The following is a 69,979-nucleotide window of genomic DNA, read 5'->3' on the forward strand; positions in this document are numbered from 1 at the left end:
TGTTGGATGGTTTTTGCAAGAGTTAAAGTAACTGAATATGATCTGTCTGCTCTGGGAGGAGGTGAGGCAGGGTCAGTAGCAGCACTGGCCACCTGCAAGCTAACTGTGGAGAGGGGGCGCTGCTAGCCAGTGCTGGTCAGCATGCAGACCTGCACTCAGAGGTCTGGCTCAGCTTCTCTCTCAGGCTGGACTAGCCTCTGCTGTGGCCACCACCAGGGATGGGCCTTGAACTGGGATCCCCAACTGGAACGTTCTGAGCTGTGCGCCCCCGTAGGGAAAGCTGGGCTGAGCCGAGTGCCCATCTCTAGGGCAGCTTAGGGGTAGAGTGTGCCAGGGGGTGCCAGGCTGAACTCAAGGCTGTTTGGGAGGTGTCGGGCATGGTGATGGGAGCCATAAAGTCAGCCAGATAGATGCCTGGCCTGGGCCTTATAATTCTGGTTCTCTTGGAAAATCTTTCAAACTCCTGCGAATGGCAGGGTTCATAAGAACGGCCACACTGCGTCAGACGAAAGGTCCATCTAGCCCAGGATCATTTATTCTGACAGTGGCAGGTGCCAGATGTATCACAGGGACTGAACAGGACAGGGCAATTTATCGAGGGATCCATCCCATCATTCCAGCTTTTGCTCCCATGCTTGTGTTGTCAGCTGAGCTGCGAATTCCAGCAAAGAGCTGGCTGGGAACTTTTCTTCTTTTTTATTTAAAAAAAATTCTTAATTTTCACCAAAAAATGGCACTTTTCCCCCTGCATGTTTCTACCTGCTCTAAACAAAACAAAAAGAACCAGCCAAGCAATACGTCTGAGGTGAGTCTTCGATATTTGGGATAGGAGGGGAAAAAATCTTCGTGAGTGAAATGTGACCTTCTGACATACTGGTTTTTCCTTCTAGGGACTGTTGCTGACTTTATCTGGCCCCTGTACATGTAGACCTGCATCCCTCTCAGGCCCCACATCTTCTTTCTGCTCGGTGGCTGCATCGCAAAATGGTGAGTCCTTTCTGTGCAAATACTTTGAAAGGGAAAAAGACCCTTTTCTCTGTATGCAGGGGAGGGGGAGTGGAAAACGGACCGAAATATCCCTATTGTTTGAAAAGCCGCTCTCCTCCCCCCCCCCCCCCAGACCTTTTTGCTCAGAGATGTTCGACTGGAGAGGAGCGTGGCAGGGGGCTGGAATTGACCCACCTTGTGAGGAAAGCCGGCTCCAGGCCTGCTTCAGTTGCTTGTTGTGTAATTTTCAGCCAGGACTGATAGTTTATCGGTCTGTGTTAAAACACTTCATCCGAACCCTACCAGGCAGCTCTAGCGAATTGATTTTATTACTCACTTAAATGCTAGATATCTCTTATCTAGCATGACCGAAGAGGCTGTTTGTTTGTTTCTATGCAGTGTCCTTCAGGCATACAATCACTGCATGATTTAGAGGGGGAAGCGCATGCTAGCCAGGGGGAGGATGGGGGTGGTGGTAAACTAGCTTGTTATATATCCTGTTGGGAGGGGTGGCGGGTGAATTGGTGATAGGATAGCCCCATGGTTGTGTCAGAAATTCACCTGCCTGCTTGTCCATCTTCCCTGAGCCTCTTCCACAGCCCGAGCAGCATCCCCCAGCAGCTCCTTGGTTTTTAAATTGATCTGCCAGAGAGAAACGTTTCCCTCGTGTGGAACTGGCACTGAGTTTACCCTTGCCTGAGGCCTACGCTCATGCCTGGGCCAGCTGCAGGCTTCCAAGCTGTGATGCTGCCCTGGGTGGAACCTGTTATGGCCTGGCAGCTCGAGCTGTGCCGTGCTTTGGAACTGGAGGCTGCTGGCAGGGGAGGTGCATGTTCTTGCTCTCGGTAGCAGCAGTTGTTTGTATTATGGTAGCACGTAGAGGCTGGAACCCCATGCTGGGTGCTGCACAGGATCATAACTGGAGACAGTCCCTGCCTCAAAGAGCTCGCAAGACAAAGGGTCGGAGGGAAAATGGGGGAAGTCACTTGGCTGGGGTTGCCCAGTAGGTCTGGGGAACAAAGCCCAGCATTCCTGAGTCCCAGCCTGGTGCCCTGGCCATGGGCCCCCCCAGCCCCATATGCTGGCTTTGAGACCGGACTGTGGGGTTAATGGCGCAGAGGGGGCTGGCCTCATCCATTCTTGCAACATCAAGTGCGAAGGTCAGGCTCCCCGCACAAGGGTACGAACGCTGACGTCAAAGGAAGCAGCTGGTGATTCACTAGCTCTTCTGGTCCTTTGTCTCTCTGGCTGTAACTCATCTGGGAAATGTCATACCATCCTTGAGTGTTATCGTTCCACTGTCAGTTTGCCCACCCTGCTGGGAGATAATCCAGCCTCTGAAGGAGATATTGGCCCTGCCAATACAGGCTTTTTGAAAACCTCAGTGTAGGGGGACTTCCCCTTCCCTTGGATGACTGCATCTGTATGGCACTGCAGAGCAGTGCCTATGGGGAGACCTGGGCTTTGTCCCCTGCTATATTCAGAGATTCCCAGGCCAGAAGGGAATCTGGGGGGGAGGGATAGCTCAGTGGTTTGAGCATTGGCCTGCTAAACCCAGGGCTGAGAGTTCAATCCTTGAGGGGGGGGCCATTTAGGGATCTGGGGCAAAAACTGGGGATTGGCCCTGCTTTGAGCAGGGGGTTGGACTAGATGACCTCCTGAGGTCCCTTCCAACCCTGATATTCTAGGATTCTATGACTGCTGTGATCAGCTAGTCAGGCCTCCAGTGTAACAGAGGCTGGAGACCCTCCCGAAAATCATCCTTAGAGCAGATCTCTGTGGCCAGTGATGGAGAATCCACCACGCCCCTCGGCAAATTGTTCCCGTGGTTAATCACCCTCAGTGATTCATCTCCCAGCCATTGGATTGTTGAGCACGTCCCCCTGTATGCCTCAGTTTCCCCCACTGTAAAATGGGATGATGGTACTGACCTCTTCGAGCTCTATGGATGGAGGGGCATATAAAAGCCAAGTGCTACTGCTGTTCATTAAGGTTGCTTCGGTTAGTACATGCGGTCCTGCTTTGAGCAGGAGGTTGGATTAGATGACCTCCTGAGGTCCCTTCCACCCCTGATATTCTATGATTCGATGTCCTGCAGGGTTCGAATCCTGCACCATGCCCTAGGGAGAGGATGAGCCAGTCAGCCTTCTCCGTCTCGAGGGGCAGATGACCAAACGGGAGAACGCCCAAAGCCAATGGTTCTGTTCATTCCCAGGAGACTCTGGGGGCAGCTGAGTTCAGAAGCCCACTCAAGGCACTGGGGGGTGTGGGGCTTCTGAGGGTGCAGGTATATACATAATGGGTCGGCCCCGTGCTCAGAGATGCCAGTGTAGCACCACGCCATGATTCCAGCCTACTTTTCCCCATCCTCGCTCAAACAGGGTGGGACTGCTGCCACCCCCTCCCCCCGCAGCGGCGTCTTTCCTCAGCCAGGTCTGCTCCCGTCGCTGGGAGGCTCTGCTAACTCTCCAGGGGCTGGATCCTCTCACGCCCAGCGTCCAAACTGAATCCTCAGGGAGCTAAACTGACAGACCAGCCCTCATCATGGGATATGCCCCTTGTGCACACGGCTGGCTCGGGTACGAGCAGCACACAGGGTCTCTGTTTTGCTAATGCTCTGCCCAAGGCTAGTGACTCCACTGGCTTTCTGAGGCTGCTTCTCCCCCCCAGCACCTTCTTTAAAAATCATGTTTTCAAAGTTAAAGGACGCTTCCACCAGCCCTGCCTGTTACAACTAGATCTGTGTTTGCAAATCCATGCAACTCGTTCCTTAGGGCACCGGTGCTCCATTCAGTTACCCTGGCCTGGCACTCCCGGGCCCCTCTACAATAGCCAGACAGTGCCTGTGAGCTACTCGCCAAACGGTGAGCTACTCTTCACCTGTGCTAGGTGAAGGCAGGTTCCATTGCCAACCCCCGGAGCCATCCAGTGCCCTTCCCTGTGACCCCCCCACACCCACTGATCCAGGGCTACGGAGCAGCTCATGCCATGTATGACAGTCTCTGGGTCCTAGCTGGCCAATCATGGGGGAGAAAAACAACCCTGCTTGGGGCGAACTGCAGTGTCTAAGTCGTGGTGACCATGTCTAACTATCACTGCACTGTTTGGTCCCTCCCTGGGAGACGGCCGCTCTCACAGTGTGCTGGACACCTGCATTTGGGTGGCGCCAGGCTATCGGTACTCATAGTTCAGCAGGGTCTCCAAGCACTGGCCTGCTGGCGGCCTTTGCTTTGGGACTAGGTCCAGCTAACTATGCTCAGCCGTCGCTCTGGAGAGAGAACGTCTGGTTGGCTGCAGAGAGTTAACGTAGCCAAGGGAGGATATGTCTGTTCCCTTAATCAGCTTTGCCTCTTGTAACGCTGCCCACATGACAGATGCATGAGAAGGGTTTGGCCTTGGCCCCCCGCAGGCCTGGGTAAGTGATGTCTTTTCTTATCTCTCTGCTGACTAACCAGCATCCTTCAGCGGGAGTATTTAAGGCTGTGAGTGAGGAGAGCTGCAGCAGAGAAGCGCTAGTCCAGCAGAGGCAGCCCTGGAGACACTGACGCTGGAAGCCTGAGCTGCAACCAGAAAAGAAAAATGCTGCCAGCAACTTTCAAACTGTGTGCCGGGATCTCCTATAGGCATCTGCGCAACATGACCGGTGAGGGGGGTGTGCAGCTGTCACTGGGGCAGCAGCTGCCTTAGGAGCTGGGCTGGGGGCGGCTGGCTTGAAGGCCCCATTGCTGTGGATTCAAAGTGCCTCATTTCTTGCTCCTTAGTAGTGATGTTTATTTCTATTACGGTTACTCTGTCTGCGACACCTGATTGCCCCAAGCACTGGGCAGCAAGAGGCACCCCTGCTCTGTGCCCTGCTCACCACCCAGGAAGCCAGCAGGGATCACTGGGGGAATTCTCTGCTGTGTGTTACGCAGCTCAGACCCTCAGCTGGTGTAAATTGTCGTAGTTCCCTTGGAGTTAAAGGTCTGTCCCATGTCCCCAGTGGTTCCAGCTGGCCTTAAAATCTATTCACCTCTCCCATTTTTGCTGCCAGGAGACTCTTTCCAGCTCCACGGGGGAAGGGTATGCCTGTTTCTGAATGCAGAACAGTCCTCTGTTTCCATGGAGGCTGTTATTTATAGTGCCATAAATGTACCTATGTATAGATAAAACATTCTCCCTGCCTTGAAGAGCTCACATGGAAAGGACTTAAGATTATCCACTCCAATGCTAACCATTGGCTCTCTTTTCCAAACTGCTGGAGAGAGAGAGAAAAACTTCCAACAGACTCTTCTTGGCTTCTGGATGTCTCGGTTTCTGCTGGACCTAGGGATCAGTTTGAGGTCTAGATTACACATTTCTTTGGCAAAAGTCATTCTGCAGGCTTGGCAGAAGTCTGCCTCCCTTCTGCTTGGTGTGGTGGTGCACACACTGCTCTCCAATCCCAGCATGCTGTATAGGCAGAGTTTCTAAAACAGCTTCTAGTCTCAGTGTAAAGTGAATTTTCCGCTATGGTGAACTGCTGGATTCTAGAGCGCCCCCCCCCAAGGATGTGATTAGTCCCCCTTCCCCATGTTTTGCACGTCCTAGGCTCCACATATGGTCCCCAACTACAATTGTGACTCTGTTGGGAAAGGGCCTACATTGATTTTCTTTTAAAAGACCACCACGCTTGCAGAAATCCAAAGCAAACCAAATGTAGCTGCTGTATACACATGCTGCTGCTTCAACTGGGTGTGGATGATGATAAACCTTCTTTCTGTAGATGTACTGACCCAGCCGGTGATGATGGAAAGTAAATAAAACTAAAAGAAGGATCAGCATGGGCCTGATGGGAGGAAATTGGCCAGGAACAGCTTTATCTTCAGGCAGGGTCACAAACAGTGAAGCATGAAAAGTAAACTGTGAAGTTCGTAGCTCTTTTCACTTCTATCTTACCCTCTCATTTCAAGGCTTGAGGAGGCAGGCTGCTGTTGCCATCAGCCAGGAACTGAATAAACTCGCCTTTGCTGGCCCTGGTCCCAGTAAATGGATCAACCAAGTTCGCAGGAGGAGCTCCTTACTTAGTAAGTACCATAGTCTTACCATAGTCAAATGTACAGTGACAAGCAAAGGGGGTGATCCAAGCCTGATAGACTTGCACCTGGCTCCAGTGGGAGCAGGATTGAGGCCCAAGTCCTTTAAGAGGCTGCAGCTGTGGTATAGACTCAGACCTGCTGATGCATATAGAAATGCACAGCCTATGCTGCAAAATCTAAATACAGAAAGATAGCAGGAAACTAGCATCACTCCTAAGCCCCCCAGCACCGGTGCTGAACTGGAAAGGTTACTTAGTTCAGCTAAGTATTCGGTCCTGTGTACTGCAGTGGTGATTTGGTGAGAGGACAGAGCTGCAACCAGCACTGTATAAATGCCCAAGTAAAACCCTCTACTCCAACCCCTTTCAGGCTCCAGGTTGGAGGAGAAGCCGTTCAGTGAAGTGGAGATGTCCTACATTAAACAGGGAGAGGAAGCCCTTCAGAAATCGCTCAGCATCCTCGGGGAACAGGATGGCTGGAAAACTGAGACCATAGCGGTACAATTTCTGACTTGTGGTGATTTCTGACTTGTCCTTTTTCAACTGCACCTACTGGGAATACTAACTCTTTGGGGCTTTGACTTCCTGTAGGGGAATGGGGACAAAGTGCTGAGCAAGATGCTCCCAGACGTTGGGAAGGTATTTCGGCTAGAGGTGGTTGTGGACCAGCCCTTGAACTCTGTGTATGATGAGTTGGTGGAAAGAATGGAGCAGATGGGAGACTGGAATCCAAGCATCAAGGAAATCAAGGTGAGAGACTCAACTGCATGCGTTCTCCGAAGAGGGAGGAATGCTTGCTTTGGCCCCGATGCAGCCAAGGACTTAAGCACATGCTTTGCTGAAGAGGGGCCTTTATGATTAAGCAGTAAAATAAAGGGGTTTTCTACTATATATTTTAAAGAGAGAAACCTCTAATGTGCCCAAAGGGGTAAATACAGCTGGCCCGAAGGGTGTTCCAGCCTTTGAATGCCAGCTCCAAGCTTAAGCCGTTATCTTGGCTCCGCTGTGCAGCTGATAGGCAATAGCCACAAGGTGTCAGCAAAGGGGAGAAGTCCAGTTCTTTATCTCAGCAACATGTTTCCAGGTGGAGGTTATGGAATCTTATTGCAAGGGGGTGGGTGTCCTTTATCTACTGAAGTGGTAACAGTGGTGGCCTGCTGCCTGACTGACTGCCACATCTCACACAGCACAGCTTGCTCCTAGAGCGCTGAATACCGAAATCCATTTCCCCCCTCAGTGTTGCAGGACTGCAGAGCCAATGAGGTAGACCTAGCAGGCTGTGGTTGGGGGAGGGGGGAGGCACAGAACTTTATTAAATGCATTGCACGATTCCTAGTACAGGGAGCCCGAGAGAGAAGTGTGGCACAGACACACACCACGACCCACGGGCTATTGAATGTGTAAACAGCCCCGTTACGCTGGCTCTGCCTAACGTTGTGTAACTGTCACCCTCCAGATTCTCCAGAAGATTGGGAAAGATACCGTGATAACCCATGAGACTGCTGCGGCCACGCCTGGCAATGTGGTGGGACCACGGGACTTCGTCAGCGTGCGGTGTTCTAGAAGACGTGGCTCAACGTGTGTCCTGGCAGGGATGGCCACAAACTATGGAGCGATGCCAGAACAGAAGGGATTTATAAGGTAGGGAAGCCTCCAGCTGTTGTCTTGCTTTACAAACCTGGAGCCAAAGCTACAGTAGTTGGACAGCCAGGAAAGGGCACATCTGCACAGCGTGGGGGAGGCGCCATTCCCAGCTCGGGTGCACATAGCAGTGTGGCCGCAGCTGCCCGAGTACGGTGCCGGGGGGTGGCTAACCCAAGAGGCCATGGCCTGGTTGCTGTTTGGAAGTAACAGCTTGAGCAGAGCTAGCCCATGGACGTCTGCCAGTCTGGGAGCTGCTGATGTACCAAAGTACAGAGGCTCCTGCTACCAGCCTGGGGTGGGAGGAGGGCTGTAAAAGAGGCGAGTATGTTAGTTTGGAGTCCTGCCTATTTTATACATTTCAAGCTTGCTTGAGCTGTTATCTTGTCCCATTAGCAAGTCCCTGCTATCACTGGGGCCTCAGGCAGTGGTCAAACCTCATGTTCTCCCCAAGGACTGAAATCCTGTAGTCTGTAGCATGCCGTTTCCCCAGTCCTCCCTTAACTGGCTCTTGGCATTCACCAAACAACCAGGACTAAAGGGCTAGACTCTGGCAATCTCTCCTGTGGCTACTAGGCCACACTGCTTTTCCCATTCTCTGGTTTATCCCACTTAGGCCAGCTAACCCGGGTTCTACTGTACAGGTATCTAGGTGATGCTCTAGCCTGCCCTCCTATGTACCTCAACCCACCTCCTGGGGCCTCCTGGCCTTACGTGCCACGAAACAGGAGGCTCTTCACAGCCAGAAGAGACTATTAAATCATCTAGTCTGACCTCCTGCATAGTACACGCTATTAAATTTCACCTAATGTCCCTTTACTAAGCTCAAAGCCCCTACAGCATTTCACTCTTCAGTGGCAGAGAACTGATCTGATATCTCATCCCCATTACCAACAAAGATTCAAATGTGTAAAATAGGCAGGACTCTAAGGTCCCCCAGCCCCTGCCCCTTTTTGACTGGTACTGTCTCTCTCTCCTCTAGTAAATGCACCCTTCTTTCTCAACACTCATTCTAGGCTGTAGGCAACTTTTAAATTTAACTCCAGGAAGGAGCATGGGGGTAGCAGCCAGGCTTGGCACAAGTACTCATTACACACCTCCATTAAGCAGATATAGTCTTCAAAGTTCTTTATTTAACCTGAATTTTAAAAAAAATTGGCAGTCAAGGGCTAGAGAGACTTAAATCAGCAGAAAGACTCGTGGCCAAGTCCTGCTACCTGGCCTTGTGCCATGGGAAATTTCTGGCTGCTGGGAGCACGCTGAAGCATCTTCTAGGGCTCTGTAGCAAACTCCAGCCTGAGAGGTGAGGTATTGCCACCCTCCTGCCTTTAAAACTGACTCTCACACATTTGGATGGTAAATCATTTGTCCCTAGTTTCCTAATGCAATGTTTTCCTGCCCTTCTCCAGAGCTGAGAACGGTCCCACCTGTATGGTTCTCCATCCACTGCCTGAAAATCCTTCACAGACCAAGTTAACCTGGCTACTCAGCATTGACCTAAAGGTAAGTGCTCATACGGAACCTCATTCAAACAGTATAAATGAGTCCTCTCAAGGGGGTGGTTGTCTAAGGTCAGGAAATTAGGAGCAGCTGCTTAACTTCTTGAAATGAAATTCTCCTGATTGAAGTCATTCCCCGTGTGGGTCAGGTGAAAACTATTTCATAGTTCCAGCTCTTTCCAACCAGAAAAGTGGTTCATGTTTCATCCCAATCCACTTGTCAATCTCATTGCAACTTAAGATGCAAGGTTGGCTCCCTCCAACCCCCTACTCCTTAGGCTCAGTAAATACCTCTGCTTTAACACATGCCTGCTCTCTTCTTTTTCAGGGCTGGCTGCCTAAGACGATAATCAACCAAGTCCTTTCCCAGACCCAGGTGGACTTTGCCAACCACCTGCGCAAGCGCTTGGCTACTCCAACTGCTGTCAGCTGCTGAACCCTCAAGAACTATTAACCTTCAGCAACAGCCAGAAGCCTATCTGATGCTTAGATTTCGCCTCAGAGGTGATTATCCTGTGTAGTGTTACCTGAGACATGCTTTGGGGCTTTTCTGGGGTAAATGAATGGGTTAAGGTTTCTAATGCTGCATTGAGTTTGCTGGGCTCCCTTCTTAGCTGAACATATCAGACTTGGTGGTGTAGGCAGCCACTTCAAAATCCCCCAGAAGGTGTGTTTGACTGAAAAGGCTACTGCTCTGTGCTCTGCAACAGCTTGTGATAGTTTCACAGCGAAACTACTTCTGATCAAACAGGGGCTGGATGTCGAGAGCTCCAGGTTAACCCTTGCTGTACAGGAACACACTTTTTAGCTTTAAGATCAGAAGTGAGTTATAGGGTTAATACATAACTCAAGGCATCTTGCAATATCCAAAAAATCAATCCCTGTGCAGATCCTATTATTGAATTGTTAGTGCAAAGGGAGATTTGCCAATGTAAGTTACTTTGCTGCTCTTTTCTGTCAGCGAACTCTAAGCAGCCCTGGTCTGTTGGGTACAAATTTAGCATGTACTTACACAGCCCCCTCTGAAAGTGGGCAGGAATAACTTGTCTTAGTTTTGAATAGGCTGGATAGTGTCTGATTTGATTTCTCATAAGACATTTTATACAGTTAACATCGTAGGACAGTGCATCTTTGTAAGCTTACACTTTTACCTAAGAACCCAATACACCAGCATTCATTTTGCACTCAGTGGAATTCAGCTGTAGGAAGTTAATTTATAAAGCCAGTTTGCAGGTATTTATTTTTCATGCATAATGGACTATTTAATATTTATTCTCTGACCATGGAGCTCTAAGCAAGTTTATTTTAGGGGGTGGGGGTTCCTTATCCAGTAGGGAAATCTTAAGCAATGCTTGACTTCCCTAGAACCAACCAGTTCCTGTACCCTGCTGAGATAAGACTGTTGCTATGCAGAACTCTGCAAATATTTCAGTGTAATTCTGTAGTAGCCTAATGTACTGACTCAGTTTAAATAATCCACTTTGATGTAAGATGTATAGATACTTTTAAAATATATAGCTGAAAAAGATTAAAATTCTTGCCTGGCTCTCTTTATCCAGACCACAGAGTGCAAATGTAACAACTTCATACAAAGCCTTACTCTCCATTATTAGTAGTGTGAGTGGGAAAAAGAGACTTGTCTTATATGTGCTGCTAGGCACCAAGACAAACCACTGTGATTAGAGACACACTCCTCCAGGACAAGGTAGTGTTTTACAGGCACTGGATAACTAACTTATCTAAATATGCTTGAAAGCCTGGGCCCTGGAATTTCATCTTAACTTAGCTTGCTCTCTCTCTCTACCCACAACAAAATAAACCTTTAGATGGTTTGTTAGTGCCATAAGGCCTGAAAAGTAGCTTACAGCTGCTGTTGGTCTCTGCAAGTCAAACCTTAACTTACATCAGGTAAGCACAGTTCTAGTGAATAGCCCCTGCAGTATACATTTAAACTCAGCTGCCCAGTTCTTAGGACTAAGTGAAAGTGCACTCTGACTCACTCCTATACAGGATAAGGCTGGTGCACTGTTTCCTACAATGCCTGGAGAAAGGGGGGTCAAGCTAAGAGCACATCACATATGCTACTCTGGCTAAGGAGGTTTGTTAAGTCTTTAGCCATAAAACAGACAAAAGATGTAACAAGCTTGGGGAACGTTTATTTTAAACTGGTTGCCAGTTAATATAAAAATCACAATCTCTCCCCCATAACTTTAGTTTTGGTACAACAAGATCCCTTTGTATGGAAGCTGTTTACAGTTTTAAAAATCCTTAACACAGTTTAGTATAAGCATCTGTGTTGAAGGTATTTGGCTACAACTGCTCAATTGAAATGTATGATGAAGCAGGGCTGTATGGCTATTGCCCACTCCTGGTGCAGTGACTAATCTGGATATTAAATGCAGTTGTGATACAATCAAATACTCACTCCAGTAACTTGTTAAAAATACAGTTAGCTGAAAACTCCAGAAGACACCACTGAGTAGCACAATACAGGTTGGGTTTTCAAAATATAGCGTACACCTACCACTACCAATAACCCAAGCCCTCTATAAATACCTGCCAGTTAGGTAGCAGCTGAGCCTGGTTCATCCGTTACAAAGTAGTGATGTTCCAATTCTCTAGAAATAAACCATGTCTGTCCAGTGTTTAAGAAATCTGTATATACAGCATCTCCTCTAGGGCTCCCACGGTGGGCTTCGTCTTCCATCAACTTCGGTCTCCACATGATACAGGACATCTGCCAATGTGTGCTCTACAACAGCACCCCAGCCCATGTCACTTAGCTGTCGGGAAGGGGAAGAGACGAGATTACAGCAGCCCTGCTTTAATTACTTGGGGTGCAGGGCACAGCTTAGCACTGTGCTGTTTTCTATCACTTCTCTGATGGGAAATGGGTTAACTTCAGTATAAAGACTCCTAACTTCTGTCACACAACTCTTTGTGTATATAGCAATGGGCACAACTGCCTTCAAGGAACATTTTCTGCTAAATATACCCTATGGAAAAGGCAATAATCCTTAAACTACCAGTGTCTTACACTAAGCAATGAAATCCACATCCAGGGCTTTCACCCACTCTAATCTAGCTCATCCATCTGTTTTAATACCTGTTAAGAGTTCTTTAGACCAATTCCTTAAGATTTATTGGAAAAAGCACTTAAATCCCCCACCACACAATAAGGTTGGCAAGCGTACGCTCTTTTCAAAGTAGAGAGCTGGTGGACAAAGGAAAGTTCAAGGAATACCTGATGCAATACCTTCCATTTGTGACCGGGGTCATACTTTCACCGATGGAACACTGGAGTTGACATGCTCTCTGAAGCATCGCCTTAGAGGCAAAATGCCGCTTTCTACCTTCCCCAATATTTTTAGATGCAACCTTAACATTTGAAGACATTGGTCTGATCCAGTCTGGCAATTCCTAGGGCAGTTTAGTCTAGATGCTTCAATATAAGGGACTGGAGGCAGATGTGGGATAATGTGACCATGTTTTTTGAAAGATATACTCTAGTTCAAAAAAGAAGTAATTCATGTTAACCAAGTAAATGTCCAATCCCTCTTTGGATTTTTCTAACTTGCTCTCAATAGAGTCAGAAGTAGGAGTCTGCAATACAGGGTAATGGGAAAAATTTTAGATTTTTTCCCCCTAATTTTTACTTCCAGTAAATATTTGAGGTGAAGAGTGCCTTGTTTTAGGAACTGCACTTCGAGCACATAGTCTAAGGTTGCACATGTAAACTACAGGGAAATAATTAGCAGGATCCATCAAGTACCTCAAACTAACATGGTGCTTTTGGACTTTTAAAACCCAGTGTATATTTCCCCTCAACAAAATGTTGCTCAAATACACACCTTGGTAATGTAGCTGTCCTAATGAAGTTAGCAGAAAGTTACTATTAATGCCTCCTTGCCACCCTCCAAAAGAGAGCCAGGTGACAACTGAGTGGTCCACTCATAATCTTAAGCTCTCTTGCTGACAGAATGGAGGTACAAAAGTTGAATTTAAACCCTATACCATGTTAACAGCACAAGAAAAAGCAGATGTAGTTATGAATTAGTACTTACGGGACGGTAAGTGATATCTCTTGGAGGGTATTTGAAGTACGGTCCAAAGTTTACTGAAACCTGTGACAGGGAGATAGATCTATTTAGCATCAGATGGATGTGCACAACAGGAAGCAAAGTAATACTAAAAAACAGAAAGAAAAGGAGGACTTGTGGCACCTTAGAGACTAACCAATTTATTTGAGCATGAGCTTTCGTGAGCTACAGCTCACTTCATCGGATGCTCACGAAAGCTTATGCTCAAATAAATTGGTCTCTAAGGTGCCACAAGTCCTCCTTTTCTTTTTGCGAATACAGACTAACACAGCTGTTACTCTGAAACTAAAAAACAGATAGCAAGGGAAATTGCTCACTCAGCATTTAACAGGCTGGGTGGTTTTAGGTGACATGGAAAGCTAGGATCTCACTCACCACAGGTAAATGCTTTGCTTCAGCTTTATGGAGATTAGTGATGTAACAGAACTAAAGTTAAGAGCAGCTTCAAGTGGAGTCTCTTTATACATCTACTTGCAGCCCACAGTAGGCAGATGAGCTACTGCAAGAGTGCTCTGAAAACACTAGGCCCACATCACTGGAATAATCTTAGTTCTGTTTGACTCCTCCCCGAATGCACGTTCAGAATGTACACTGGTATAGGTGGGGACCCTTTTTGTTGTGTTTGCACATTGCCTAGTTCAATGCGGTTCTGCTCCATGACTGGACTTCCTACACACTACTGCAACACAAATAATTCACTTTCTGCCCCCCGAGCACCACAACCTGTACCTACCGTGCAGCCCTTATACAAAGAAATGGCCGGGAAATAAACACCTTCAAAAATCTCTTTAAAGGCAACTCCTTGGCTGACACCATTTTTATAGAAGATTATCTGCAAAACGGAAACAGTAACGGAATCAAGAGGTGTTCATGCTTTACTGACTAGCCCTACATTATTTGTAGCCGCCCTCCCCCAATTTGTTGTCTTATGCATTTAGGCTTTATGCTCTGTTAGCAACTCTCTCTTTGCTTCATTTTGCAAGATGCTTTGTCCATTTGTGACTGAAAAATAAGTTAGTCTAAAGTCTTGCATTCCACAAAACATAACTAGCTGCAGTGTTATTACAGGTCAAAGAAGGTGTAACCCAAGCTGCATTGCTTGCTTATTCAAGTCTATTGCTTGCTTATTCAAGTCTATGTAAGCCTAACAGAGACCATCCAACTTGACATCTTTGTAAAACTGTGTGATAAGATTCAAATAAATGAACACCAAGAATCTTAAGTGAAAATCTGCCAAGGACTGTACAGTGAACCTGTTCAAGAGATTGGTGGTGCTCTATGGATTTCTAAAGTGTCTGGGCTCAAGTTTCCACCCCACTCCAGACATCCAACTTACTTGGCTTCCAGGAGTTTGCTTTAGGCTTTTCTCTGCTTTATCCACAAAGTCCTTCTCTTCAAAATACAAGTAACTTTTGAACTTGATCAAAGCCTAAAAAAGGTAAGCAACAGATCCAGGTCTGCAAGACATTCACACCATTACTTTTAGTAATATTCTAATTAATGGTAGACAGATGCGATAGGACTGGTTAGTACACAAGCCCCTGGCAACTGGAGACCCAGATATAACAAACGTCAGATCACCAATGACAAATGAGGCTCCATTAAGTATGGAATAAGAATTCTGAACTAGTCCCCTTGGCAGCATTTCTGTAGATTGGCACATTCATGGAACCAAGACACTGATGTGCCTTACTGAATAACTGGGAGGTAGTCAAGCTCATCTGACCCTCGCTTGTAGCATCTGGAATTGAGGTAAGGACTGTTGTAAGGCATTTGGGGCTTTTAAAACTAGTCCTCCAGACCTTCACACCATGCTACTTCCTTAGTCAGTGGTAAGAGTTAACACATCATTATTTGCCTCCCATTCAGTTAGAGGGATGCTGGTTCATCATAGAGCCTGGGCAACTGCAAGACTGAGGTTTGGACAAGCCCATTTTCCACTGTGGGTTACTGCATATTCAAGTGTCGGGCCCCGTTTAGCATAGCCAAGGTCTGGTATAGTTAAACAAATTGAGACCAGCTAGGCACAGCCTAGAGGAATCCAGCTTACCTTATCTTTATAGGTATCAGGCAGTGACTTTGCAGTCTCTGTGTCTTCAGGAAGACTGATATAAAAACCCAGTACATCTCCTTGCCCATAGCCAGCTGAATAGTGTTTGCCTATGGACTGATGAAACTTTGTTCCCTTCTTGCTGCGCCAGGAGTAACTGAACTTGTCATAGCCTAGGGGAGCCTGAAGGTTCCCTGTAGAAAACCAGAGGTCAGCCCTGGAAGCACCAGACCCTTTTCTTCAGGACCTTGCATGAAAGTAACTGTTTCTACAAGCAGCTCGGGTTACCAGGCACTAACATCTAATCGTACGAGACATTTTTTCCATCCAGGCTACATATTTCTATGGGTTTCAGTGCAAAGTTTTCCACTTAATACTGAAAATATTTACTTCATAAATATTCACGACACACCTGCTGTTGGCTCTTAAAACTATGGCACGGACTGTTGAACTGGGCTAGGAGGAGTTAATAAACCCTAAATGATTAGCAAGGCCCAGCAAGCAACAGTGAAGCCAAGAATCTGCAGGACTAATCTGTACTCAAGCAGAAAACTAGGTGCTCGGGCACTATGACTCACTACACAATATTGCAAAGGGTTTGCACCAGTCCTGCTCCAATCACATTCTCAGAAAAATACACTTAAGGGTTCTAGCACTTCCGTAACCAATCAACATCGACTTCCCCTCTCGTTAGTACTTGGGCTTATTGTTCAGGGGTCTGAGCTACTCAAAATGCAGGAAATGAAAACAGAAGCAGGAAGCTTTGCTTTGTTAAGGGGTCTTCAGCAATTACTTTACCTAGCGGCTGCGACCAGCCAAGTCTGGCAGCTGTGTCTGGAGGCATCTCATCCACAGATATCTCAAAGTACCAGTCTCCCTTCCGCACCCCATGCGAGGCTCGTACCATAGAGTATCCTTTCTCTCCAATAACGGTCAGTCTGTCATCGGAGATCTTTAGCTGAGGTGCTACAGTAGTTAGAAAGACAGATGCGATTTGTGATTAACAAGCGGGTGAGCAAACCGATCAAAGATTGCGAAGCTCAGTTTAACATCCATGTCTGTTTCCCAGCACAATTATGTCTTGAAGCTTTAGTAACCAAGACAGTGAGGTTACAGAGAAGATCCCTCATGTGGGGAGCTGGCTATCCAGCTTACCTCGGTCATGCAATGCTAGGAGGACTCGTTCATATAGGCATGCTCTGTAGAGATCTCCAGGAATAGGTTTTCCTGCCCAGCAGTCTAGCTCCAGTTTCTCTGGATCAGGCGCATGGGGGTCAGGCTCAGCCAGAATGTAACGATATCCATCTTTATTAAAGGGGTGCTCCAGAGGGTAACCGTGAGGTGGCAGGCGCTGAGCAGAAAACAAGGGGTCACTGGAAGAAGCACAAGGAAAAATGTTAGCATTGACTTCAGCATAATTGGCAGGAACCACACACCCACACGAACAACATTCTAACTTAAGCAAAGCCACCCTTCAAATACTTTCCCCTTCACTGCCTTTTACAGACATGCAGATGACTACACCTTCCCACTGGTGATGATCTTAAGTGGTGCTCAAAGTGACAGTTTCTAAACCAGGTGGGCATATATTCACATACAGGAAGTTTATATTATATGATGGTCTATATCTTAGCGTGAGGACAGATTATATCAAAATGTTAGTTTGAATGGTGGGAGATTAAAGTTTATAACAAGGTTGCACCCTCTTAATTTCCAAATAGCACGTGCAGAACTGCGTCAAAGATGGGAGGCACTTATTCTGTCATTAAGACAGACCATCCTCACAACCCTGGCCGATACAAGAGTGTTCCCTATATTTTCCTGTACTTTGTCCGCCTGCCACTGTTAAGTTATTTCACTTAGCCTGTGTCTTTCTATTTACCTTCTGGTTTTCTTGGCTGTTCCTGTGGTCCCTCCATCTTGCTGTTTGCGTTTTGCTCCTCTTCCTTTCCCACTACCTCCTGCTGGAATGCCCCCTTTGGAGAGAAATTACCACAAATCCACATCAGCTAGTGCTTTATATGCAATGGTTGGTTATAGAAGGAATCTATGAGTGCAGAAACTCCATGTGTGTCACTATCAAATGGCTTCATTAAACAAAAAACATTCAACTTCTATATAGAAGTTTGACACTGACACCATTCAGAGAAAACTAATCTAGCAAAAGAAAATTTATCTTCAGTCTCTAATCAGTTTTAAGAGAAACGTGTGGATAATAAAGTCAGTTTATCAAAACGCATTTAACAAGAGGAAACTCAACAATTTTATTACGTGAATTACAAATCTTTACTTGCCCATAGTTTTCTTTTCAAATGGTATCATTTGTATATTTAGTTTGAGAACAAATGTTGACACACTTTCATGGAAGTTCCAAACACACAAGGACAACGGATTTAATTTGTTTTTGCAGAAGTAACCGCGCTCCCAAAGTTGACTTTTTTCCCATTTTAAGCAGACTGTCAGTTGTCTCAATGATTTACAATATGCCTGCAATACACTTTGACACACAATATCTGCTTCAGCAGTAAGCACTTAACGTTAAGTTCAATATAGAAAATGAAATACACCAAAATGGGGAAAAAAAAAAGCAATAAAAGGTGTTTCTCTGCAGTGTTTCCAAAATTGTTATTGTTTGCAATGTAAATATTAAGAGCAAGGCATTTCATGTTAATATTAATGTCTTCAACACTAGTTTCATCAAACTGCAGGGTAAGACAAAACATTGAACATCTAACACCAGAATTATGCCAAATAGTGTCTAACTCCTTTAATGTATTTGCTAAACCAAATTACTTTGAACCTGTATTGAATATATTTATTATTTAAGTGATAAAATAAATCACATCCTCGGAGGAAAAATATAGCTTACTTACATTACTGACCTAAAAATGAAAGAATACACAATTTTGCTCTACTGCAGTGAAACACGTTTAACAACTGCGTAGTGTACTGTAAGAAGTAGCAAGCTTTTAAATTATCAGCATACCTGTTGCAGTGTAAGGGATTGAGATCTTTGAGGGGATATCATATTCTGCACAAACATGAACTGATCTAAACTGCACTTGTCCGTAGCTATACTGCAGATTACTAACGCCTTCGTTTGTCATAGTAGGTTTATAAATCGCAAAACTAAAGCTACCCTAGCATGTCTGAATTTTACCTGACCAATAGCACAGTGTAAATTTTGTGCTTGTGTTTAATACACCAATTCTTCAGAAGCCAGTTCTTACATTCTGAACTTGAGTTTGGTATCAAATCAAAATTGAATCCTACACAAGAGAACAAATTAAAGTGAAAGACACTTTATATCAGTCATGTGAGGCAGAATATGACAATTTAAAAGCTTCTAACTGCTAAACATTAAAAACTGGAATTACAGTTTCATATTAAATATTACTGCAATCATTTTTAGGACACGCTTTAGATTTTTACTTCACTTTAGCTTCTAAGACAATTGAGCAAAAAGCTTTTCCAAACCACAACAATACTTAAGTTTTAGAAGCTGAAAGGTAAATATTCACCTCCCAAAGAGGCTCCACCTGTAGGGACAGAAGTGGCACCATGTATTTCTCAAATTTTAATAACTAAAGTAAAACATCACCAGTGCATGAAATGGAGACAATATACACTTTAGAGATCTGCAGTGATGGACAGGTGCACAATTTCTTTTTTTTTGGTTTAAAAAGAGAACCACCTCAGGCTGGGCACTAGATAACGCACGTAGGGTTACTGAGAAAGGGTTTAACACCGTGCACAACCAGCAGGTTTTTGGTGGCTAGTTTATATTAGGCAACAGTAAAAAGTCTGCCTCACACACAAACGCTATGTCTACACTTTGAGCTACGGGAGTGACTCCCAACTTGCACAGAAGTTCTCAGGCTAGCTGGAGGAGAGCTAGCGTGGGTATAAATAGTTGTGTAGCCGTGGCAACAAGGGATGCAGCAGTGGAAATACAGACCCACCTGAGCCATGCTGCCACAGCACGAGTACATGTTGGCAAGCAGGCGATCACTCCTCTAGCTCTTAGTATGGACAGAGCCGAAGAGATTACTCCATCGGCGTGGTCATTCCACTAAGAGAGAGAACACTAAGCTGCAAGTGATCGTTACTTGGAAATGTATAATGGAATAAAGCTTCCCAAGTGCTCCTGAAATCTCAGAATGAGGAAAATGGGAAGTTTGTGGGATAATGTTCTGCCACAATTAAACATCAACATTTTGGGGTTGGACAGGGAAAGAGGAAGGCACTTTGTTTTCAGTGATGATATCAGGTTTTAAAACAGCTATCTTACAAGCACGTGTACTACTATGGTATGACCAGCTGTCTAAAAGTGTGATCATCTTACGCATCTGTGATCGGGTAAAGACTAATTGATATCACGACAGAAAAACAAGACAGATTTAAGTTGGCTCAATAAATCCTGGAAATAGCAGTTACAAGACTATTTACATACAGGCCAGTCGGTGTTTAATATTTATTAAGCTGTAAACGTTAAAGTTAATATAATCAAGGGTGTGTTCAGCTGTAGGACTTTAAGAAATGTGAAATATTCCCAAATATTCAGCACATTTTCTTTTAGTAAAATTAAAGAACTTGCCATTTAAGCTTCCACTAGCAGATACAGCATTGCTCTGCTTCTGGTTATCGTACGCTGGACCAATATTAGCAAGGTCCTGAAAAAGAAAAACTCAGTTTAACAATATTACAGATTTATGGGCAGGTTGGTACTTACCACTCATTCTGAGAGCATGTGTCTGGTTCAAATTCTGAGCAAGAAGCTTTTGCTCTTCAGGATTTCCGAGAACTGAAGTGCTACTGAAACTTTAGCAGCATGGCATAAAACAAGTTCAGAGCAGAAGTCTTGCATCTTATACCTTGGGATGATTATGTTTTTTCTAATTTTATAAAAAGGACCCAAACTACACAGCCACAGCCCCCTGTGGGTCAAGCTCTTGCCATTTTTATTTGTGCTAAGAAACTGTCACATAGCATCAGGAAGTTACCAGTCTCTGGGATTGTGTACCATATATTTCATATAAACAGCTAGGCATAAGTTAGTAGAGATTTTAAGCCTTCCTATATTCTAGACACATGCTGGCTGAGGGACAAGCTTTTTAAAAACAGAGGCAAGATTCCTGCCTGCATTTTGAGTGAATCACAACAAAAAGAATGAGGAAAACAACAGGATAGTCTCCATTGCCAAAGGCAGGAGATTACATCATAACGTTACCAGAACAGCATGAAGAAAGGGTATTTTTGATGCCATCAGAGAGTTCAACAAGGGCCATAAAAACAGAGATACCTTTTAAAAGCCCTTGCACACACTAGAAAATAAAGCATTAGCACCCAACAATAGTAGACTATCACGCATCCCTTCCAGAATTATTGCCAAATCATGTAATTGAGGCTGGCCAGGCAGCTAGTGGGTGGAACTCCCAACATTCCCATATTCTTTCCACTTGAATGTTCCTCCAGCAGAGTTGGAACAGCAGCACAGCACAACTGCACAGAATGTGCTAAAGAGGACAAACAATTGGAATTTGTATCAGAAAAGTTAACTAGGTCCCTGGGATTAAATTCCTGGTGGGACTCCAGTTTCTTATTGTGAATACATTGTCAAACAGCAGGCAACATGTATACATTCCAAACGTGTGTACTTAAATGTGCCTTTTTACATTTATAAACACACCTTTATGTACCACAATCTTTGGCAATGCAATACAAAGTCCTAATGCTCAAATGCTCTTAATATTAGTTACACGAGAACCATGGTGCAGAAAGGAGAACTTTCTCCCTGCCTCAATCACGTACCTGATCTAGTAGCCCAAACTTTGGATAATCGTCCTCTGGATCTTTACTACCTGGGTCTGGATGCTCTTTCACCAAGAACACATCCCTTTCTTTACACTGAAATATGGGAGTTAAAAACACCTTCAGAAGACCAAGTCATGCCCAAGAATAACTGTGTAAAATTTACAGTAGATACACACCACAAAGTAAGAAGTCACAGGGACAGTATTAATGTCTGGACTATTTGTCTTGTTCAATTCTAATTATTATTAAATAATACTATCAGAAAGCAGCTCAATCATTAACAAAGATCCTCTGCAAATTTAAACTTTTAGTTACTTACCATTGTTTTTACAATGTTATTTGGCCAAGTCATTTTTCCAGGTCTCTGTCTCGTTGTCATACACTCCCAGTACTTGTCAATAAATGGTATAATATCCTATTTAAAAAAAAAAAAGGTAATAAAATGAGGCCCTAAAACAGTTATATGATAAGAATTAAAATTACTTTATTAAGCCAACCTATCTTTCAACGCCAGATCATACACATTATAACTGACCTATCAGAGCTGGTCAAACTGACAGCTCATACTGTCAATTTTTGTCTGAACTTGTGGATCTAGGCAATTCCCTTTTTATCAAGTCATAACTCACGTTCAGGTGTAACTGTCTAATTATATCTGTACCTTGTCTTTTGAGAACATAGTTTTTGGGTGCTCATCTTGTGTCCTTGACTGCCACGTCAAGTTGGCCAGAGCACTAAGGCACATTTCCTTCAGATCTTAAAAACAAAACAAAAATATACCAGAACCACAGTTACATTCTTGATGAAGGTCAAGTATATTTATATATAACCATAAGGTTGGTAAATACTAAGAACACAGCAGATCTAATCTTAGATGAACTTCCATTAGTTGGCCTCACATCTACAATATCCTGAGTTTTGGAAATGTGGGTGCTAGAGCGAGTTATGTGCTCATAAACAAAAGGAACCTGGGCTGAAGGCAAGAATTCTACCAGCCTAAGAAATTCATTTGCACAATGGCATCCTCCAGGTCTAGAGAAGTCAGCTCTCCAGCACATTGTATTGCAATCAGCACCGCAAATCCTCACCAGACCCACAGATAGACTTTAATCAGCTACAGGACAAAGGTCATGCAGGACCATTCCATCCCCAACAAAGATTCAAAGAGGGGAAGAAAATCAAGCTTTTACAGTAAGTGTTTGTTTTTACTTACTTGCTTGTTTTCTTAGAAAGTATGTGTTCCCACTGTGATGGCAGACATTGCAATGGAAACTGTAGTTGGTCATGAAAGGCAGACATGATCTGTGAAACAGCAAAATCATTTGACACTATCCACAGCTTTTCCATTACATCAGAAAAAGAAAATGATTACTCTCTTTCTGCATTAAAAAAGTCACCCACGCACATTCACAGATGTTTTCATCAGATTTGGTAACTCAGTGTCAGCAACAATGAAAACTATTAAATTCTGGAAAACGTGAATGTGGACTAAATGTCATTTTTCTGTTTTAAGAAGCAGTCCTGAAATTCGGCCACCAAGGTAAGCTGAAAGCAACTCAGGGGCCTTTAACAATGAACCATGGATTAGTCAAGGTACGTCTATAGCTATAGCAAACTTCCCCATAAAACACTAACCAAGCCCATTTTAAAACTAATTTTTATTTAACACACATTAAAGTTACCTTTAAAAAGAAGATTCCTTAGACACCTCAAATATCAAATTGAATTTACTTTCCATTTACAGTGTCTCTATCTTTTTGCTCTTCAGTCAGCAAATATAAACTAGCCGACTCTCTCCTCCCTCCCCTGACCCCTTTTTTAAGTCAGTTTCACATCTCTCATGCAGTAGCTCAAGGCTGCAAATACTTCAAGAGAATGTCTAAATGCAAACAAAGACTTTTCATAGAACTGTAAGAAAAAGATAAATAATCTGTGTTATGTAAAACTGTTGTTTATTATTGTTTACATAGCTCTCAGTGTGCTAGACTGTACACAAACAAAATAGGAAGACAAGGTCTTTTCCCCAGGGAATTTACATTCTAAATATTTCCATTTTTGTTTAAACAAAAACAAAACAAAACTTAGATTTAGCACTTCGTCTACCTGGCAGCATCTTTTCAAAATGTATTGATTTGACTGAGTTTAGGATCTGAATCTTTTAATAAAGAAAATTCTTCACTCCATCACCTTTGCGATGTAACAAAAATGTTCAGAATCTCATGTAATGCCGTACAGTAGAACCCCAGAATTATGAACACCTCGAGAACAGTGATTGTTCATAAATCTGAAATGTTCACAACTCTCAACAAAACATGAAGCTTGTTCTTTCAGAAGTTTACAATTGAACATTGACTTCATACAACTTTGAAACTTTCCTGCAAAAGAAAAATGCTGCTTTTAACCATCTTGAATTTAAAAGTACAGAAACAGTTTCCTTACCTTGTCAAGTCTTTTTTTTTTTTTTTTTTTTAAACTTTCCCTTTTTTAGTAGTTTATGTTTAACACAGTATTATACAGTATTTGCTTTTTTTCTTTCTGGTCTCTGTAGCCAGATTGTGTACGTCTGGTTCCAAATGAGGCGTGTGGTTGACTGGTCAGTGTGTAACTCTGATGTTCATAACTCTGAGGTTCTACTGTATATGTTATTTTCCTTAGCTCTGCTTCACTGAGCTTTTTAACTTTTTGGAGTCTGTGAGTGCATATGGTTGTTACGTTTGCCTTAACTGGGAATTTCCTTGATTTTTAGTGATTGCACTGATACAAAAATTAGTCCTGAACAACCCTAGCTCTAAGTTAACTGTGCTTTTTGGAGGCCTCCCTCAGCTGGAATCAGAAGCATTTCACAAGTAAGTATACCATTCCTGGGTTGGAGTTTGTTCTTAAAAAACAAACCGCTATTTTACAGAGAAGTTCAATAGAATTTAGAGTAAATTCTGGAAGATACAAAAATACCATGGTGCTGGGGGGGGGGGGGGGCGGGCAGGCGGGCAGAGAAGAACATCTTATAGGCAGAGTACTAAACAGAGTTATTACATACGTAGTATCAATGCCAAAGGTGTCCGCTGTGAACCACTTTGTACAAATCCCGCACTGCAGCTCTATCTCTCCAAGCTGTCGCCCATTCTCTTCATCCACTGAACCCGGCTGAGTGTCCAAGACTTCAGAACTGTCCCCAGCACCTTCCTGCAATCATAACAGCGTTAACAGGTCTGGACTTGATTAAACAGAGCGCCAAGAACAATCCCATGTCAATCAAGTCACGTTTCGTCCATTACAGTCCCCTGTAGAGATTGCTAAAGTTTAAAGGATCAAAAGATTCCTCCTTATTTCTTCAAAAGGCCAATAGTTGAAGTACAACTCTGCTGTGAATGGGTCTGAACTATTGAATGGCATCAGACAACAGAGACAACCACACAAGCTTCTCCATGGAAACAGGTGACAATTTTAGCTGCTGAATCAAGGATTGGCTTTTGCATAGGTGAGCAATATAGCATGGTAAGTTAAGGGAGGGGAGATTTAGAGGTGAATAAAAGCCAAAATGAGAAAATCTCTCTCACTGGACTCAAGGAGTACATGTTTAATTTTTCATATACAGCAATGGCTGCTAAAATGTAACTTTTTGAAATTTCAGTCTGAATTTCTTCACATTGTTCACAGTTCCAGCATTTTCATTCTATCACTAGTCTGAATGCAGCTGTCCCTGAGCCAATATGTAACTTTAGTCTTTCAAGACCTCTGACATTTCATACTTTGCCAGGCCACTGAGAGCTAACTAGTAACATTTTACTGGTGCCTCAGGGAAAATATTTTCTATTTTAAATTATATTTCCCCTTCTCTTGTGCTAATCATCAGCGAATAAAGGCCCATTATACTAGTAAAGACAAAAAAAGTTTTCTTCAAGCATCTTTATGACAGTTTCCTCCCAAAGCAATAGGTGAATCAGGCCAGGTGTACTAAGCTTTTTTTGTTGTTATTAAGTATCAAAAGAACATTTAAAAAAAACAAGTTTTAGGTTTGACCACCAGAGAAAATACATTGGGCAGGATTCTCTGCCACCAGACACTTTGTGTATCTATTTACATCTGGGCAGAGGCTGTAAGATGCTACCAAATAAGAATGCACCACACACACAGGAAATTTATGCCTGCAAACGATTGCAGGCATTTTTTATATTTTTTTGCACTGGCTCAGTCAACACTGGACTCTACAGATAGGGCCCTACCAAATTCACAGCCATGACAAACACATCACGGACTGTGAAATCTGATCTTTTGTGTGCTTTTACCCTATACTATACTATACAGATTTGCTGAGGAAGATCTGCGTTTCTCAAATTGGGGTCCTGACCCAAAAGGTAGTTGCAGGACGGTCGCAGGGTTATTTTTTTTGGGGGGTGGGGAAAAGAGTTGCAGTATTGCCACCCTTACTTCTGCGCTGCCTTCAGAGCAGGGTGTCCAGACAGCAGCGGCTGTTAGCCGGGCACCCAGCTCTGAAGGCAGCACCCTGCCAGCAGCAGCGCAGAAGGAAGGGTGGCAGTCCCGCAACCCGCTCGTACAATAACCTTGTGACACCTCCCTCCCTGAACTCCTTTTTGGATCAGGACCCCTACAATTACAACACCATGAAAATTTCAGATTTAAATAGCTGAAATAATGAAATGTATTATTCTTAAAATTCTATGACCGTGAAATTGACCATAATGAACTGTGAATTTGGTAGGGGCCCTATCTATAGGCAAGGCACAGGCACCTACTAAGTTCTCTATTCTTATTCTGAGCAACCACACAGAAAAATACATACAGATTTCCTTTGGTAGGCCAGGTCTTACACCAGTTGTATAACTTTACTCCCGCTTAGCATAGGTGTTAATGACTCCACAACCTGCCAGGCCTATGTCCAGCCCACGGAAATATTTTGTACTTTACATACAATTGATTCAGTTCATTTGTGGGGCAACCCCACTGCGGTTAATGAAAACACCTCAGGGATAAGTCTAATGTAGCGCATCGGCGTCAGCGCATAGGTGACCCATCTGCATGGTCTGACAGGTTACACACCCAGGCTTTCGGGCACAGAGGCAGGGCAGCTGGAAGGCAGTAGTGAGCCGGATCCAGACTGCAGGGCACACACACGAGCAATGTGCCACGGGCACCACACTGCTACACCTGCTTTGTAACGTGCCAGTGTCTAAAGGCTCCATCAGGGATCAGACTGTCCTCATGCCAGCTGTTGCACAAACAGAGGAAAGAATGGCCCCTGCCCCAAAGGGATTCCCCCAACCCGCTGGGGACCTGGTGCTGGCACCCCACGGCGCTGCCCTCCCAGGCCCCGCAGAGACCCAGGTCAGCAGCACTCACGTACTAGGGGATCCTTCCCATTAGAGGACTCGGTCTCCAGGCCGGCGGTGACATCGACCAGGGTGGTGTCCCCCCTGCACCGGCAGGAGAGAGAGGGTGAGAAGCCCCAGGGGTAACCGTGGAGTGGGGGCCCTCCCCCCTCCCGGGGGAACCGAGGGGCCCCCGCTCCGGGGGGGGCAGCGCCCCGCCCCCTCCCCCTCTCCCGGGGGAACCGAGGGGCCCCCGCTCCGGGGGGGGGCAGCGCCCCGCCCCCTCCCCCTCTCCCGGGGGAACCGAGGGGCCCCCGCTCCGGGGGGGGGCAGCGCCCCGCCCCCTCCCCCTCTCCCGGGGGAACCGAGGGGCCCCCGCTCCGGGGGGGGGCAGCGCCCCGCCCCCTCCCCCTCTCCCGGGGGAACCGAGGGGCCCCCGCTCCGGGGGGGGGCAGCGCCCCGCCCCCTCCCCCTCTCCCGGGGGAACCGAGGGGCCCCCGCTCCGGGGGGGGGCAGCGCCCCGCCCCCTCCCCCTCTCCCGGGGGAACCGAGGGGCCCCCGCTCCGGGGGGGGCAGCGCCCCGCCCCCTCCCCCTCCCCCGGGGGAACCGAGGGGCCCCCGCTCCGGGGGGGGGCAGCGCCCCGCCCCCTCCCCCTCCCCCGGGGGAACCGAGGGGCCCCCGCTCCGGGGGGGGGCAGCGCCCCGCCCCCTCCCCCTCCCCCGGGGGAACCGAGGGGCCCCCGCTCCGGGGGGGGGCAGCGCCCCGCCCCCTCCCCCTCCCCCGGGGGAACCGAGGGGCCCCCGCTCCGGGGGGGGGCAGCGCCCCGCCCCCTCCCCCTCCCCCGGGGGAACCGAGGGGCCCCCGCTCCGGCCTCACCCGGTCTCGGAGTCCCCGGCGCCCTGCTCGGGGGGTCCCGGTGGGTCCCCGGCCGGGGCCGCGGCCGCCTCCGCCGCCTCCCCCTCCTCCGGCGCCGCCGCGGTCGCTCCCGCCGCCGCCATCTTCCTCCCGCGCAGTCGCGCCAAACTCACACCTGGGCTCTCGCGAGATTTCCCTCCCCGTCCCGAAAGGGGCGATGGCAGCGCAGCGTCCCACCATGGAGGGGCAGTGACGTCAGCGGGCCTTACCGTGACCTCACCTTGCCACACCATGACATCACCCCACCGCGGCACAGTGACATCACCGTGATGTGCTGTGCCGTGACCTCACTCCACTGCGGTGCAGCGACATCACCTTGCCACACCATGACGTCACCCACTGCAGCACAGTGACATCACTGTGCTGTGCCGTGCTGCGTGCCCCCCCACCGCCGTGCAGTGACTCCCCCGCCTGCGTCGGAGTATCATGGCCCATGATGCTGAAGTCATACTGCTAGGCTGTGACTTCAGCAGGCTCCCAGGAATCTAGGAAAGGCAGGAATCTATCTACCGCTGAAGATAAGCCGTTCTGCCAAAAGGCCAGCTGCTGACCTGAGATTGCTGCAACTCATTGGTTTGTCTCCATTAAAATGCATCAGTATCACTATTACTTTGTCCTGCCTTAGTTTACTTCCCCTCCACCCGCCCCAGTTGCGCCTTTCCTCAAAATAAAGCTTTTAAACTCTGAAGAAGGGAGATGTCTGTCTATCCAGACCTACCACAATGGGGCTTTGATCCTCCATTGGAGGCCTATATCGGGGTTCTCTTTCCGAGCTCCCACAACATGCTATAAAACTCCATGGTCCAGCTGTGCCACAACTGGTTTTCTGCATATAAAAGCCAGGGCTGGTGTTAGGGGTTAGCAAATAGGGCAATTGCCCAGAGACCCACACCACAGGGGACCCTGCAAAACTAACTTGTTCAGGCTTCGGCTTCAGCCCCAGGGGATGGGGCTGAAGCTCGGGGCCGAAGCTCAGGGCCCTGAACCCCATGTGGTGGGGCTTCAGCTTTCTGCCCTGGACCTCAACAGGTCTAATGCTAGCCCTGGTTGGCAGCCCCCGTGAAACCTGCTTGTCGCCCTCCCAGGGGGCCCCCAGACTCCTGGTTGACAACCACTAGCTTATAGGAACTACTTCAATACAGGTAAGGTTTATCTCAGATCATAATCTAATAGAGGGAAGTGGTTCACTAGCCAGTCTCTTGCAGCATAATTACTACTTCTATTGTTTCAGAGTAACAGCCGTGTTAGTCTGTATTCGCAAAAAGAAAAGGAGTACTTGTGGCACCTTAGAGACTAACCAATTTATTTGAGCATGAGCTTTCGTGAGCTACAGCTCACTTCATCGGATGCATACCGTGGAAACTGCAGCAGACCTTATATATACACAGAGAATATGAAACAATACCTCCTCCCACCCCACTGTCCTGCTGGTAATAGCTTAGCATGATAGTCATGATGGGGGCCTTGGAGTGCTACAAATGTCCAATTTACTAAAGATGAATGCCCAATTTACCAAAGAAAACAAGGTCTCCTTGGTATTAGGACCCATCTGCTCCCCTCTATTATATAGCGGTTTGGGGCTCAGACAGACAAAAAGCAGGAAGAAATAGGCCTGTACAGAAGCAAATGCTGTCTTATCATCCCATATGCTTTTGTTATTTAGAGTCTCAGATCAGCTCTTCTATTACTTTGCTTGGTCTCTTTCTCAATTTTACAGTATCACTTATCACCTTGGTATCTGAACACTGATAGCGAAGATAAGATTGTCACATATAGTAACTGACAAATAGGAATGGCACAATCTGGATAAAGGTTGAGGCAAATATGCTCATTTATTAAAAGAGGAGGAAAGGATCATCTAGAGGGATCTTACCCAAATTTAGGGAAAGATTTTTAAAAATGCGTTACTCCAGTTAGACTCCTAAATCCAGACTTAGGTACCAAACTCAATTAGTGGGAGTTGACCTGTATAATCAGGTTATTTCTGTGGGTGCCTAGATATGGACTCAGGAGCTTTACTTTGAGCACCCGTTATTGCAAATCTTAGCCTCCTTCTCTAACTACTCTAAGGTGCCACAAGTACTCCTTTTCTTTTTGCAAATACAAACTAACACGGCTGCTACTCTGAAACCTATCATTGTCCAGTGACACCTACATATTTCAATGATGAGAGCTGTAAGAAGCCATAAAATGAGGGCAGAGTTGTGGAGAGCAGTCCCTGCTGGGATGCTGGTGTACCCTTCCCTCTGAAGGGTAGAGTGGATGTCTCTTTCAATGGAGTGCACTAGTTCCAGTACTAAATGCTGGGCTCAGTAGGAATCACTGGGTGAAATACTATGGCTGGGGTTATGTTGGTGGCCTAGATGATTGTGAATTTGGGAAGTCACTGCAGTCTACGTAAATAGTAACTAATGACAGAAGGCAAAGCAAAGGCCCACCTTGGCCAGGGAGGAAATAAAAGGGATTGTAACAATGCCCTGGAGCTGCCTTCTTGCCCTGGAGTTCTCATCCAGGGGAGCTGCTGTCCAGCCTGTTGGTGCTGAAAGTCTCTCCCTTAATTTACCACTAATGGCATCCTTCCATCTCTCTCGCCCCCAGACACTGACCAACCCCATCCTCCTCCTGCCCAGCTTCCTGATCTTCTCTCAGCCCCCTACCCCCTTCCCATCCATCTCCTGCATCACCACACTGCGTGCTCACTGCTAGTCCAGTCGTCTCCCTCGGTCGCTCAGGGCCTATCAACACTGCACCTGGGGAGACCTCCAGGCCTAGGTCAGTGGTAGCAGAGCTTGTGTAGATGTTATGGCTCGGGCTGGAGTGGTGACTCTCAAGCCTGGGGAGGGGACATCCCACATTGCCAAGCGCTGAGCCCGACAGCAGAGGTGTGGAACTCAGACAGGGAAATCCTTCTGCCTTACCTGCAGGGAATCAATTCTGGCCCATAAGAGGCTGGGAAGTTGAAGTTGTGGGTTTCAGATGTGGCAATCTTGTGGGCTTGAGTCTCTCCAAGTCCTTCTGGCTCGAGCACTGCAGGAGTATACACAATTCTTCTCACCCACACCTCTGCTCACACCAGAAACTCTCCATCTGGGTGGGTTATTCCATTATTGTCCAAAATGGGGTTTCTTGCACCTTCCTTTGAAGTACTTGGTACCGGTGGCTGTTGGAGACAAGATGTGAGACTGAAAGGACCATTCCTATGATCCCCTCTCCGACTGAGTTCTATGCATGCACTGGGAATCGAGGTACGTTGCCTGCATCAGAGTGTAGCATTTTGCCCCAGTTGAGTTTAATGAGTCTGTTTCCCTCAGAGCGAAAGCAGACTTTCAAGATCAGTCTGTTTGAAGTCAAAATTCTCTTGGCTTTAAATGCCTTTAAAAGCCATCAATATTTTGAACACTTCAGAAGGAAGAAACAACAATGTTTTTTTCATTTTCCTAAGTGGCTGTGGGACCATAACTGGACTCTTTGATCCTGAGCTAGAGACAGAGCAGATCCTTGACGTTCTGAGCATGTGCAGAGTTGAGTGGGGAGGGGGAGAATGTGTATTTGGTACTCTGCTATGCTTCCATCTCCATCCAGAGCCATTTCAATCTGTGCTGGATCAGATACCAATCAAAATCATGTGTCAAGAAATCCGTTGCATTTTCATCCTAAAATGGCAATATGGATCATCTGTTTGAAGTAACTGATTTCTAACAAACTCCTGCTAGCAAGACGAACAGGAGCGTTTAAAAGGTATCAGTCTCCCCCTTTACTGTATCTTACAGCTCCCTATGCTCTCCTGTTTGTTGCTTTTCCTGCTACAACCCTACCCTTTTGCCCCTTTGCTGGGTAAGTTACAACAGTTTACCCTCAAATTAAATTCATATTCACACCAACTTACTCATGTGCAACTTACAGTACATCTAAATGCAGTGCTATGAGCCATATACCATCATTAACATAGATCAAACTTCTTCTATTTTAATACTAACTTCTAGTTTAAACAACTACTATTTTAATAGGCAGCAGTTTTAAAACAAACAAAAGGAAGTATTTATTCACACAATGCAGTTAGTGGGACTCCTTGCCAGAGGAGGTTGTGAAGGCCAAGACTATAACAGGGTCCAAAAAAGAACTAGATAAGTTCATGGAGGACAGGTCCATCAATGGCTATTAGCCAGGGTGGGCAGGGATGGAGTCCCTAGCCTCTGTTTGCCAGAAGCTGGGAAGGAGCAACAGAGGATGGATCACTTGATGGTTACCTGATCTGTTCATTCCCTCTGGGGCACCTGGCATTGGCCACTGTCAGACGACAGGATACTGGGCTGGATGGACCTTTGGTCTGGCCCAGTGTGGCCATTCTTATGTTCTTCTGAGCTTTATACATAGATGAATATATTTTAAGCCTGCATCAGAAAAGGCCATCGAATTTCAGTGATTCCAGTATCAAGCCCATAACTTGTAGTTGAACTACAGCATATATTTGAAAGACATCCAGTCTTGACTTAGAGACTTTTATGTGATAAAGAATCCAACCATTCCAGTAACGGTCTCACCAATGCTGGATACAAAGCGAATACTCCTTCCCTACTCCTATCTGATATTCCCCAGCTTATGTTGCATTAGCACTGTTAGCAACAGCATGACGCTGGGAGATCACGTCCTGTGACCCCCCAAATCCTTTTCAAAGTCACTGCTTTCCAGGGTACTTCCCCACCCCATCCTTTAATTGAGACCTACATTCTTGGTTCCTCGATGTAGGGCTTTGCATTTGCCTGTATTAAAACACCTGCTGTTCACGTGAGCCCAGCGTACCAAGCAATCCAAGCCGGTCTGTATAGCTGACCTATCCTCATCATTAGTTGCCACTCTACCAATTCGTGTGTCATCTGAAAACTTTACCAGCAATGATTTTATATTTCCTTCCAGATCATAGATAAAGATATTGAATAGCATTGTGCCAAGAACAGATCCCTGTGGGGTTGTACTGCAAACCCCTCCTTTGGAGGAGGATTCCTCACTTACAATTGCCTTGTAAAAAATCGACCAGTTCACTGGATTTTAATCTACGTAATATGAGCTATACTGATTTTATATAGTGCTCTTACTGGGCAGGTCTAAATCAAATGCTTTATTCAAGTTTTTCCATGTCAACACAATGACCTTTATCAATTAAACTTGTAATCTCATAAAAATGATATTGAGTTTAGCTGACCAGACAGCTGTGCTGATTGGCATTAATTATGCTACCACCTTTTAATTCTTTACTGACTGAGTCCTGTATCAGCCTTTCCATGATTTTTCCCCAAGATCAATGTCAAGTTAACTAAGCTATAGTTACCTGGTTCCTCTCGGTAGGCCAGAATAACTGTGGTGAGAATATGGACAGTGTGTTTCACAAGATGGGGGAAATATAGCCCCACTTCATTCCAGATATTGCATGCTGGGGAAAAGTTAATAGCAGTGGAGAGCGCTGGAATCTTGTATGTTAACTGCGTGCTGGGGAGAAATGGAAAATAGACCAAAAAGACAGTAAGGAAAAAAGAAAAGGAGGACTTGTGGCACCTTAGAGACTAACCAATTTATTTGAGCATGAGCTTTCGTGAGCTACAGCTCACTTCATCGTTTGCATCCAACGAAGTGAGATGTAGCTCAGGAAAGCTTATGCTCAAGTAAATTGGTTAGTCTCTAAGGTGCCACAAGTCCTCCTTTTCTTTTAGCGAATACAGACTAACACAGGTGCTACTCTGAAACTAGTAAGGAAAAGAGAAGATTTACTTCTCTGGCCGCTGGGTGGCAGTAGGAACCCACGTCAGAGACCAGCTCATGGGGACTTGCCTGGAAAGAGAAAGATGAATGCTAGAAAGCAATGTAGTACAATACGTTCCCAGAGACAACATTCCTGTATTTGCATTAGGGAAAAATGAATCCATGAATAACAACTACTCTGCTTGAGTAAAGGGAAACATGCAAACAATACTGCCACAAAATGTCCAAGCTTAAAATGTCTGTAGCAGACAGACATCTTTTTATGGCTCCTTAGTGTCAGTGGACCCCAGAAATACTTTACTTTTGCAATTTTAGACCCAAAGTAACATTTTCAAAAGCATGTAAAGTGACTTAGGAGCCTAACCCCCATTGAATTTAAAGTAAGCTCCTAAGGCCCAGAGCCACAAGGGTATTTAGGCTCCTAACTCCTATTGATTTTCATTGGGGCGTAAGTGCCCATGTCACTTTTGAAAATAGGACTTAAGTGCTTTTGAAAATGTTCAGACCTGGCTGAATTTGAGGCTACTCCTTGAACAGCCTTGAAACCCGCAAAGTTGTACCTGCTTTCGTCAGAGCTAGATGTTTGGGTATATGCACGCAGGGATAAGCAAGAGGGATAGAACTTTTTTTTTTAAAAAGTTTGTTTCAATAGAGCTACTGATCTGTGTTAGACAAGTTCTACCATTTCTTTCAAACTTTATGCCTGGCTGATCTTACAGTTGGTTGGACAGCTGTGCGCTGCATAAAACAAACTAAAAGCAAAACATAAGTGACAGAACTTGCTTTCCAGGCACTCACTGATTTCCAGCACTTTCTCAGAGCCGAGGTTTTCCAGCCTATTCTGCATTATCTGATCATCAAGATAGCAGCTTCCCTTTTAATTATTACTAATTCTTCTCTACAACACCTAAGGCACATTAAAAAAAAATGGATTTACTTCTATTCCATTCGAGTCAGTTTAACTATCGCCATTCCTGCCTCAAACATACATTCTTTCCTGTATGCAGACACAGTGTCTGGCCCAAAGAGCGTACACATCCGATGAAGTGAGCTGTAGCTCACGAAAGCTTAACCAGTTTATTTGAGTATAGTCTCTAAGGTGCCAAAAGTCCTCCTTTTCTTTTTGCGGATACAGACTAACATGGCTGCTACTCTGAAAGTGATTCCAACATCTTCCTCTGTGAGAAACCCCAGAGGGCAGCCCAGGGAAATTGCGCTCTCATAAAGGGATAGGTTTCCTCTCCCCTTCTATTCAATGAGTGCAGTGTGTGAAGACACCGGAGAGATGGTGAAACAGCCTGGACTGCACGTATACACTAAAAAGGAGGTGTCATCATCAAAGCTGAAGGAGACTGTAGCATCCAAAATGTGTGGCTGACAGACCTGGGTGCCAGCAAGCCAGCTGCTGCAAAAGCAAAAGGAGGTTGCCATGGTAGTGGCAGCAAAAGGAAGTACTGGGAACGTTTGCCGGCCTTTCAGCAAGGTGGACTCCAGTTGGATCCGTCACAGCTCGTGGGCACAAGGACCTTTCCCCATCTGTGGCTGGCCAAGAGATGGTGGCCTCACAGTGGACATCCATGCCTTTGCCATGCAATGCAATGAAGCAATCTGCCTTCTGACCGAGCCATAAAGTTTGGTCCCTTTTGGCCTTACCGGACCATATCGTCTGGCCGCCTGTGTACCACAGGCCACTAAGCCCCACCCAGCCACAGCACACCAAGCACAACCACCTGAATTAGACCAAAATATTACAGCCCTCAGGAGACTAAACTGTTGTAAGCCACAGGCAGAGAGTAGGAGGGACTGGGGTGATGCCTACAATGGCAGGGAATTGGTTAAATTAGATATACCCAGATGATCTAAGCAGGCAGGTCACTATGGTCTTATTGCACCCGTGTTCAGGTCTTGGTACTGGCTTCCTGTTCATTTGTGGGTGCCATGAAGCTGTTGGTGACAATCTGCACTAAGCTGTCTGGGACCCAGTAACCCACAGATGCCTCTCACTTTATATCCCATTCCAACAGGTAAGGTCAGCTGGGAGGCTCTTGGTCCCAGTACCAGGGGCTGAACTCTCCAGGGCCACTGGCAGGGAGGTCTCATTAGGAGACCCTCTGCCTTTGTAACCCACTCTCCTTGGTGGTCCACTGAAGCTGCATTCAGAGCTTAGCATAATGGATGAAGTTGACCTCTGGTGTAACTCCATGGGAGTAAAGGGGATTGTGCCAGGGATGAATCTGGCCCGTTGTTTGGGTTAGCCTCCAATGAGCTTCTAGCCATCTTGCCTTACCTTGCAATCCAATGGGTGGGGCATCATTGCCTCTTGTAGCGGCAACTGCGACTCCTCCGCTGCCCGTGGAAGACACAAGGTCAGATGCAGGTTCCAGACACGTGGCGTCACATTGCCAAGGCCCGAGGAACTATGAAAGGAAACAAACCCGAGTAGATTGTGGATCAATGCTGGAACGTCCCTTCAAATCAAGAAGATGAAAGGATTTGCTTTGAAGTTGATTGGACCTTCAAGTGAAATCCGAAGCATCAGAACAAGGATGGATTCTTTCGTGTATTGGCAGGGCTGCTGGCTGGGAGAACAGAGAGTGCTCAGAGGTGTTCTCCACGGCACCAGAGAGGCTGGTGCCCTTCTTCCTAGAGTCCCAGCTTCCTCCCCTCTGTTGGGAGGGGTTAGAGTTTGGTGGCTGGTCTTGCTGCTGCAGATCTCATTATGGTAGCTGGCTGGAGAGACCTTGAGGGTTATTAAATGAGGAGAAGGAGGCCAGGACACTGGTCTGTTTCTTCGGGGAGAGGCGGGTTTCCAAGGGCATAGATTTGGTTAGAGCAGTGGCAGACGTTGGTTTCGGGGGCAAGCTTGGTGGTGACCCAGGACATACGCTTCTTCTCCTATTAAGGATGGGCGGTCTCCAGTTATGTATGTTGGGTGTGACCCGCCTCACCGAGTAGTGCATTTATCCTCACCACACCTCTGTCAGGAAGGAAGTGGTCTTGTCCCCATCGTATGGATAGAGCTGGGGCAAGACAGACTCAGTGACTTCCCAAGGTCACACAGGGAGTCTGTGGTGGAGCAGGAATCGAAACTTTCCCTCATGGCCTCTCCAGCTGGAGAGCTGCAAGGCAAAGAACATGCCTCACCTACAGCAGCGGCTTGTGTCAATGTACAACTGGATTAAGCAAACAAATGTTTTTATTCCATAGATTATTATCCAGTTTATTCCCATCACAGATGGGGGAAAAAATGACACAAGACCAGATCCTGCACTCAAATTTCCTACATAAGTTTCCACACAGGAAACCACTGGGTCCTTAAATGGGTACAGGATCGCTGGCTTATGGGCCCAAAATCCTTCAGGGAGTGGCAAATCCACAAGAGATCTCTGTACGCCAGAGCTTACCTTTGGAACTCCATGTTAGCTGAAAGGTCCATTGAATCACATGGAGCCAGACAGTTCCCTACAGACCTTACACATCTATTATTCCATCAAGGTTGGGGACTAAATTACACTCATTATTGTCCTCTAATATACCTGCTTCAGATGGCACGTATAATAAATAAAAATTGCGCAGTAGATAGACAGGATATAAAGATGTAGGAGCCTGATTTAGTTTTGGATATAAGGCAGTAAACTAGAACTTGGGAGATCGCTGTTCAATTCCTGACTTTTCCCACAAACACCTGGTATGTCCTGACTCTCCCCAAGCCAGGTTCTGATCCCCCTTCTCATGCAGAGTAGCATCTTACCCGAAAATAACCCTATTGTTAGGAGGAGAATATTCTATCTGACTGAAAATGCTGGGGGTGGAATTTAGGGAGCCAGAATATAATTATCCTAATTGGAATTTGGCCAGGACTCGATCAGCGCCCTTACTCTTTATGAAAGATGCCATAAAAATGAAAGGTTTCAGAGTAACAGCCGTGTTAGTCTGTATTCGCAAAAAGAAAAGGAGTACTTGTGGCACCTTAGAGACTAACCAATTTATTTGAGCATGAGCTTTCGTGAGCTACAGCTCACTTCATCGGATGCATGAGCTACAGCTCACTTCATCGGATGCAAGAGCGTTACCCAGGAGGACTCTGCTGATTTATAAAATGGTACGGCACAACGTAAACCAGACTGAACACACGACCAACCTTTGATCTCAGGGCATCTTACTGATGTGAGTTTCTCTGATCGGTTGAAGAAGAGATGAAATTCTGCTTTGAAATGGGATGTTTTCAAAAAAAGCATTTTGCTTCCTGTTATTGGTTAGTAAAATTCAGTTATTATCTAATTTCACTCCAGAATGGGCATACAGAGAGAATTTGATTTTCTAATGGGACTTGCAGTAAAAAGGAGCTGGTAGGTTCTTTACAAAACTAAAGAAACAAGCAAAAACAGGGAGTGAAATTCCATAGTCTTCTCTCTCCTCTTTGAAAAAAGAAAAGGAGTACTTGTGGCACCTTAGAGACTAACAAATTTATTTGAGCATTGAGACTAACATGGCTGCTACTCTGAAATCTCTCCTCTTTGTTCTTCTGGTACTGCAATCTCAGTGCTTTCCTGATCATACAAAGATTGAGCTTAATATTGTCTCTCATGACACTTCACTTCCAATTTGCTGCTGTTAAAATCAGTCAGCCTGTTTCCATGCTCCGAATAACTCGATTTTGCACTTATTGCACTGCAAAGTGTCCCAGATAAAACAATTCACCCTTCACCTCCACAGCCCCCTTTTCACAAGTGTCACAGGGCAATCACCCAGACTGAAATCATGAGTATCTAACAACCAGAGACATTGCCACCCAAATCCAGATTCCCCCACTCTGGGCAAAGTGTAAAAGCAGAAGCCACCAGCAAATACACCAGGATGAAGGGGAATTTCAGGATCTGACCATTCTCAGGCCCTTGGGAAATGATCACTCAGGCCACATTCCAGTTTGGGCCAATGCATAATGGAGAAGAGTTTTGAGAGGTAATTAATCACCTGCTCTGTGTGTCTTCCCATCACTTCCTCATTAGAGGGAGGGGTTGCATAAGAATAGGGACCATGTGGAGACTGTAGAAGGTTTGACAGCTCTGGACTCAGGATGGAGGGAGTGTTGACATCAAAGGATTGCAGGCTAGAGCCTGCTCAGGGAGCCTCAGGTATATAGTGTCAATAGGCAGCAGTGAAGAGGAAAGACTCAGAGAGCCAGACAGCTCCGGGTGTTGAAAGGAGCCAGAGGGAAGCGTAAGAAGCTTAGTTTGGAGAGAAGCAGCAGCAGCAGCTATGCCACCCAGGAACACGTGCGGCTTGGAGCTGGTGTGTTGGGCTCTCATCCTCATGCAGCTGGGCATGTCAGAGTCGACCGGTCTCTCACAGCAGAAGGATGAGCAGCAGTTACATACAGCAGGATCTAGCCCAGGGCTAAAGAGTTTGTCTACAGTCCGTGGCTTCCGGCACCCACACCCTGCTCTCCGGTACCCCTTGTACATGATGCAGCTGTATAGATCCCTCGTCATTGGGAATCACCTGGGACAGCCCACCATGGAGGCATCAGCACTGCAGGAATCTGACTCAGTCTTAAGCCTCGTAGCTAGAAGTAGGTGATGTTCATTTATTCTTTTTCTTTCTTTCTTCCTTCCTTCCTTCCTTCCCTGTATTTCTAGCTTGCCCTAGGACCTGGCTCAGCAGCAGCAATGCTGTGATGGGGGTTGAGCCCTCAGGTTTGTCAGGACCTCATTGACTGATTGCTGCTTATCAGACTCTCCCCTGTTGGGCCTTGGCTATTCCAGTGCTTCTCTTGCCATTGCTTTTGTGGATTGGGACCCCAGACGTCTGTGAAGAAGGGACCCCATGGGGACCCAATCCACATCTGTACTGTTTTGACATCTGGCAGGAACAAGCTTGGGCAATAGCCAGTTGCTGTTTTGTTAACGGGTGGCATGTGGGGAGAGAAATGTGGAGGGGGGAAGTGGGGGCGGGGATGTCTTGCTCTGAAGGGGTCAGCCTGAGCCTGGATCCTGAACTCTGCAGTGGGAGGACGCTTGCCCTAGCTTCCCCTGCCAGTGGTTGAAAAAAGCTAAGGTGTTACCCTTGGGATCCAAGCTTTGGCTGGCAGGTTATTTGGAAAGGCAAATCTTTGTACAGAGGAGTAGGTCCCTTCCTCAGCCTGCCACAGGCCAGCATGGGATCAGGGAGATTGGCTAGTGCCCTTAAACACGCCGGTGTCCTGTCTCAGGCTGTAGAATCTGGGTGCTATTGCAGTATTTAGGGGCACAGTGCAGCGATTTTAATGAACTGCTTGTTGAATGCAAAGGAGAACATGGATACAGCAAGGAGAACAGCCCCTTGGGATGGCGAAGGGAGCAGACTGTCTAATTCACCAGGCAGTTTTCAAAGCCTTAGGGCATTGCATTTCTAACTCCATTCATGGGAGCCCTCGGCCTGCCGACTGCAGCAGTGGCCTCCGATTCTGAAAAACGACTGTATAATGGCAAGCAAACATTAAAATAGCTGCAGAAGCAAGCACGGCCAGATACAGGAAAGTTTGAAATAACCAACCGCCTAGCAAAGTCCCTAGAAGGAAGGAAACAGACACCCTGGTAAATCTTATTCTAGTGCTTTGGAATAAGGGTGGGGCTTCTTCCCATCAGCATAATTCCTGTTTTCTCCACTCTAAGTCGCAGGACTTTATTTAATTAATGCTGTAAATAACTGACAACAGGGAGCATTTTCAAAAGCACCTACCCTAAGTCACTTGGGTAAAATTTGCCAATTTTACCCAACAGCATGAACAGCATTAATGAACAATTCTATCAGGAGGCAGTGTGGGTTAGGAGCTAGACCCCTGGGTAAGGACTCAGCTCTGCTACTGCTGCTGAGTGACCTTGGGCAAGTCACTTTACCACTCTGTGCCTCGGTTTCCCCATCCCCTTTGCAAAGGGCTTTGAGAACAACTGATGAAAAGCACTAGGTGAGAAGTAGGTATTTATGCAGGACTCTGATCCTATGGGAATGAATGGGATATCAAAGCCTAGTCTGGCTGACTGGTGGATGCCATGGTGCTTTACATGTTCAAACAACCCAACAAAAGGAAACTACTTCGGCTGGGATTTTCAAAGGCGTCTAAGTGAATTAGAAGCCACAATCCCATTGAATTTTAATGAGATTTTGATCACGCATTCCCTTAGAGGTTCCTTGAACCCCCCCCAGCCCTCATTAACGGCAGGACTGTGTTAATCAGTGCTTGGTAAGACTGGGGCATGGTCAGGGCAAGCTGGCTGCAGCTCAGTCCGGGTAAGGTGGAAGAGATACTGGGAGAAGCAGCTGGTGGATATGGGGAGGAGTCGCCGTTTGACCTGTAGAGCAGAGGGCATAGGATTAGATCTGCCCCTCTTGTTGGGGGTGTGACCACCATTTAGTACTAGACTGCAGTACTGGGGTGCATTAAAGACTCAGCTGCTCCGGCGGGGCTGGTGTTGGTGGGGGAAAGCAGGGTGAAGTTTGAGGTTCACTCCTGCCATACTTCCTGGCTCTGGGGAAGCTGCTGCATCACTACATAGCTCATTCGGCCCACGGAGGGATGGCTTTGTGCCTTTAGAGAACAGGACACCTAAATACATACTATAGAAAAGGCCTGGCCAGGGCCACCAAGGCCCAGTGAGGCCAGGACAGGGTGGTACTGCAGTGCCCCAGGGCCAGCACTGGGAGGCAGAATACTTGGGGGGAGGCAGATGTTCCAGGAGCCCCAGGGGGGTGCAGATGCTGTGGGTCTATTCCTACCTCCCCTGGTGAGGGGCAACATGCTCTCCTGCGTGAAGGCCGGGCAAGGCGGCTGATGCCCCGGGGCGAAGGATGGAGCTGGGGCCGGGTGTAGGGAGCAGTGCACAGAGCGGCAGTTCTCCCTGGCCCTTATGGGACCCATGTAAAGAAGGTAGAGAAGGCGCCTTGCCCCCTTGGCCCCTACCTGCGGTGCCACCCTAGGCAGAACCCAGCGAATTAAATCAATAAACAAGATACGACTCCCCATGTGGGGAGTAGGGGGGTAATCTGGGTCCAGGCCGGGGGAGATCCCTTGGAACGGGGCAGAGCATCCCACACCCAGGGGAAAGGGACCATTGTGAAAGCGAGAGGACTGCTCCCCCAGGCCTGGCCCATTGCCCTGCTCCACCATGCACCAACCAGCAGGCCTGGCCTTCATGGTCATGGGGGGGGGGTGAGGGTGTTAGCAGGCACACAGCAGCTGCACCCCCAGAAGCTCCAAGAGGCATTGTGCCACCCCCCCAGTGCTCTCCTGGGGGCATTGCAGCTCTGCCCACCCCTCACTGCGGTACCAGTGCCCCGTGGGCAACCCCTGGATTCTTTACAGTCCCCAGAAGGGGCTGTGGGGTGAATGCTTTGTGCTGGACAGGTCCCTCATCTCTGGCACTGTGTTGGTCTCTCGCAGGTTCTCTCCAGGCTGGGGATCACTGGACTCTCTCTTTCGACCTGACCTCCATCTCCAGCAGCCATGAGGTGAGGCTAGCTGAACTGCGGGTCCGCCTGCCGTCCTTCCCCCAGGCCCACAACGTGACGGTGGACATCTACCACAGCCACGAGCACAAGCGCCAGGGCAACCAGACCTGCGTGGACAGGCTCTTCCTGGGCACCTTCACCAGCAGTCCTGCGGTCAGCCACTCCTCCTGGAGAGTGTTCAACGTCACCAGCTTGCTCCAGGCCTGGCTCCACCAAGGGGTGGCCTCCAGCAACGGGAAGCATGCAGATGCTCAGGGCTCCCAGGGGCAGGAGCGGATTGGGTCAGACAGCAATGTCACTGACTTGACAGGTGTGCAGAATTCCAGTGGCTCCAGCCAGGCGGAGCCAGCCGTGTCCCATGGTGTGACGGACAAGGTCCTGCTGGTCGTCTTCTCCAAAGATAAACCTTCAGCAGAGCCCTCCTGGACATCCACCCTCATCAGAACTGCGGAGACCTCCAAGCATGTCATGATTGACAACGCCTCCAAAGAGCTGGGAAACCGCCGGCACCGCCGGAACAAGCAGGAGAAGCGAAGGATTAAAATGGCCGACCTCTCCACCCCGGGCCTGGGGGAGGAAGGCAGGTCTCTGTGCAAGAGGGTGGATATGATCGTGAACTTTGAGCAGACTGGCTGGGGAAGCTGGATTGTCTACCCCAAGAAGTACAATGCCTATCGGTGTGCGGGAGAGTGCCCAGCGCCCGTGGATGAGACCTTCAAACCAACTAACCATGCATATATCCAGGTAAGTGAGGCCTCTTCCTCTCTGCTAGAGCAGAGGTTCCCTAAACTGCCCCCCAGCACTATGGGATGAGTGGTCCCCTGGCTCTGTGCAGGGTGTGGTCTGCTGAGCATGGAGATTATAGTGAAACACAAAGAATAGTGGGCAGTTTCCCAAGTTTCATCTCATGTAAAATGCTAAGCCAACTACAGCATCCTAGAACCAGAGATATTCGAAACGGGAAGGACCCATTAAGTCTACAGTCCATGTCCCCTTTCCCATCCTAAAGCCATTGCAGGATTGGCCACTGTGCTTTTTAGTGTATAGTCTAGTCTAGTTTTAAAATGTCTCAGAGCACAGGGCTTCTGCCACCCAAACACACTGGGGTGAATTAAGACTGGGGTGGCGGGGAGGTTCTCAAGCAGCTGCTATCCGCTAGCTGAAACGTCACCCTGAAAGCAGCTCCTCCATGCCACAGGAATCTCAGTCAGGCCCTGCAGCCAGCTGGAGCCAGTGGGGTTCTGTGCAAGGGTTGGCTCCTTTACCTGCAGCAGGTCCTATCCTGGCAACATTATTACATCCAGGCTATATAAGGGGAACCTATACTGCTGTTGAGTGGGTACTGTGCTCTAGGAGCAACCTCATCGATTTCAGCAGGGCTACTCACAGAGCAAGGACTACTTGGGGGCAAGGGGCAGCTCTTGTTCTGTTTGTACAGTGCCTTGCACAATGGGGTCCTGGGTCATGGCTGGGGCTAGTGTGTGCTACCAGGATACAGATAACAACAGCACTTTTTGTGGGAGCAAGATCTGGCCCAAATCCTGGCTGGTGATTTTCCAAAGGGACTAGTGATTTTGGGTGCACAGCTGGAGCGGACTTGCCAGGGCCAGGTTCCCAGAGGGTGGGTGCTCAGCACTTTCTAAGAATCAGGCCTCTGTAAGGCGTCTCAAGTGGGGCACCCACAGTCACTAGACTTGTTGGCCAACCTTGCCCACAGGCTGCATTGGTACAAGCCAGATGACTAACGCCTTCCCCTTTCCCAACAGAGTTTGCTTAAGCTGTACCAGCCCAACCGGGTCCCCTGTCCAGCCTGTGCTCCGGTCAAGATGAGCCCCCTCTCCATGCTGTACTATGAGAAAGGGGAAGTCGTCCTCCGCCACCATGAAGACATGATCATTGAGGAATGTGGCTGCAACTAAAGCAAGCTGTTCTCCTCTGGGTGACAGAGATCCTGCGGCTCAGTGATGAGCACAGGCAGGCTACCAACATGAGACTCGAGGCTCGTCCTGCCCTGGGGGTGGCAGGGAATAAGCCCTGTGCAGCCAGGAACCAATCCACAAGGATCTGAAGTCTAAGTGCTTATAAAGACAAAGGCTCAGGTCATCACCCACCCACAGATTAATGCATGACAGGGATCAAGCTGCCCTGGTGGAGCTGTCCTCTTGGGATTCCGACCTGGCCTCTCCAGGCAGCCCTCACTAGAGAAGGCTGGGAAGAAGACTGAGGAGGATAAAGGCAGGGCTGTGGGAAATGCACAACACCCCCCTTGACATTAGACCCCACCCCCAATGGGAGAATCTGGGAAGGCAAGCTCTGCAAGGGGAATTTCATGGCTGTTGCCTTCCCCCAGCAACCCCTGCTGCAGCTTTGCCTGAACTGGGCCAATGCTGGCCAGCAAAAGGTACTCACTCAGGTGTAAATAGCTCTTCATAATGTTCTGTGAATGTTGTAAATAGATAGATCTATATTTCGTGCATATAGGCCAAGAGATTTTTATCGCTACCCCCCAAAAACAGTTTTCCAGCAAAATAAATAAATAAATAAATAAATAAAAAACGGAGCGTGCTAGTTACTTTCCTTTCTGTGGGCTTCCCCTTATCTACACGCGGTGTTATTTGTCTAAACCAAACCAATAGGCATTAACTGCTCTGCCGTTGTCCTCTGGGGCTGTGCCGGCACGGTTTCCTTTCGGAGTCTGTATTTCTAGACACTGCACTGGGAAAATGTTCTCGTCTGCAGGATATTTGATGTGAAGCATCTCTTGCAAAAAGGTTAGGAGCCAAATTCTGCTCCCAGCCGAGGCACCCAGGAGGCAGAGAGCAGCATTTGACCTTGGAATGGACAGAGCCATTGAGAATGCAACTAGCTTGGTCTCCTTTGTTATTGTTCACTATTGTTAAACATGGCAAATGCTATTTGTTTTTCTTCCACGTGTGATAAATGTTCTGGCCTGTTACAGTCTGGCTGAGAGGAGAGGCACAGGTGTTTGCTTTGAAAATCTCAACCATTAGTGTGATTAAATATTAAGACAGTCTCGGGAATTTAGATATTTTCTATTACAATGAACACATGGCATTCTTTTTAGGATTAGTATTACACTGGGTAACTGGGTACACAGATTGGAACCCCATCGTGCGAGGTGCTGTACATACACAGACAGTCCCTGCCCTGAAGAGTTTACAGTCTAAACAGACAAGAGTGGCAGAAAGGAACTATTGTTATCCTCATTGAACAGATGGGGAACTGAGGCACAGAGCAATTCACTGGCTTGTCCAAGGTCACATGGGGATTCTGTAACAGTCTCAGGATTTAAACCCAGGCCTCCTTAGCCCTAGCCAACAGCTTAAGCACAAGACTATCCTTCCTCTCAAACCCTGCAGGGCTCACTCGTAACCAGAAACAACAAGACGGTTGTTACTGGCAAGCAAACTTGTGAGTATCATGGAGGTGCAGAGGTCTGGACTGAAATGTACCGGACTCCTCTGGACTGAAAATCTCAGCTCAGCTCATGCTTCTAGCTTCTTCAGTACCCCTTTACCTCTAAAATCTAACTCACAGTGTTAAAGCCATGATAACTACACTATGATTAAATAACTAGATCCACAATACAAGGTCTTTTCTTGTATTATTGACCAATAAACAGACAGACATATTTAAATAAAATGGTGCCTGGCATATTCCAGAATCATGCTTTGTTTTCACCGTTGCAATTACTTCTTTGGCTTTAATCTCCATGGGACCCCCACCCCACCCCACATACTTCCTTTGTGCATTGAGGCCCCCTGGGGAGGGAGCTACTGTGGCAGAGGGAATCCCTTACAGCTCAGCAACACCGAGCACAGGGCCCCGATCCTGTCCCTTGTGGTGAGGGAGCAAACACTGGCTGCTGCAAAGACACTGAGCATTCCTTAGCAGCAGTGGGGGGCCCTCAGCACCATGCAGGATCAAACATGGCAGACATGCCAAACCCATGGAAAAAAACCAAACAGACAGAAATTGAGCTAATTTTTGGTTTAATTGGCTTGTGAGTTGCTTGTTGGCTAGTTTTTGGCTTGTAGCAAGCAGGGGCAAGCGGGGGGAGAGAGTCCGGGATGCACAGCAGGCCCACCATAGTCCCAGACTGCATGCCAGGGGGATCTAGTCACATAGAGTGCTGGGGTTTTTAGGGATTGGCTTGTTTTGAAATAGGATTAGCTTGTTTTTTGTCTTATTGTGAAAGTCGGGGTGCTTATTTACCCTGTGAAAGTTGGCAATTGTGCAAGCCACAAAGTGCCAGGGGCTGACTCCCCACAGCAGAATATGAGGAGATCTCATTTCCCCCAAGTGGGATCCTGGGGAGGGTGGATTGTCTCTTGTGTGGCAGGGCTGAGCGCTCACCACAGAGGCAGGTTGGCTCTGCAAGCCACTCATGCTCTCAAACATGCCCAAACTAATGAACTCCAAAGCTAAGCAGCGAGTGCAGCCAGGTATTGTCCACACAGAGACAGCTCCTCTGAAATCCTGCCTTGGGAACAGGCAAACCAGGGTTCCACCCACCCTGCTAGCTCCCCAGCTGCTGGCCGTCGGGCCACTGGCAGCCACTGGGAACTAGAACAGTCCCCAGACTGCTCTAACTTATGACAGGGAACCAGCTTAGCCCAGGGAAAGAAAAGGATCAAGGAAGGCAAGCCAGCTGAGGGTAGGGCCATTGTGTCCAGGCTGAGATCATTCGATCCATCAGCAGCCTGCAATACCATAGAGCTGGGCAAAATTTTTCCATCAACACACTTTTTTTTGGAACAGAAAACAGCTTTTGCAACAAAATGGAAATTTTTGTAGAAAAAATGATTTTGGTTGCCATGTCAGGGGGAAAAACCAAACCAAAACAACCCACAGGACCCAAAATTTCCGTTGTCAAATACTCCAGAAAAAGAGTTTCCATTTTTCAAAGACAATTTTTGACATAAGGAAAAATGTTTTGTTTTCATCATACAATTTCCATGGGAAAAATATCAACTTCCCAACAAGCTCCCAAAAGCCCTGCTGAGGGGTGCGATTGGTTTGCTTGAGACTCCAGAGGGAGTGAATGGTGGTGATGGTGGGGGGTTTTCACTGGCTTCCTTCCTACTTCTCAAGTCCCAGAAGATAGTGAGGTGGCATTTGGGCCCCTTTGATTAAACAAATAATGTGGGCATGTGTGTGCATTTGAGCAGGACACTGATACAGGAGGCATGATGTAGTTAAGTGGGTTTTGTGAAAGACAACCAAGCTGCCCAATGAATGGGAACATGCACACAGTGGTATGAGAATGAGTCCAGAGAACGTTCACTGGCCGATTCATAGATTGTCTTTCATTGGAGGACAAAGCTTGTGAAACACCTTCATCCTGGGAAGGGAAGGGAAGGGAAGGGAAGGGATGGAAAGAGCTAAATGGATTTTTTCTCTCTCTTTTCTCCCGCATCTTAAAAACAAGGAAGAGATTCCCCCCAGTTACACATTTTAGCCATGTCCTTTGCTCTCACATCTGGGACCTTTTGGTTTATGAGGAGGTGGATGTTTGTGAAACAAGAGAAAGCCCCAGCCCACCCCCCTCCCCAGGAGGGCTGGAGCTGCAGCCAGACTCTCAGCTATGGCACCACTACTTCACTACACAACCCGGACACATCCCTCCCTGAGCAGGTCCATCCTGTGCACCGACTGAGGCTGGGGACCAAGGGAAAGCATAGCATGCAATGATGTAATTAAAGACTGTATCATCATGCATAATACAAGGGGCTGAACTGCATGTTGCAGGTCCTCAGGCGAGTCACTGCCTTGCACCGAGCCTGCCTTTCTCTCGGGGTAAGGTATGGAGAATGATACCTTCTGTGAGTTGTTTGCTAGAGAAGGGCACAGCATTCTGATTGCAGAGAGTGGAAGGGAGAGGTTTCTGTCTCCCTGCACAGCCCGGTCCTGACCTGAGTCTGGAGGTGGGGGTGGGTCTTTACTTTCTTTGCCTAATGATTTTTCTTTCCTCAGACATCTGTTGGTGGCAGCCAGCTTTACAGCACAGCATTCCTCAAGCCCATCTATCCCTTGCCAATAAGTCTCCAGCAGCCCCCTGCCCCTGTGACATTGCTCCAGAGCCAGGGACTCCCCCCATTTTAAGGATCAGGGAAGTAAGAGATAACAGAAGCCACATCACGACCAGGAGACGGTCATGTTTCCAACAGGATCAGCCAGCGCACACTTGCGAAGCCTGACTGCATTTCCTAGCAGGACAGGTCCCCAGGGCAAGGCAAGGCAAGGCATTCCCCACTTGCTAGTGCCTTGTCCAGTCTAGCTGAAAGTATCCGGAGCAACGGGGCCTTCCCCACAGCCTAACCTGGCTCATCCCCAGCAATCCCTGCTGTCCAGCCCTGTTTCTCCTTGCTCAGGGTGTCCTGTCTGTTACTAAATGGCTGTCTGACTCTGGGGAAGTTTCCTACCCATGGGACTTGTGCATCCCTCACCATCTGTACAGGACCCACGGACCCCTCTACCACACCCCGAGAGACTGGCCTGGTCTGGCCTGGCCCAGCCCTGTCATGCATTCCCTCCGAGAGCTAGACACCTTCTCTGGGGGTGCAAATCATGCCACCCACATCGGAATGGTGATGAGCCCATACGGGTTCCTGTCCCCTTGCTGCTTGTCATGCTCAGAGCACCCCTGTCCCCCACACCGCAGAGCCAGTGCTCATGGTGCCCCCAAAGAGCAAGCCCAAAGGATTCTGGGATGACTCCCAGAAGAGGCTGAGCATGGCTCGTGTTGGGACAGAGGTCAAGAAGCCCTTCCCGAGTCCCCTCCCTGCTGCAGAGCCCCAACAGCAGGAGGATTCCACATCCCCCCAGCTGCCAGCATGGGCTTTGGCCTGATTAACTCCAATCCACATCCAAGCCCAGGGATAAACAAAGCGCGTCTGGTTCTCACAGCAGAGGCCCTCCTCCCGGCATTGATCACCAGCGCTGCTTACATATTCAGCTGGTATGTCCTGCTGAGACCCGCCAGTAATTAACAAGCCACTTGAGGGTCATTTGCAGGAGCCATTAAACTGCTCCGAAAAGGGGGAAAGCCTTGCACTGTGCTAATGCCAAGCATGAGTCAGACGCCCCCAAAATTATAAGGCTGGTTTAAAAAACAAACCAGGCGGCTCTTTTTGCCTTCTCGGTGTTGAGTCTTTATGGGTTGCATTTCCAAGGTTTTGAGTGGGTACTTCGAAAGCTAAGACTCTCCTACAACTCCGGGAGCCAGGGCTTTAAGAAGAACATCAAACACCAGGAGACTCAGGATAAAAATCTCATTGATCTTGCTATGCATGGTGCCTACTTAAGGGCATAGAGCTCTGGGGCTTGCACTATGAATGGGGACCTAATCTTTGTTAGCAAAAAGCTTTGCAGCCCCTGTGAGCATCAGCCCTTCTGACAGCCCAATATACATTTGCTGTGTTAAGGAGAAGGCTTTTGTTGGGAAGAACAGCAGTGCAGTGAGACCAGGCACGCTCTGGCCTCTAGACCCTAAGTGCTCAGGCAGTTTCCACGGGCAGTGCCAGTTACTGTGTTCCCTGCCTTTCATGCAGTAGCCACCTCTCTGTGTTCTGAGGTCAGTGCCACTTGTGAAGGGAAAGTCCTGCCTCTGGGTGCCTGCCCAGGGCTCTCGCTGAAGTCAATGCAAAGCGCAGGCCCATCACCCATAAGAGGCAGGGCAGGCAAGTGGGTAGGGCCCTGGGCTAGAAGCCAGGAGGCTTGTGTTCTGTTCCTTGTTCTGCCAGGGACCTGCTGTGTAACCTTGGGCAAGTCACTTCCCTGCTCTGTGCCTCAGGTTCCCCTCCTTCCTGTCTTCTCTATTTATTAGGCTCAAATAAATTGGTTAGTCTCTAAGGTGCCACAAGTCCTCCTGTTCTTTTTGCTGATACAGACCAACACGGCTGTCACTCTGAAATCTGTTTAGACAGTAAGTTCATCAGAGCAGGGATTGTTTCTCATGCTGTGTACGTACTGCACCTGGCACCATGGCACCTCGGCACCTCATGGTGCTACTGTAAGTATCTGAAGGTAGAACTGGGGCCTGAAACGAATAAATCAATCAACCAAAATGTGCTGAACTTGGGGGGAGGGGGAACGACTCCTTTAGGGTCTCTTCACCAGCCCAGTGAAATCTGCCTTGAGCGCCCATCCAGGGATCCGCAGAATGGCCAGTGGGTCTTCAACTGAAAGAGGAACAAACCTGTGCTGGAAACCACTTGGCTGCTTTTGACTGGGGTTAGAACAGGGGGATGGTGCATAGCACAGCTTCCACGGTGTTGGATTCCTGAGGAGGAGAGCGCCCCTGCTTGGCTCTATCCCCCACTGGCTGTGGGTGCAGCTCCGAGTCAGGCTGAAGTTGAAGTTTGAGCCAAGCTGCAGTATTCTCAGCCTCAGCTCCTAGCCTGCAGTTCTCCATCCTGACCATAACGCAAGCTCTGCAGAGGCTCAGGCTGCTGACCTGGGGCGTGCACCGTTTGTCCTCATGAAAGATTCTGCTCTAAGTCACACAGTCCGAGGGACACACAGCTTTGCACCTAAGCCAGGTCTGGCGTACAGTTCTAATTTCCCTCCGGGACATGGCATGTGTGTCTGTGTAGACTCCTCATCAACGTGCTGGGTGAAATCCTGGCCCTACTGAAGTCAGTGGGGGGTTTGCCATTGACTGAGCATGCAGACACTGCAGCATAGCGTCTAACTCACTGACAAGGTGATTGGGGTGAAGGCCTTTTAGGAGTGGGGTGAGCATCCTGCCATTTGGAGCAGTTTGGTCCCTTCTGCAGGCAGGGAATTTGCCCTTCAGAAACATCTTTACAAGTTGGCCTGGGCAGGGATGAATTATTGGTCTCCAGGGAGAAAGGAATCATCCCAACCTTCCCCCAGCTGGGTGGCAGGTTAGAACAGGAGACTCCAGCACCAAAGCAAGGGGACTTGGAAGAGCAAATCCCACATAATCAACAGAGATGCAGTTCTTGCATCATAGAATCATAGAATATCAGGGTTGGAAGGGACCTTAGGAGGTCATCTAGTCTAACCCCCTGCTCAAAAGCAGGACCAATCCCCAATTAAAACATCCCAGCCAGGGCTTTGTCAAGCCCGACCTTAAAAACTTCTAAGGAAGGAGATTCCAACCTCCAACCTGGCTGGAATCAGGAAGCAAATCTCATGGGAAAACATATCCTCACTGTATTTGCAAAGTAGAGACGTAGCCAGTGCTTTGGTTGCTAGTCAAGTTGATAAATTGGAGACAGTTCAGAGAAGAGCCATGAAGATGTTTAAAGGACAAAAACACCTGCCTTATAGTGATAGACTCAAGGAGCTCAATCGATTTAGCTTACCAAAGAGAAGGTTCGGGGTGACTTGATCACAGCCTGAGAGTAGCTACCTGGGGAGCAAACATTCGATAATGGACTGACTCTTCTATGTGGCAGACAAAGATAGAACAATGGCTGGAAGTTGAAGCTAGACAAATTCAGGCTGGACACAAGGTGCCCATTTTTAACAGGGAGTGTAATTAAGCAGCGGAACAATTTACCAAGGGAGGTGGTGGATTCTCCATCACTGGCAATTGTTAAATCAAGACTGGATTCTTTTAAGCTATGCGCTACTGGACCAGGAATTATTACAGGGGAGCCCTAGGGCCGGTGTCATGCAGGAGGTCAGACTAGATCATCACAGTGGTCCCTGCCATCCTGGGAATCTATAAACACCGAACCTTAGAATCGTTTTAGCTTCCTCTCTCAGTGCATGAGGCCAGATTCCTGAGAGACTGTCTGAGTCATTGCTCCAGTCTGCTGTACTTGACCTGACAGCAGTGTAAATTTGCAGACAGCATTAGCCTGATTATTCTGCAGTTCAGGGCCTGCAAGGGTCTCTGTCAGCAATGGAAACCTGTGGGACTTCCCACCTGCCTGTTTGCTTAACAATATCCACCCTCAGGAAGGCCAAGCCCAAGTTCTAGGAGGGGAAGATAAGGGGAGTTTGCTCTGGATCCATATGAAAAGGAGCGAGTGGGAGTAAACAGTCTGAAGGGCTGTTTATGGGGAAATTGCTTATCAGAGGCACAGGAGTAATGCTAAAGCAAACTGTTGATTACGGCCCTGCCTGGGCAGCACCTGGGCCAGAGGGGAGCACTGGTTCCACCTCCCCTCCCTGATCCTTTCACTCACTGGCTCAGCTGGAGACGGCCCCTTTGAACAGTGTGGATAAGGCACTGGCTCAGAGGAAGGATGGCCCAATGGCCAGGGCACTGACTAGCTGGGACTCAGGTCAGTTCCCTGCTCTACCACAGACTGCAGAGGGGACCGGAGGAAGTCACTTGGGCTTTACAAAGTGTTACCCCTAGTGAGTAGGGAGCCTAGGTCCCATTTAGACTCTAGACACGAATGGAAATTAGGCGCCTAAATACCTGTTCAGGGTCTGCACCCAAGTCACTAAATGGGCCATCTTGATTATCACTAGAAAAGCTTTTTTTCTCCTGCTGATAATAGCTCATCTTAATTAATTAGCCTCTTACTCCACCTTTTCATATTCTCTGTATGTATATTTATATCTTCTTACTATATGTTCCATTCGATGCAGCCGATGAAGTGGGCTGTAGCCCACGAAAGCTTATGCTCAAATAAACGTGTTAGTCTCTAAGGTGCCACAAGTCCTCCTGTTCTTTGTATGAGCCGCAGTCTCAGTGGAAGTCCTTGGAACGTAGGCGACTCTGTGCCTAAGTTAGCTTTAGAAATGGGACTTGGTCTCCTTACTCATCTAGTAGCTTCTGACATTTTTATCCTCCATTCCCCATCTGTGAAATGGGGCTAGCAGCCCTGCCCTCCCCCACAGGGGTTGTGAGGAGAGAGACATTAAGGGACAGCATCTGAGCATCTCACAAATACCTAAGATAGTGAGATAAAGTAAAATCCTCCCTGAACCTTCATGCCAAATGCAGGCTATGTCTACACTTACATCGCTCCCAGGGCACAGCTGCACTTCTGTAGCACTTCAGCACAGACCCTCACCACAGCGAGAGGAGGGGTTGTCCTGTCATAACAGGGAATCCGCCTCCCCAAGAAGTGGTCGCTAGGTTGACGCAGGAATTCTTCCATCGACCTAGCGCTGCCTGCACTGGGGGTCAGGTCAGCTGACGATGTCTCACAGGGGTGTGGATTTTTCACACCCAGGAGGGAGACAGCTATGCCAGTGTAAGTTTCCAGTGTAGACCAGCCCTCAGGCTGACCCTGAAGTTAAGTGGAGATTTTCATACTCCAGGAAAGGTTAACTCATCCACCCAGCACTGTCACTCAGTGGTTTGAAGAAATCCATACCCCTGAGCAGCATAGTTAGACCGACCTACCCCCCAGTGTAGACAGCGCTAGGTTGAGGGACGAATTCTTCCATTGACCTAGCTACTGCAGCTCTGGGAGGTGGACAAATACAGCAGCAGGAGAACCCTCCCAGCGGTGTCCTGGGCGTCTACACTGAAGTGCTACCACGGCACAACTGCAGCCATGCTGCTGGAGCAGTTTACGTGTAGACGGTGACAAAGCCTTCGTAGCCTGCGTCTCTCACCCCTTTACTGCTCAGTTTTATCCCCCGATGGAAAATCCCCATAGAACTGAACGGCAACAGTGTTAGAGGTTTGAGCAACTACCCTGAAGAATTGAACAGAGGATTCAGCCGCAATGGATTGGATGCAAAACCGAACAGAAGGAACTGAAGAGAGAGGGAAATCCGGTCAGTCTTGAAAGAGTCCCCTCCCTGTTCAGTTCCACAGGGTTTTGCCATAAGGTCCTGCAGTCTCTGCACTTCCCAGCACTGAAAGCACTAGTGCCAGAAATAAAATACAATGCATAAAAATTATTAACTGGGCTCGATCCTTTAAATGGATCAGGGTGGAGGGATGTATGCGGGGGGTACGGGACCCGCTAGAACCTGTGCAGAAAGACCACTACTGATTGAAGGAGACTTGGCCGAGGTGTAAGTGTCTCCCTACGGAAGTTGGGTTGCAGGCTCGGGGGGATAGTATACGAGACGGCACATTCTGCTCTGTTTCACAGGGGGCGGGAGAAAGAACAGTTAGTTCAGTGGAGTCTCATACTGGTGTAACGGAGAGCAAGTCTGGCCTTGTGCCATGGGCCTCCTGCCTCCTCAGTTCCTGGGGCGCTCCGCTCCACGGACAGCCTTCCCCTATTATGGTTATTATTTGTATTGCAGCAGCCCCTAGGGACACCAGTGAGGGAGCAGGGCCACACTGTGCTAGGTTCTGTACAAACACAAGCAGATGAGACCATCGCACCCTGAAGGGGTAGATGAGGGCAGGGTGTGGGGGGTTGTTTCTGATGGGGTTCCACTGATCCCTGACTTCCTAAGGGCCCCAAGTCCCCTGTGCTGAAGGATTCTTCTAGCTCAGACAGTTCCTGTGTTGCATATAATGAGAACAAAACCTGAATCCTTGAGGGGCCAGGCAGCTCGGAGATGGCCATGGAGAGTGATCCTTAGTGCTGATTGTGGTGATGCAGATGCCTGTGTGGTAGGAAATAGACCCAGGCCCTTAGAAAGCCCACAAGCGGTAATGACAGGCAGTCACTGGTTTGCAACCCAGCCAGCAACCAGAGAATAAAGGCTCTCACTCACGATCACACACCTGCATGTAACACCAACCTCTCTTTCTTGTCTGGTTTCAGAGTAACAGCCGTGTTAGTCTGTATTCGCAAAAAGAAAAGGAGTACTTGTGGCACCTTAGAGACTAACCAATTTATTTGAGCATGAGCTTGTCTGGTTTTCAAGGCACTGGGTTAACTAAAGGCACAATTTTAAACCCATTTAGTTAAACCACAGCTGCAAACCCGTGTGGAGAGTCTGATTTTGGTTTAAATCAGGCTTATTTCAGGTTAGCGTCAGTCAGTCAGGTTGAAGCTGAACCAGATTAAGCCACGATTACCTAGAAATAAAAGTGCCCACACAGGGGTCTGCGGCGGGTTGGTGGGCATGCAAAACCCAAGAGGCAGGCTCTGCTAGCCATGTTTATCACCGCCTTGTGCTGAGCAATGGGAAGTGAATTGGGAGGAGGTTTGCCCTGTGCTTGACATGTCACCCCAGCACAAATGCAGCAGCTAGACTTCCAAAGCTGCAGAGTGCATTTAGCAGCTAGTGACAGATTTGCACCGATCATTTTCAGACAGCTTTGCATTCCAATGCCTGCAGGATGGTTACTCTCACTGGGATTAAAGGTGTGCTAAGGAGAAGGCTACTAACCACGTGAGGAAGAAGCAATCAGCTGCTGTCACATGCATTCCTACCTGTTAACCCCCCAGGAGAAGAGCTAATGTCTGGAAAGTTTGGAGACACACAGGTGCCTTTTCTGCAGTGTACTTCCCCCACAATCCACAGCTTAGCAGCACCGTTTCTGGTCCCCAGGAGCTGGTACACACAGCCCTCTTTGTCCCACTGGGGAATGCACCTCTTGGGGAGGGACCCCTCTCAGTGAGTCTGAGCCTATCCAGAGGAAAGCAGTTAGATTTGCTGTGTAAACTCTAGGTTTGCTTGCTTTGGGACAGAGCTGAGCTGGGTCTCCCTTGAACACAGGAGAGTTAGTTTTATCTGTACCAGTTAGGAAACCTATATGCATTGTCAAGCCATCGTGTATTTCCACCCGACTAAATCAGGACAATAGGAAAACACATTGTGTCATGCTGTTGTTTAAAGGAGTCTCCATTTCCTCCTTAGCGAGGTTTCAGTCATTTACTGTTTGGCCCTGCATTAGCAGTCTGAGCAAAGAGATCAAGGGTTATCTTCCCAGCCCCAGAAATGGCCCCTGCAGGCTCTCGGCTGTTAGGAAGTTTGTTCCACTGTGGCCTGTGCTTTATCAAGCAATAGGTTTCAATTTTTTCACCAAACAAAAAATAAAAACTGCAGCACCCACCCAGCACTCCTGAGCCATGCTACAAAACAAACTAGCCAATGAAACACCTTTCAATAATAAAGCAACATACGCAGCCCAGCACTCACATGCCATCCTGTAACAACAAACCAGCAGGCAAAGCCCAGCACTGAGGAGCAAATCAGTGTATGCAGCCCAGTTCAAAAGAGTGACCCTACAACAACAAACCAACACACACAGCCCAGCGTTTATGAGGGGTTCCGTAACAAGAAGTCAGTGGGTGCTCACATTATAAAACTGTTTGTCCAAGGAATCAATGCACACATGCAACAAACACAATCTGGGTAAGGAAAGGGGTTTGATTTCCAAGCTTAGAAAGGAGTGAGCCGGAAGACAGTCAGCAAGGAATAATAGGGATTTTTAAACCATGCCAAATACCTGGGGACTGGGCTTCCACATAAAGATGCAGCAAAGTGACAAGAGACAGGAAATCTAATGCAAATACTGACACCTAGACCATTATGTTAAAAAATCCCAGCTGTGCCATTTCAACCCAATCAACAATTCCATTAATCACCTGCCATTAAACATGTGGCAGGTCTGTGGGTACTAATGATAGGGGCAACACTTGCATTAGGCTGGCAGCTAAGCCTGTATTTTAGCACATGGTTTACAGACAAGTATTGAACCCCAGAAAACACAGAGATCTGTATTGGAAGGACTTAGCTGCTCTTTGCACATCTTATGCAAAAAGAGGGGAAAATTAAGGTTCCTCAGGGCTCGGGGATGCAGTGTTACCTAGTAGTTAGAACAAAGGAGTGGGAGGCAAACTCCCACTCTTATACCTTGCCCTGGGAAGAAGGGCTACAGAGTGGTCAGAGCAGAGGGCTGTAAGGCAGCACCACTCTCCAGAGCTCTTCCAGACTTTTAGAATCTCCCTGTGTAATCTTTGGGGGGCAAGATCTGGGCCAATATTGCTCCATCTGTAAATTTCAGAGTAGCAGCCGTGTTAGTCTGTATCCGCAAAAAGAACAGGAGGACTTGTGGCACCTTAGAGACTAACCAATTTATTTGAGCATAAGCTTTCGTGAGCGACAACTCACTTCATTGGAGGCAACTGAGACTCCTACTGCTTACAAACTCAGAGGACTGGTGTAAGGATTAATGAATGCAAAGGAGAATCGTTGTCAGGGGACCAGCCAGGTGAATACACAACAAATCAACATGCATTTTTAAAATAGCATGTAGTTCCAATAAACTATTCATGAATATACAGTAGGACTCCTATTTTATGAACTAATTGGGGGGGTTAATAAAACTGAACATCGCAAAACTCCATCATTCAGTGATAGGGTACATAATAATGGCGACAGATGTCTACAGTACAGTGTGCCGGATTTTTCTTGATTTGAGAGAAGCTGCGTCTCTTCTTTGGTTCAGCTTTATAACTGGATGGGAGATAATAATAAACATCAAATAGCTTATTTAAAAGATATCGTGGAATCTACCAAAAAATTATTCAGTGATTTATTTGATCAATTGTAATTTTCTGTACATGCTTTGGATATGACCAAGCTCTTTACAGCTTGCAAAACACAATTTCTAAGCAATTTAGGATAAGGAAAATATATAGGTAATCAAATCTCAGGCCTCAGGGCTGATCGCTCCAGGAGTCAGGAAGGAATTCTGCCTTCCACTAGAGCATTTCATACTTGACTAGGTGCTTCACGGTGATACTTTGCCTTTCTTTGAACCATCAAGTATGAATCACCTGTGGAGGCTACACTGGCTTTGATGAGGCAAGGGCCAAGGCCCAGATCCACAAAGGTATTTAGGCTCCTAACTTTCATTTGTTTATTTCAGTGGAAGTTAGGAGCCTAAATACCTTTGTGGCTCTGGGGCCAACTGTCTGATTCATAGATTATAAATCCTGGAAGGACCACTGTGATCATCTACTATGATCTCCTGTATAACAGGCCATAATACTTCCTTCGTTTGATATGTGAGCTCTTATGACCAAGATTTTTAAAAGTGAACAGTGATTTTGGGTGCCCAACATGAGAACCTTAAAAAGTTTGGATCGCAGGGGAGCTCAGCACTTTCTAAAATGTAGGGCCTGTTAAGATGTCTCAAATTAGACACCCAAAGTCACTGGGCACTTTTGAAAATCTTTGACCTATACTCATAAATGACATATCTGCCTATGCGTAATTGCAGAAAGGATTAACGATATTTGGAAGTATTTGCTTTATGTTCAATGTGGCTATTGTAGATGATGTGGGAAACAGAATCAGTGAAAGTTAGTTTACCGTGATTACTTCTAGCAAGAGGCAGTGCTCATCTGAAAAGTCCAACTGGGAGCACATAAAGATTTTAATGGGAATAAATGTCCAGCCACTTTTGCACCAAAACAAACACCTACAGTATCAAACATCCCTTCCTAGCTGAGCTTTGTTAAAGAATCCCATGGGCTGAGAAACTCTCACAAAAAATGAGACCATCTTTCCAGAGACAAATCAGCTGGACATGCCTTTTTATTTTTGAGGCAGCTTATTGCAGGCTGTCCTATAAACTGTGCAACATTTCCTGTAGCAGATCTATTGTCACCCCTTGGAAAGGGGAAGGAACATCACGTATGACTCCTGTAACCAGTATTCCTACAACAGAGCTGCTTTTGATAGTTCAGGTTAGATACACTTAGGTTGCATTAAATCCTTAATAACTGTGCTCCTTATTGTAACCTGATGCTGGATAAACATCACAGCATGCTCTCTAATAGAGAAAAATCTGCTTAGAATGGGCTTATCCTGCAGTCTATGCAAAACCCTGAAGTGTCAAACATGTAACAGTTGTTTTGTAAATGGCTCACCTTGTCATTTGTCTGCCAGTGTCCCTCAGCTGGTTTGAAAAAACCCTGTTTTTAAAATGCGACCTGAGCATCCTGGTGTATGGAAACTCATGTTATCCAGTTCTCCGCAGAGCCAAACTTGACTGGCCGCTCAAGATAATGAGTGCACAGCCTGGGCTTGTCTACACACAGAAGTTATATTGCTTTAACTATACCAGTATAGGTAAAACAGTACAGCATCCCCTTGTATAGACGCAGTTTTAGACCAGTATAGTTTTGGGAAAGTGAAAATGCTGTAATGCTCTAAGACACCTTTGTACTGAGAGAACTGTCCCCCTCCGGGTTGTACCAGTGTAACTATTTCAATTTAAAAACAAATAAACCAACCCCCCCCCCACCCCCTCACAAAATAGTTACATTGGTTGAGAAATTGCACGGAGCAGGCCTGAAAGACACTGTTTATGGGTGTTTATTTAGAGCAAATAGTCAATGTCATGTGCTAATCCCTCTAGTTTCTCTCTACAACATCCGTAATTTGGATAGGATAGTTGAAATGTTAAGTTCTGCTCTGGTGGTTCTGATATTTGTGCTGGTATCTTTAACGCCCAGTCTGGATACTGCTCCAGAAAAGCCATCTCAGCACAGACACAAAGCACCTAAGCTGTTACTCCCAGTTCTCTGCTGGTTAGATCAGTGACCGGAAGATTGGATTCCTTTTGGAAAACATGAATACGATCAACTCTTGTGCATAGCTACCAGCCCTTTAATGAAAGAAAGAAAACTCAGCCAAGTGAGGTGCATATGGATTTACCAATTAACTAAGAGAGGCAGTAAGTTCCAGTAGTAACTTGCTCTATTGTACACATTCTGCTAATGGTAGGAAAAGTTCCCTGGATACAGATCACATTAAAACCCTACACAAGTGCTCAGCACTAGTGTCAAGATAGGGATGGAATGACAACTGAATACGAAAGCTCATGCTCAAATAAATTGGTTAGTCTCTAAGGTGCCACAAGTACTCCTTTTCTTTTTGCGAATACAGACTAACATGGCTGTTACTCTGAAAACTGAATACCTGTTCCTGTCAGATTGCAAGTGTTTCATTTCAAACTTTATCTTCAATGCAGTTTGATCGGTGTCATTTCTTTTGTCTTTGTTTCCTTTGTAATTCTCAGAGTAATAGAGTAATTTAATGACAGGTTTCAGAGTAGTTTAATGTGATGTGTCCTTTGTAATTCATTAGCAGACTTTTCAACAGTAAAAAGCAGATGAAGACACATGATCTGCCTTCTCCCCCAGATAGTCTTGTGGAAAGCCCAACTTCCAATCCACATCCCAATGCTTTACACTGTGTTCACTCCCGCCCTCGAGCACCCAGTCAGACAAAACCAGCAGCCCATTGTGCCTTCAACAGCATTGAAAACTAAACATTAGGTCAAAGCTGGTATTTATTGTCAAGCTATAAATAATCCCTGCCCAATAAAAGCAGAGAATTATAAAGGAAACTCAGAATTTAAAGACAGTATCTAGCTAGCAAGACACTAGAGTGCTGTCTGCAACCTGCTACCATGCATTGCTCTGATCCAGTTGTCCTGACTCCAGCAAAATTATTGATTTCAATTAGCTTTGTCAGTACAGAAATGCTGGATTGGGCCTGGTGCCCTGTACCAAAGTGATCTGGTGAAAGACAAGCTCTAAGCAAGAATTTTAATATGTCAGAAAGAAGAGACACTCGAGAGAGAACTAGGATAAGCAGTCATCATTTATATGATGAAAGGGTTTAGTGATTTGGTTGAAGAGGGATTGCAGGGAGTCCCTAATCAATACACTTGAACTGGAGGCTCAGACTTACCTACCTCGAAGATGATGCTAGGTAGAATGGGGGACAGGCGTTGGGGTCCTTTCTACTGCGGGTAGGAGACTTGCTGCAGACTCCACTCTAGGAGCAGAGGAGCTGCTGAATTGCTCCTCTTAAGCAGACATAGCTGCAGGTGTCTCCTTTTAAGACTAGATGGGCTAGAGAGAGCTTCCACCTGTGGGCTTGCTGAGGCTCACCCTGCTACAGAAGGAAGCTATTAAATCCTCTTTTGAGAAAGGAGGGGAGGTGATTGTATGCAAGAGGGGTGTTTTGGGGTGCTTGTGAAAGGATGAACCACCAGAGAAGATGGCTACAGAGCCTCTAATGACACAGGGCTTGAGAACTCATTCTGGAAGCATGCTGGGAAGACGTTTCAATCTCTTGCAAGTGACCAGACATTGGGGTGTTGTGGATTTCTAGTAGTCCTTGGAAGCATTAAAGGTGACCTCAGTCTTAAAAGGCTATCCGGCCTTTGGGGCATTCTAGATGTTTTGTAATGGGGATTATTAGTGTGTGCTATTTGCAAGACTAGGCCTGGCAGGTCTAGGTCCTTCCCCAAAACCTAAATGCCTGCTCCTCCCCCGCCCTGCCAATTAACAGGGAGGAACCATTAAGCCCGGGGCACAATGGCATCCATGGGACAAGGAAGGAGAAAACAGGAATAGGAGTGAGGTCACAGGTTAAAAATGAGGGCTCTAGAGGAGGACACTGTGCAGAGAACCCTCAGGAAGGCCTACCGCACCTCAGAGGTGTCTAAGAAGTCAATGGACACTGGCCGGAGACATGACTGGACAAGGGACTGGAAATAATCCCCAAGTTGCAGAGCCCCCACCCCTCCTGGAGTGATTGATAGCAGTCCTGGCCTGTGCCAGGAGGAGGCTGACAAGGTTGTCCTGTAAGTGTGGGGTCCTGGATAGGGTGTCCATAAATCAGCAGGTGTGGGGAAAAGTGCAGCCAGAACCTCAGGAAGAGGTTTGGGAGGAGCTGGCAGAGGGGCTGCAACCTGATGTGCTACATGAATGTATGCCAGGGTCTCCCTCTCACTGCAGAAGGGACAAGTGTCAGGGAATTTGTGAACCATGCCACATACACACCTGTGCTCATGGTTCCACGGAGGAGCCACCAAGATCCGTGGTGGGCCCAGAGTATACTCTGGCCCACTGGAGTTCCTCACCCTCCCCATGCACCAACAGGTCCTGCCACCCTGTGTGGGGCATAAGGGCAAGGAAAGGGATGCTGGATGTCTTTCAGTTGGCTGAGGTGGCGTGGGGGTAGAGGCCCAATGACACATTGTGGAAGGGGAGGGGTGGGAGCACCCACCCACAGGACTAGCTCAAGGAAAGTAAGAGAAGCAGGAGACCAGGCTGCCCTCACCTCCCGAAGCACACGACAAGGGACACACAGGGTAGGCAGCCCCATTCACTGGTCAAGTGCTGCAGGATCCCCTCTGGGGCCACCAGAATCAGAGACCACCTGGACTACAATCAGCCAGATCCATCCTCTGGCACACCAAGGGGGAACTCCATCACCTACACTCTAAGGTACATCAGTGGGTGCTGCCCAGTGTCTCTTTTTGGAGCACTTAGGCCCCGGCCCTTGTATGAAAGACTTTGGCCTCAATCCAGTTTGTGGGATTGCCCTAGTATATCTTTCCAGCTCAGTAATAGGCAGCAGTTTGCTTGCTATACTCAGCAAAGACCAAATACCCACAGTACGGCATTAACAGCCAAACCTGGAGACCCCAAATGATTTTATTTCTCCCCTGATATTACATTTCGGTCACCTTTACAGTACTGATATACACCAATTAACAAAGGCATAGAAACATGAAATAAAAAATCATAGAGAGCTTTCTTCCTCTCACTGTTGTCCATCACCAGCAGGAGCCATACTCATGGATTTATACCCATATGAATCAGCTGATACTTTCAGTCCTCACGTAATAGGATGTGTTCTGCTCTCAGTCAAAGGGAATGGACTGCCCTTTGCAGAAAAGAGCAAGTCACTCAGAAAAGCCTGGCTATTCTAAAAGCCTAGCTGGTGGGAGCCCTCACACTGAGGTCCCATTCTTCACCAGACAAACACTCTCAGGGCACATACTTTAGATGTCCATGTCAAATTGAGCTTCCTCGCCTGTTGAAAAGAAACGACAAAAATGCAGGTGAGTACTTGATGAAGTCCTATGTTAAATATCAAACACTACACGGATGTGATACTCAGAGATCAGCAGCCTCACAAGAGCACAGAAGTTTGGATGTGGCAGTGAAGATTGGGGAAACTCTCAGCCTGCTGGGTACAGGGATTGAGTCTTGCTGGAGAACTGTTGTGAGAGATGGAGGCTTGCTCTGTCTTAGGGGGAAAACCATTCCTCTTAGGTGGTCTGATGTTCTGCTCTTCTTCTACACAAAGAACATCTACTCTGCCAGCGCAGAGCACACAGAGCCTCAGAAACATGATGCATCTGAGCAAATCTGAGAGGAGAATTCCGCTCTTCATTTGGAGCCCTTCTCAAAAAAAAAAATCCACAACAGAAGTATTTTCTACCTTTTCTCTATGACACATTTGACCATGAATGTGGGTTTCTGTTCGCAACAAGAGGCAAATATAATTTTTAGTCAGCACAGCGTGATGCAATTACTGTTGCATGTATGATTGCTATTGATAGGATGCCAGCATAAGCAAGGATGCTACTACTCCACTGCCCTATAAAAGATATCACCGGGGGGGCGCTTTTCTTGACCTGCTGCTCACAAACCGGGTAGAATTAGTGGGGGAAACAAAAGTGGATGGGAATCTGGGAGGCAGTGACCATGAGTTGGTTGAGTTCAGGATCCTGACGCAGGGAAGAAAGGTAAGCAGCAGGATACGGACCCTGGACTTCAGGAAAGCAGACTTCGACTCCCTCAGGGAACGGATGGCCAGGATCCCCTGGGGGACTAACTTGAAGGGGAAAGGAGTCCAGGAGAGCTGGCTGTATTTCAAGGAATCCCTGTTGAGGTTACAGGGACAAACCATCCCGATGAGTCGAAAGAATAGTAAATTTGGCAGGCGACCAGCTTGGCTTAATGGTGAAATCCTAGCGGATCTTAAACATAAAAAAGAAGCTTACAAGAAGTGGAAGGTTGGACATATGACCAGGCAAGAGTATAAAAATATTGCTCGGGCATGTAGGAATGAAATCAGGAGGGCCAAATCGCACCTGGAGCTGCAGCTAGCGAGAGATGTCAAGAGTAACAAGAAGGGTTTTTTCAGGTATGTTGGCAACAAGAAGAAAGCCAAGGAAAGTGTGGGCCCCTTACTGAATGAGGGAGGCAACCTAGTGACAGAGGATGTGGAAAAAGCTAATGTACTCAATACTTTTTTTGCCTCTGTTTTCACTAACAAGGTCAGCTCCCAGACTGCTGCGCTGGGCATCACAAAATGGGGAAGAGATGGCCAGCCCTCTGTGGAGATAGAGGTGGTTAGGGACTATTTAGAAAAGCTGGACGTGCACAAGTCCATGGGGCCGGACGAGTTGCATCCGAGAGTGCTGAAGGAATTGGCGGCTGTGATTGCAGAGCCATTGGCCATTATCTTTGAAAACTCGTGGCGAACCGGGGAAGTCCCGGATGACTGGAAAAAGGCTAATGTAGTGCCAATCTTTAAAAAAGGGAAGAAGGAGGATCCTGGGAACTACAGGCCAGTCAGCCTCACCTCAGTCCCTGGAAAAATCATGGAGCAGGTCCTCAAAGAATCAATCCTGAAGCACTTGCATGAGAGGAAAGTGATCAGGAACAGCCAGCATGGATTCACCAAGGGAAGGTCATGCCTGACTAATCTAATCACCTTTTATGATGAGATTACTGGTCCTGTGGATGAAGGGAAAGCAGTGGATGTATTGTTTCTTGACTTTAGCAAAGCTTTTGACACGGTCTCCCACAGTATTCTTGTCAGCAAGTTAAGGAAGTATGGGCTGGATGAATGCACTATAAGGTGGGTAGAAAGCTGGCTAGATTGTCGGGCTCAACGGGTAGTGATCAATGGCTCCATGTCTAGTTGGCAGCCGGTATCAAGTGGAGTGCCCCAAGGGTTGGTCCTGGGGCCGGTTTTGTTCAATATCTTCATAAATGATCTGGAGGATGGTGTGGATTGCACTCTCAGCAAATTTGCGGATGATACTAAACTGGGAGGAGTGGTAGATACGTTGGAGGGTAGGGATAGGATACAGAAGGACCTAGACAAATTGGAGGATTGGGCCAAAAGAAATCTGATGAGGTTCAATAAGGATAAGTGCAGGGTCCTGCACTTAGGATGGAAGAATCCAATGCACCGCTACAGACTAGGGACCGAATGGCTCGGCAACAGTTCTGCGGAAAAGGACCTAGGGGTGACAGTGGACGAGAAGCTGGATATGAGTCAGCAGTGTGCCCTTGTTGCCAAGAAGGCCAGCGGCATTTTGGGATGTATAAGTAGGGGCATAGCGAGCAGATCGAGGGACGTGATCGTTCCCCTCTATTCGACATTGGTGAGGCCTCATCTGGAGTACTGTGTCCAGTTTTGGGCCCCACACTACAAGAAGAATGTGGATAAATTGGAGAGAGTCCAGCGAAGGGCAACAAAAATGATTGGGGTCTAGAACACATGACTTATGAGGAGAGGCTGAGGGAGCTGGGATTGTTTAGCCTGCAGAAGAGAAGAATGAGGGGGGATTTGATAGCTGCTTTCAACTACCTGAAAGGGGGTTCCAAAGAGGATGGCTCTAGACTGTTCTCAATGGTAGCAGATGACAGAACGAGGAGTAATGGTCTCAAGTTGCAGTGGGGGAGGTTTAGATTGGATATTAGGAAAAACTTTTTCACTAAGAGGGTGGTGAAACACTGGAATGCGTTACCTAGGGAGGTGGTAGAATCTCCTTCCTTAGAGGTTTTTAAGGTCAGGCTTGACAAAGCCCTGGCTGGGATGATTTAACTGGGAATTGGTCCTGCTTCAAGCAGGGGGTTGGACTAGATGACCTTCAGGGGTCCCTTCCAACCCTGATATTCTATGATTCTACCTCACCCACCCTGTCTCTAACATCCTGGGACCGACACGGCTACAACACTGCAAACGACATAGATGGTCAGCTCTGCTACGCTCCTTATTGCCAGTGATGCAGAAGAAACTTTTCAGAAGAGGAACAAATCTTACTTTGACTTGTAGGCTGATCAGTTTTGATATTTGAAGCCAGGGGAGTGAGACAGTGACCAAAAGTTACCAGCCAAATCTTGCTCAGTAGTTGATGTGAGCTAAGATAGGAAACTCAACCTTCTTAGTTTTCAGTGGACACATGCCCACATCACAACACTGACAGTGCAATTTACAGTAATTGGTCCTTGAGACTAGACATATCTGCAGAGAGATCAAGAACTGTATGGGCCACAAACTCAATTCCCATTTCATCCCCATACCTTTCTGGTGTAGGGAAGAAGCACATTAGCAAAGGACGTAACAGGCAAAGCTGGGCTGCACCTGTTCTACAGATAGAGAATTCAGTCTCCTGGGCTGTTAATCCAGCAGTACGTTTCACTGCTGCTAAATTAATATGAATGAGACAGAGGGAGAGAAAGAAGGAACCACGCGTGATAGATGTTAATGCATTACTGGAAGGTGCTCATACTACAGTGATGCGGTCGGTATAAGAACAATGTCAGACCCAGAGATATCTTGATTTAGCCTGTATCCACAATCCACACACAAGCCTCAATTCCTCCCGAGCTGTTATAACAATACTCTGGCTCCAGTCCGGGTGTGCTGTTGTGTATTTTCCAAGGAGAAAAGGTGCAACTTGCAAGTTATTTTCAGGCTTTGCCAGGGGGTGCCCACTCACCTACGCCCACCTTCTCCTCGTAATTGTGGACATGGTTGTTTTCAATCTTCAACTCCTCCACATTTGGACTGGTAACACCTGGAATGTCTGGAAGGTCACAAGGTGAGGCTTTGGCAACTGGGGAATTGCGGCATTCCATCAAAAACTTCCGGTCATAAATAATTCTTGTACCTACAGGGGAAAAAATGTGAAATACTGTCAGCTTTTAGCATATCTCAAAGTGCTTTACAAGGAAAGCAAGTATCATTAGCCCTAACTTACATAAAACTGAGCCACAGAGAGGCCAGTAGCAGAGCTGGGAACAGAATGCAGGACCCGGTCCAGTGCTCAATGCACTAGGACACACTGCCTCCCAGTGAACACCTAGTTACAAAGTCTACATGAAAAGAATATTTATGCTCCTGCAAAACCAGGAAAAAATCAGTCAAATTAAGATTTAAACTGCTTCTGTTAGTCTCATCCCATCTCCCTTCTGGCTGAGGTACATAAATTTCACATGCTTTTCTGAGACTACCTACAATTCTGAAAGCCCACATGTTTAAGCAGATAGATCAGGAAATTTGTAGTGGAAATTGCCTCTCTTTGTTAAGTCAGATGTTTAATATTATTGGAGAAGAGTTTTCTGCATGGCGGTATTGCCTTTGTGCGGTCTGGGCTGGCTGTCCAGCTCAGAAAACGTTGTTTACATTTGTCAGGATTACAGAACTAAAACCAAGACATCACTCCCATTTTATTTGCTGTTTATTTTAGTGGTGAATGGGACCCCACCCTATTGTTGCTGGTTTGTTAGAGCAGAATAAAATTACATCTTTATTAGTGGGCAGAAAGCAACCCTTGAGGTGACGGCAGAGTTCAGACCAAGAGACCCTGCAAGGATTTAGAAGGAACATTGTGTAGGCTGAGCCGCCCATTCCCCTACCAAGGCATCTGATGTTGGAAAAATATCAAACCAGAGTAAAAACATCCATAATACAGAAATAATTCAAAACAGCATTCCGAGGCGAGGGCTGCAACCTCTCATTTCAGGATTGGACATTTAATATGTTACCCCCATCCAACCAAATAGGACAAAGGAATCCCTTCCCTCCCTCCAGCCCCCCATGATCTCAGCTGGTGGTATGCATGTGGACAAGAAGAAATCAGAGATAACGTCTCTCCTGGAATGCTAGGCACACTCCTATATTCCATTTCATGGCTGTAAAGTCATGTAACTAGATATTAAATTTCGAGGAAATTATGCTAATGATTTTCCAAGACATTGGAACCTTTTCAAAATTGAAGATAATTGTGACTAGTTTCTACAGATCAAGGAGGTAGAATTATACCAGCAATGTCGCCAGTTCAGATCTATGCTCCAGTACAAGTGCAATTAATCAGGATTCGGGTAAAGAAACAACCCTAGCCTGCAGTTATAGACTTTGGTAGCTGGAAGACTTACAAAATAAGGACGGGTTCCTAGAACTGCAGTTAGTATACTAGGTACTAGGAGTACATTTCATAACAGGCTGAAGAACTGCAATTCCTGGTTTACATTCATTCACGCAGAGTCACATGCCTTGAGCTATTACTTATGGAACTAAATACCCTGTATACCCTGCTTTGATTTGTTACAACAGTTGTCAACACAAGGGGATGGTAGGGCCCCTTCCATCAGAGAAGCACGCAAATCTGTTAACAAAAAAATCTCAGTTTCAATTCACGCTATTATAAGAACCATTTGGTGAAATGACCTGCATCAGCTTCTGCAAAGCAAGCTTTACTCCCTGTCCCACGACAGCTGATTCATGGGTTTGCCCCTCATTTCCAATAGAGCCCCAGATATGCACAGGGGGTTCTGAATAGCAGGAAGAAAAGGAGTACTTGTGGCACCTTAGAGATTAACAAATTTATCTGAGCATAAGCTTTCGTGAGCTACAGCTCACTTCATCGGATGCATTCCTAACAACAAAGAAAGCTCCTTGAAACCCTAGCAAACTTAGACTAGTGCACTACAGACTCCTAATTAAGAGAGGTTTTTTCCAGAATTTGACATCCTGACCTACCAGTTTCCTTCTTAAGGACAATGATATACCTCTTGGAAGTGATGCACAAGTTACTAAATCCTAGAAAGTGCTCACGTTTCTGGCTCAGCAGTTATTGTCTTCAAAAGTTTAATGGTTCTAACCTGTTAACTGTATGGTCCCTGGGCCAAACCTCACATTCCTTGTGTGCCCCAGGCTCCCACTGACTCTCGGGGGAAGTGTAGGGTGACAAGGAATGCAGGCTCAGGCCCTGACAGTGACAACCTGCTGCAGTTCCCCAGCTGCTGAACTCATTAAAAAGCCATGCGTGATTTCAGCTTCTGCCTTTGGTTCATTTTAGGGGTCATTCAGCATTCTCACAGCATGGCCAAGCATACTTTATTCTCTCAGCTGCCTTCTGGTCAAGATGGACAAGGTAACCAGCCTCCCCCCAGCCACAAAAACTGTATGGTGTGGTGTGGGTATACTGAGCTGAAAGCATACACAGCACAGAGAAGCCTTCCCAACCCAGAGCACGACACACTCCCCATAAAAAACTGTAGAAACATTCTTCTCACTGGCAAATCCCTCTGCCAGCGATCAGAGTGCTACACTCAAAATCACCCACTCTCCACTGCTCATTTCAACCCATGGACAAGAACATTCTACATGATGTGTGTTTACATCAAGGAACTGAGTGCCTGAAGCAGAGCTGGCCACAGCTCCCAAGCAATTAGCTGATGTGGAATTTACTGAGAGGACAATATCCATGTGCCCTGGCAAGGATCCAGGACAAGCCCTTAGTGGAATATTAAAGAGAACAGGTTTCAGAGTAACAGCCGTGTTAGTCTGTATTCGCAAAAAGAAAAGGAGTACTTGTGGCACCTTAGAGACTAACCAATTTATTTGAGCATAAGCTTGGCACCTTAGAGACTAACCAATTTATTTGAGCATAAGCTTTCGTGAGCTACAGCTCACTTCATCGGATGTATCCGATGAAGTGAGCTGTAGCTCACAAAAGCTTATGCTCAAATAAATTGGTTAGTCTCTAAGGTGCCACAAGTACTCCTTTTCTTTTTAAAGAGAACAGTCTCCGTAGGTTTAAAGGTTATGACTGTTTCTTCCTCACAACCCTCCCACTCTCACTTCTTGGTGCTGAGGTCTGATTTAATTGTATTTATTTTTTTGTTCCCGACTGCTGCAAATGAAAACCACTTTTCACCTCCTGTGCTGCCACAGGGTAGTGGGTCCTTTCCCCTGTTCTCTGATCCCGTTCTGATGGGGCTCTTGGAGCACAGAAGGATCAGGTAACAATTCCGAGATGGCGTATCTGAATCCTTAGCTCATTTTGGTGGCACCAAGGCTAAGCTTGGACCCACAGTAAACCACAATTCAAAGGTTTTAAATCTACTTCAGCAGCTGAATTTTACAGACCCAGGAATTACTCCGGCCCAATGTGAACATCTCTGCCCACATGTTCCTGCGAATGGAGAATCCTGGCTTTCCAGAGGGCCCAAAGAAGTGCCCAGATGTTCTCCCAGGGGGAACATTTCCATTCACTAAAGTACATTCTGGGGACTCACTAACTCCTTTGGATGACTGGAGGGTGTTTTCCTGATGCCACTGAAAACAGCAAGTTAGATAAAGGGAACTCCACTTCCAACAGTGTACATGAGGGATGCCGGCAGTACATCTCAGGGTTACAGCTCTCCCAGGGTCACCTCAGGACACGTTAGTCAAGGAAAAGCTCATCTTTGTTAGACTCTATACAGTGGAGACATCCTAAAGCCAGAGCTAGGGGTCAAGAAGTAAAGGAGAGCTAACTCGCACACGTCCAATGACTCAAAAAGCAAATTATTTCCCTTTCTTTCTGCAGAATGGAGTTTAGCCTATTGCCACAGAGCCTGCA

At 47.0% G+C, this 69,979-nt stretch overlaps 4 protein-coding genes across 10 annotated transcripts in view; 2 read left to right on the forward strand and 2 right to left on the reverse strand.

Annotated features, from left to right (window-relative positions):
• The first annotated feature begins 4,173 nt into the window (after window positions 1–4,173).
• STAR (steroidogenic acute regulatory protein) lies at window positions 4,174–10,111 on the forward strand. The gene is made up of 7 exons (XM_073325256.1): window positions 4,174–4,630; window positions 5,919–6,032; window positions 6,414–6,541; window positions 6,635–6,793; window positions 7,500–7,684; window positions 9,094–9,187; window positions 9,512–10,111. The coding sequence occupies exons 1-7, from the start codon at window positions 4,567–4,569 to the stop codon at window positions 9,617–9,619; spliced, it is 852 nt and encodes a 283-aa protein (XP_073181357.1). The 5' UTR covers window positions 4,174–4,566; the 3' UTR covers window positions 9,620–10,111.
• On the reverse strand, window positions 7,336–27,505 carry ASH2L (ASH2 like, histone lysine methyltransferase complex subunit). Of its 7 annotated transcripts, none has more exons than XR_012156315.1 (17): window positions 27,352–27,504; window positions 24,185–24,330; window positions 22,361–22,449; window positions 21,809–21,903; window positions 21,467–21,562; window positions 21,145–21,240; window positions 19,931–20,006; window positions 18,855–18,872; window positions 17,216–17,309; window positions 16,489–16,706; window positions 16,132–16,299; window positions 15,334–15,527; window positions 14,620–14,712; window positions 14,017–14,115; window positions 13,248–13,307; window positions 11,740–11,966; window positions 7,336–7,994 (listed from the first exon to the last, which is right to left on the reverse strand). XR_012156315.1 is itself a non-coding variant. In XM_073325246.1 (17 exons), the coding sequence occupies exons 1-17, from the start codon at window positions 27,471–27,473 to the stop codon at window positions 11,859–11,861; spliced, it is 1,842 nt and encodes a 613-aa protein (XP_073181347.1). In that variant the 5' UTR covers window positions 27,474–27,503; the 3' UTR covers window positions 10,148–11,858. The 7 variants fall into 7 exon arrangements, 5 of the variants coding, with proteins under 5 accessions (XP_073181347.1, XP_073181344.1, XP_073181348.1 ...); XR_012156316.1 differs by lacking the exon at window positions 7,336–7,994 and adding an exon at window positions 8,279–8,822; XM_073325246.1 differs by lacking the exon at window positions 7,336–7,994 and adding an exon at window positions 26,510–26,579 and having other exon boundaries at window positions 10,148–11,966; window positions 27,352–27,503.
• A 10,898-nt stretch (window positions 27,506–38,403) lies between these two features.
• On the forward strand, window positions 38,404–43,550 carry NODAL (nodal growth differentiation factor). Its single transcript, XM_073324742.1, has 3 exons — window positions 38,404–38,716; window positions 41,564–42,375; window positions 43,398–43,550. Exons 1-3 carry the CDS (start codon window positions 38,404–38,406, stop codon window positions 43,548–43,550), a joined length of 1,278 nt encoding a protein of 425 aa, XP_073180843.1.
• An 18,408-nt stretch (window positions 43,551–61,958) lies between these two features.
• The window catches only part of EIF4EBP1 (eukaryotic translation initiation factor 4E binding protein 1), a 10,566-nt gene continuing 2,545 nt past the window's right edge, over window positions 61,959–69,979 (reverse strand). Inside the window, exons 2-3 of the mRNA XM_073324813.1 lie at window positions 66,071–66,241; window positions 61,959–62,358 (exon numbers count right to left, since the gene is read on the reverse strand). Of these exons, the coding sequence (XP_073180914.1) occupies window positions 62,327–62,358; window positions 66,071–66,241 (203 nt within the window). The 3' untranslated portion in view covers window positions 61,959–62,326. The remainder of the gene's footprint in view (window positions 62,359–66,070; window positions 66,242–69,979) is intronic.

Source organism: Lepidochelys kempii, chromosome 26, assembly GCF_965140265.1.
Source record: "Lepidochelys kempii isolate rLepKem1 chromosome 26, rLepKem1.hap2, whole genome shotgun sequence".
In the NCBI taxonomy this organism is placed as follows: Eukaryota; Metazoa; Chordata; order Testudines; family Cheloniidae; genus Lepidochelys; species Lepidochelys kempii.

What these genes read in the sequence shown, in the direction of transcription:
- STAR (XM_073325256.1), top strand. Translation starts at nt 4,567, where the DNA reads ATGCTGCCAGCAACTTTCAAACTGTGTGCCGGGATCTCCTATAGGCAT. An exon ending in GCATCTGCGCAACATGACCG is followed by an intron (nt 4,631 to 5,918) that starts GTGAGGGGGGTG and finishes TCTCATTTCAAG; the next exon opens with GCTTGAGGAGGCAGGCTGCT. An exon ending in GAACAGAAGGGATTTATAAG is followed by an intron (nt 7,685 to 9,093) that starts GTAGGGAAGCCT and finishes GCCCTTCTCCAG; the next exon opens with AGCTGAGAACGGTCCCACCT.
- NODAL (XM_073324742.1), top strand. Translation starts at nt 38,404, where the DNA reads ATGCCACCCAGGAACACGTGCGGCTTGGAGCTGGTGTGTTGGGCTCTC. An exon ending in CTTAAGCCTCGTAGCTAGAA is followed by an intron (nt 38,717 to 41,563) that starts GTAGGTGATGTT and finishes GGTCTCTCGCAG; the next exon opens with GTTCTCTCCAGGCTGGGGAT. An exon ending in CTAACCATGCATATATCCAG is followed by an intron (nt 42,376 to 43,397) that starts GTAAGTGAGGCC and finishes CTTTCCCAACAG; the next exon opens with AGTTTGCTTAAGCTGTACCA.
- ASH2L (XM_073325246.1), bottom strand. Translation starts at nt 27,473, where the DNA reads ATGGCGGCGGCGGGAGCGACCGCGGCGGCGCCGGAGGAGGGGGAGGCG. An exon ending in CTAATGGGAAGGATCCCCTA is followed by an intron (nt 24,331 to 26,509) that starts GTACGTGAGTGC and finishes TTATGATTGCAG; the next exon opens with GAAGGTGCTGGGGACAGTTC. An exon ending in CTGATACCTATAAAGATAAG is followed by an intron (nt 14,713 to 15,333) that starts GTAAGCTGGATT and finishes TACCTTTTTTAG; the next exon opens with GCTTTGATCAAGTTCAAAAG.